Source organism: Akebia trifoliata, chromosome 5 (assembly GCF_017979445.1).
Source record: "Akebia trifoliata isolate Shusen 1 chromosome 5, ASM1797944v1, whole genome shotgun sequence".
NCBI classification, from domain to species: Eukaryota; Viridiplantae; Streptophyta; class Magnoliopsida; order Ranunculales; family Lardizabalaceae; genus Akebia; species Akebia trifoliata.
This window is the reverse complement of record NC_141379.1, coordinates 32,780,835-32,851,118: the sequence shown is the minus strand read 5'-3', so window position 1 is coordinate 32,851,118 and position 70,284 is coordinate 32,780,835. Positions and strand designations below refer to the sequence as shown.

At 35.0% G+C, this 70,284-nt stretch overlaps 7 protein-coding genes and 1 long non-coding RNA gene across 13 annotated transcripts; 6 read left to right on the top strand and 2 right to left on the bottom strand.

Annotated features, from left to right (window-relative positions):
* Positions 1-488: 488 nt before the first annotated feature.
* On the top strand, positions 489-3,601 carry LOC147402321 (nuclear transcription factor Y subunit C-4-like). 2 transcript variants are annotated; one of them, XM_086443931.1, is made up of 2 exons: positions 489-636; positions 2,567-3,485. In XM_086443931.1, exon 2 carries the CDS (start codon positions 2,608-2,610, stop codon positions 3,274-3,276), a length of 669 nt encoding a protein of 222 aa, XP_086300057.1. In that variant the 5' UTR covers positions 489-636; positions 2,567-2,607; the 3' UTR covers positions 3,277-3,485. The 2 variants fall into 2 exon arrangements, with proteins under 2 accessions (XP_086300057.1, XP_086300058.1); XM_086443932.1 differs by lacking the exon at positions 489-636 and adding an exon at positions 3,505-3,601 and having other exon boundaries at positions 1,256-3,315.
* A 6,870-nt stretch (positions 3,602-10,471) lies between these two features.
* Positions 10,472-12,679, top strand: LOC147402320 (uncharacterized). Its single transcript, XR_015178248.1, has 3 exons — positions 10,472-10,724; positions 12,164-12,250; positions 12,350-12,679. It is a non-coding gene; the product is annotated as an uncharacterized LOC147402320 (long non-coding RNA).
* Positions 12,680-16,310: 3,631 nt separating this feature from the next.
* On the top strand, positions 16,311-20,943 carry LOC147402319 (protein trichome birefringence-like 11). Its single transcript, XM_086443930.1, has 4 exons — positions 16,311-17,041; positions 17,928-18,317; positions 19,552-19,710; positions 20,192-20,943. The coding sequence occupies exons 1-4, from the start codon at positions 16,599-16,601 to the stop codon at positions 20,577-20,579; spliced, it is 1,380 nt and encodes a 459-aa protein (XP_086300056.1). The 5' UTR covers positions 16,311-16,598; the 3' UTR covers positions 20,580-20,943.
* Positions 20,944-25,929: 4,986 nt separating this feature from the next.
* LOC147402318 (3-dehydrosphinganine reductase TSC10A-like) lies at positions 25,930-30,387 on the top strand. Of its 2 annotated transcripts, XM_086441628.1 has the most exons (4): positions 25,930-26,648; positions 28,230-28,377; positions 29,735-29,839; positions 29,951-30,387. In XM_086441628.1, exons 1-4 carry the CDS (start codon positions 26,106-26,108, stop codon positions 30,058-30,060), a joined length of 906 nt encoding a protein of 301 aa, XP_086297754.1. In that variant the 5' UTR covers positions 25,930-26,105; the 3' UTR covers positions 30,061-30,387. The 2 variants fall into 2 exon arrangements, with proteins under 2 accessions (XP_086297754.1, XP_086297752.1); XM_086441626.1 differs by having other exon boundaries at positions 25,933-26,648; positions 29,735-30,381.
* A 3,341-nt stretch (positions 30,388-33,728) lies between these two features.
* On the top strand, positions 33,729-37,896 carry LOC147402317 (3-dehydrosphinganine reductase TSC10A-like). Its single transcript, XM_086443929.1, has 3 exons — positions 33,729-34,403; positions 36,408-36,555; positions 37,330-37,896. The coding sequence occupies exons 1-3, from the start codon at positions 33,870-33,872 to the stop codon at positions 37,635-37,637; spliced, it is 990 nt and encodes a 329-aa protein (XP_086300055.1). The 5' UTR covers positions 33,729-33,869; the 3' UTR covers positions 37,638-37,896.
* Positions 37,897-42,258: 4,362 nt separating this feature from the next.
* Positions 42,259-48,280, top strand: LOC147402316 (P-loop containing nucleoside triphosphate hydrolases superfamily protein). 2 transcript variants are annotated; one of them, XM_086443927.1, is made up of 10 exons: positions 42,259-42,609; positions 43,047-43,140; positions 44,744-44,857; positions 44,948-45,070; positions 45,268-45,372; positions 45,567-45,725; positions 45,828-45,896; positions 46,590-46,679; positions 47,273-47,413; positions 47,899-48,280. In XM_086443927.1, exons 1-10 carry the CDS (start codon positions 42,332-42,334, stop codon positions 48,160-48,162), a joined length of 1,437 nt encoding a protein of 478 aa, XP_086300053.1. In that variant the 5' UTR covers positions 42,259-42,331; the 3' UTR covers positions 48,163-48,280. The 2 variants fall into 2 exon arrangements, with proteins under 2 accessions (XP_086300053.1, XP_086300054.1); XM_086443928.1 differs by having other exon boundaries at positions 42,565-42,609; positions 44,748-44,857.
* Positions 48,281-51,299: 3,019 nt separating this feature from the next.
* UVH6 (RAD3-like DNA-binding helicase protein) lies at positions 51,300-61,998 on the bottom strand. 3 transcript variants are annotated; one of them, XR_015178872.1, is made up of 12 exons: positions 61,067-61,998; positions 57,604-57,686; positions 57,086-57,489; positions 56,797-56,990; positions 56,484-56,664; positions 55,748-55,872; positions 55,199-55,288; positions 54,932-55,010; positions 54,748-54,824; positions 53,585-54,641; positions 52,387-52,495; positions 51,732-51,755 (listed from the first exon to the last, which is right to left on the bottom strand). XR_015178872.1 is itself a non-coding variant. In XM_086443926.1 (11 exons), exons 1-11 carry the CDS (start codon positions 61,879-61,881, stop codon positions 51,633-51,635), a joined length of 2,280 nt encoding a protein of 759 aa, XP_086300052.1. In that variant the 5' UTR covers positions 61,882-61,997; the 3' UTR covers positions 51,300-51,632. The 3 variants fall into 3 exon arrangements, 1 of the variants encoding a protein (XP_086300052.1); XR_015178873.1 differs by lacking the exon at positions 51,732-51,755 and adding an exon at positions 53,131-53,197 and having other exon boundaries at positions 52,394-52,495; positions 53,698-54,641; XM_086443926.1 differs by lacking the exon at positions 53,585-54,641 and having other exon boundaries at positions 51,300-51,755; positions 61,067-61,997.
* Positions 61,999-63,214: 1,216 nt separating this feature from the next.
* LOC147402314 (uncharacterized) lies at positions 63,215-67,622 on the bottom strand. Its single transcript, XM_086441625.1, has 5 exons — positions 67,415-67,622; positions 67,206-67,274; positions 65,014-65,176; positions 63,671-63,760; positions 63,215-63,563 (listed from the first exon to the last, which is right to left on the bottom strand). The coding sequence occupies exons 1-5, from the start codon at positions 67,505-67,507 to the stop codon at positions 63,436-63,438; spliced, it is 543 nt and encodes a 180-aa protein (XP_086297751.1). The 5' UTR covers positions 67,508-67,622; the 3' UTR covers positions 63,215-63,435.
* Positions 67,623-70,284: the final 2,662 nt, after the last annotated feature.

Here is a 70,284-nt window from a genome sequence, read left to right as displayed (position 1 = left end):
TTTATATGAGCCAAATAATATTTGTAAACAACTACTTAAATTATTTTATATGATTGTCATAATGTTTTATGCTATTGAGATTATAATTTGAACTCAACAATTGTAATCTTTAAAGAGTATATTTTAATCTTGAGAGGTGTTGGGGTGACACAGGATTTACTTTGATTCTCACAATTCTTACATGGAATGTGCACATAACCGTAGATGTGCACATCAAGTTAGAATTGTGAGAATCGTAATAATTACCTTGTGTCACCTCAGCGTTAGTGTTTAGTCTTTAACTAGGAGTGATAAACAATTTAAGAAATTATGATTAATAAGTAAAAGTTGGGGTGCCAATAGCTCTTTTTTCGTTTTTACTTTTTATTTTTTCATTGTTGGGCCCAATAAAAAATTTAACACGATATTATAGAGAAAAACATCAACAACTTTTTTTCAGGAATACAGCAAAATGTTTCCTCCTCTTTTAAACTCATATTATAAAACAAAGAGTCGCGAAGGAGAAAGTTATTGCAGTTTGTTCAAGATTCTCTAGTTCTGTCGTAGAAACATTGGTCGCAGTTCTCTCGAAGCCAAACCCTAGTTAAAATCCCCTCTCGTCTTTGCAATTAATCCCCAAAAGAGAAGGAAAAAAAGGTGAAAAACCCAAATCTCGTTTTTTGTTCTTAGTTCTCTCAAATTTTGTTATACTTCTTTTACTTTCAGACTTTTTGATCAGTAAAATTCGCAGTTTAAGGGTTTCAATTTGTTTAGAAAAAAGTAATCGAAGCGAACGCGTTTAGAATTGGTTGTCTATCGAAGTGAATTTAGTTTTTTGGTTCTGATAGATAGCTTGCACTTGTTTTTGTCACAGAAATTTGTTCATTGATTTGTTGTTCTCTGTTCTTTTTGATTTATTTGTTCTTAGAGTAGTTCTTGCAGTACTTTTATGATCCATTGTGTTATCGAAAACCCTATAATTCCATCTCTAAAAGTTATTGATCTTGTAAGAAACTGTTAGGTCTTTCTTTGGCATCATCGATTTTTTTTTTTTTTTATGTATTATTTTTCGTTATAATTTTGTTTTTTATTGTTGTCCTTGTAAATGTCTCAAGGTTTCTTTTAATAATACAGCTCACTCACTCCGATTTACCTAAGAAATCCTCAACAAACAAACCCCTTAAATTCTTTGAAGAAATTACCCCGAAAAACAGAAAACCCATAGCTGAGATTATGTCATCCTGCACAGATTTCATTAGATGTTTTTTTTTTTTTTTTTAATTGTTAGAAGTAAATTATAATCTTTATGAAAAATATCTGACTATGTAATTAAGAACTCTAGAATTTAGTGTGTTTATAGATGCTAAACAAGTCAGATCTAAACAAAGATGCTGTTCTCTAAAATATTTAGTATGTAAAATTAGAGAGGGCAATAGATGATGATGTAAAAAAGAATTGTTATCATTATAAATAACATGCCTTTTCCCAATTATTTGGGGTTGGGAACATGAGTCGTGCTCCATCATTCAAGATTCTATCTAGACCCACATTCTACTAAGGTTTGTGTCTGCATCCTTTTATGCTGTCAGTCAAGGACGGTTTAGGCATTCCCAAGATGGTTCTCGCTCTTTTAGAACCCCCCCCCCCCCCCCCCCTGTCTCCCTTCCCGGGCCTAATAAAAGGATGAACCCCCATATAGTTCACGCCAGATATCACCATGTAGTACACTCTTTCGGTCACTGGCCCCATGAACTTTCGGTCCATGTCTCGGTGGACCTTCACATAACCAAAAATAAAATAAAAAATCAAGTTTTTCACCCATATTTCCAGTTCATGGTGAAAATGCTAATAAGTCACGGATTTGCGTTATGTAAAAGCATTCATAAGACATGAAAGTAAGTTTGAGAGTTACTGATATAGACATGGAAATAGAGTTAGAATTGGGAGGATTTATTGTGAGAAGTCTTTTTCTGTGGTTTGTTTACAAGGCTCAACAATTTAGCTTTCAAGAAGTTTTTGCAAGAAAATGCTAGGAGAAAATCAATGGGTCAGCGTTGTAGTGAGATTTTGAAAGGAACACAGGGATCATGAGGAGGACTCATTGACTTATTAAGTGTGTTGGAAGGGCAATCGTTTTGGTTTAGTGGGAGGACTCACACAAGCATATGGACACCGAAAATGCATATTTCCACCTATCTTCCTTGCTGCTCCTGCTTCTATCAAGTGTTTCAAGCTAGCTAGGAAATGTGTAAATGGTTTCCAAAAATCAATGGAGATGTTCGTTTTGTCTCCATTTTGACATCTTGAGTAAGAGGAAAGTATGAGAGTAAGCGATTTTAAATTTTGATTCTTTGGTTTAAGATGAGAATCTTGGTTGGAGTTAGGTATCTAAATTGTATTATGTTGGACTCAGTTCCTGCGATTGGGCTAAAGTTGGGGGTCAGCTAAAACATATTCTTTCCTCAATTCGTTTTTGTATAAATTCATGTCTTCTATTAGTTGAAATCTGTTCATTTAGATCAAGTAACAGTTTTCTACTAAAAAATGATTAATTAGTTATGTTATTGTTTTATTGTCATTAAACCAGAAATAGCATAAATCTCGTCTTGGAAGCCTAGTCTAACAACAATGGATCATCATCAAGGGCATGGGCAGCCCCAAATGCCATATGGTGCAACCCAGTATCAAGCTAACCAAATGATTAGGCCCTCTCCCTCCGGTCCGTTTGACACATCAGGAGGAGGAACTATGCAGATTAGCGGTCAGCCTACAGCCCAGCTTGCTTATCAACAGATCCACCAACAGCAGCAACAACTCCAGAATTTTTGGGCAGATAAGTGCCTAGAAATTGAGGAGACAACTGACTTCAAGAACCACAGCCTACCGTTGGCAAGGATTAAGAAAATCATGAAAGCAGATGAGGATGTAAAGATGATCTCAGCTGAGGCTCCAGTAATATTTGCTAGGGCCTGTGAGATGTTCATCTTAGAGTTGACACTCCGTTCATGGAACCACACGGAGGAGAGCAAACGAAGGACACTTCAAAAGAATGATATTGCAGCAGCAATCGCAAGGACGGATATCTTTGACTTCTTAGTTGACATTGAGCCGAGGGAGGATCTTAAAGATGAGGTCCCAAGTGGAGGGACCATGCCGGTTGGAGATCTAGCTGACCCACTCCCTTACTATTATATGACCCCTCAGCTTTCAGCCCAACAGTCTCATCATCCTTACTTGACTCAGCAGGTGTACCCGCAGTCGCTGCAGCATCATCAGCAACCACCGGCGGATTCTTGAAGCAAGAAAGTGAGTAGTGGTAGCCAAACAAATTGAGAGGTTCATGACTACATAACTTCATCTTTATGGTTTATACTTTGACATGTTAGTGAAGGGAAAAATATAGGCTTCTTTTGATTTCATGTTTCGTGAGAAATACTTGGAAACACTTTCTCTGTTATATTTTTTTCTCACTGATCATATGGGAATTCACTATTATGTGTTGCAAATTTTTTTCCTGAATCTCAGGTCAAGGATGCAGGTTCTGATTGATGAAAACAATTTCTTTCTTCTATCATTTCAGTCTCTTCTGTATGGAATTGTGGTACTGCCATTTGTTTCTCTGCACTATCAAAAATGCATCACAAGGAATTAAGAAAAATTAAGCGCTGGATTAGATTGTGTCATCTTTCTTTCAAAAAAAAAAAAAAATTTGAATTTTTTTGCATTCAATAAGTTGCATCTTTGGTGTTATAGCATACAATCTGCATATATATTTATATACTAGAGTTCGCCCGTCCCTACGGCATGGGCGCATCCTCTTTGGGATTAAGGGGGGTAAAAGTGTAAAAAATTGAGGTTAAAGGGTAAAAGATGAAAATCAACATTGTGGGTTAAAGGAGTAAAGAGGAAATATTGTAAAGTTAGGACCCACAAAAATATCCATTGATGAGTTTTAAGACTGAGCATGCTATGCTGAGAGACACAAGGATCCACACCACCTTGTCGGAGAATGATGCGATCACATTGAACTCCACTATGAATAAACTTCATCAAAAGCCCATCCATGTGTGTGTGGGGGGGACTAATCACCGAGTATGATGGTTTTACATTACATGATCTATCGGAAGTTTTAACAATGGCTAATGGTAAATGCGATCTGTACACCAATGATGTAGTAGCAAGGGCACGGAATCATACATCTTTTTTCCTTTTGAAAGCATTATTATTTTGAAATCTCATCCGATCCACCAACGAGACCAATAATAGACAAGTCGTCTCAAACATGGTGTTTCTTAAAAGTTAGACCATTTTGTCTCATTGTTGACTGAGACGTTTTAAGCCGGGTAGATTTAAAGTTCATATAGCTATCTGTCGGGTTGATTTTAGCCCGTTTAATAATAGGATCGGGTTTCGATTTTGAATTTAGGTCTGGTGGGTGGCCTGACCCACTATATTATTTTAAATACAATATATAATAATTTTATTATAAATTAATAATGATTCCTTTACCGTCACAATATCTTTGAAAATGGATTTGACCCGACTAGTAAATGGCCTGAATGTAGGTGGAAGTGGACTGGACTTCCACTAAGGTTTTGTTTTTGTTTATTAAGCTCAGTCCGATATTTAGATGGGTTGGGTTAGTGCCTAATTTTTTTAACCCGGCCTGAGCCCGACCCTGCCTGATCCATTGATAGCCCTACCTATCTCCATGCTTTCTATTCTCTAAACAATTCAAAAATGACTTAAATGTCCAAATCCAGTCTTTTTTTTTAATGTGACAGTCATCTTTAACCTTTATGGTAAAAATTATATTTAATCTATTCAAATTCATCTACAATCCATCATTCCAAGTTCCAACCTTATCTTAGTCTATAATCTATAAAACCATTGGTCTTTCTACAAATTTTCATTGTCTATTTGTCTAAAAAATATTATTTTGTGTTTTTAAGACTTTAAGTAGATATAATCCTTAAGGTGAAGATGAAGATAAAGAATTTTACATGAGAAAATAAATAAAAGTTCAAGATGGATGGAATGAGATGAATCTTTAAGAAAATATAGAAAATTGGTGGATAAAAATCTGATCAAACAACACTGTAAATTCGTAATTGAACAATTAGATGATTTGTAACAATTTTTTGTAAAAAAATCTTAACTGGAATTAAGGGTTTTTTTTTTTTTCATAAGAAGTAATTTAGTAAAACAAATGATTTTTAATAATAAAAAAAAAATATTTATATTTTTTGTCAACCAAACACCTACAAAAAAAATTTTAGAAGAAAAAAACGCACGTGCCATGCAACATGCTTAGGATTTCTCTAGAGCTAACGTACGTTTGTAGTCTTAAAGGACCCCAGCAAAGGAATTTATTTCTAACAGTCCCTAAGTTTTAGACGGTAGTTTGATTTCTATTTCTTAATGGTCTCTCATTATTGGTGAACTCACCACTTTTTTATTTATTGTTGAGTTTAATAATAAATAAAAAGTTGTGAAATTGACACTATTAAAACTCACCGAATTTTAATTTTCGAGCTTTTTCAACTAAATACATGGTAAGATTTTATCGATTTTCATCAAAAAATTAAGGAAAAAGTGAAAAAAAGATAAAACTTTTAAATATTTGAAAAAATCCTTGAAAATGGCTTCTTCTAAATTTTTAAATCCTTTCTAATGGAATGGAGTCTCTGAAACTCAATTTGAGATGTCAAAAATCTTTAAAAAATAAATTAGATGAAAACAACGAGTTTGAACAATTAGAGCATTCAATCGTGAGAAATATGAGAGATGAGGTTAAGGAATGTTAGGAAAAGAAAAGTTTACTTAGGGTATGTTTGATTGCATGGAAAGTCACTTTCCATGGAATTTGAAATCCATGGAAATTTAGTTGTGGAAAATAGGTAGGGTTGGAAAATCAAATTCCATTGTTTGATTTCACTTGGATAAAATCATGGAAAAATATGAGAAAAAATAAGAAGAGGAGAAGGAGGAAGAAGATGACGAGGAAGAAGGAGGGGGGGGATGTGGCGATGAAGGTGGCGGCGACGATGGCGACTGCGACGGCGACAATGACGGCGACGGTGGTGGCGGTGACGATGGCGGCGACGGAGGTAAGTGAGGAAGATGGGGGAGAACGTCGTGGTGGTGGTGGCGGAGGAGGTGAGGGATGAAAAAGAAGGAGAAAAAGAGAGAGAGAGAAGGTGGTCGGAGACGGCGACGGCGACGGCGATGGTGACGACGACGATGACGACGACGGCGATGTTAGTGTAATGGTGGTGGTGGTGGTGGTGATGGTGGTAGGGAAGAATTGATGATGGAAAATATGATTTAGTGGACTTTTTGAATGGGGTGGAAAATGAATTTCCATTTTCATGTGCAATCAAACACTTGAAAAATGTCATTTTCCATGGAAATTGATTTTCCACCCTATTTTCCATGTGCAATCAAACATACCCTAAATGGACTGTTAAGAGACCACCAAAAACTTATGAACTATTTAGAAAAAAATCCCTCCATCAGGGTCTTTTATGTAATTTTTCCTACTTTTTATTCCGGCAGAAACATTGCTAGGCCAACAAGAGAGCAGCTAACATGGATAGAATCGAATCTCGACTTCTCCATCAGAAAATTCGCTAGCCTGGATTTGTTGGAAAGACAACGGGAAAAAAATCGACTTTTTTTTTTTAGAAAATTATTTCACTTGGGTAAGTGTGGAAAATATTTTCCAGAATCAATCTTGCGCAAACAGTCCTACCACTTAATAAATACTTTGTCATATCAGCTTTTGCATCAAAATATCATAGCCACTGATTTAAAGAATTTTAATAAAAACTCCACCAACTTCATGACTCATTTTGGATGATTGATGTATTAAACATACATATATTTTTGCTATGCCACTGATTAAGGGTATGAGACAACTCCATCAACTTCATGATTCATTTTGGATTCCAACCCAGGAGCGTCCAAGCATCCTAGACTTTATTTTTGAGTTTTCATCATTTTATTTTTTTCCAGATTTTCATGCAAAAATCTTCAATCCTTCAGTTGGTAAAATATTAGTTGTTTAGTTTGTGATATTTCAGATTGGATTTAATGGTAACAGTTGTGGTGGTGGTGGTGGTGGTGTTAAGTAGTATTCAAGCTGTGCTTCGTCCCACGTTTGTACATGTTGGGTTTTTCATTCAGAATGTTTTCTAACACTACCTTACTCCTTTTTGGATACATAAATGATTTACAAGATGTCAACCTCATGTTATATCTCTCAAAGATCGAGTCTGAAATTGCCTAAGAATGATATTTTTTTTTATAAGCAAGCAAAGATTTCTATTATGAAAAGAGAATTTCTATTGTCAAGGGTTTGGGAGCATGGTTTTAAAACTCGTCTGAGACCGAGATGTATCATCCGAGTTAACTTGGTATTGGAACTAAACGAGACCAACTCACAAGTCATTTTTTTTATCGAGATTTAATACCTCACGTTCAATTTTTTAATTTTTTGAATAAGACGTATCAAACGTACTAGAAAACTCATCCGAGATGACTCGATATCAGGCCTGAACGATACGAGATGCAAAACCGAGTTTTAAAACCATGTTTGGGAGACCCAATTAATCACCAACAAATGCCTAAGAATGATATAGATGTCCCAAATATATCATTTAAATCAGTTAGTGTTCATTTCGAAAATTTATTGTGAACTTCAGAATTAGTCCTAAGCGTGACTTATAAATTACAGTTTTGTCATATTTAAATGATTAATCTCCTTAGAAAAGTCTTTCGTTCACTATTTTAATTGTCTTAACTCTTCCAAGTTTCAACTTTCAAAATCCAAACGAAAAAATAAAGCTTTTTTTCTTTTTTCATATCAATCTTTGATTGATGACATGTGGTCATGAAATGTGACAATGTATGGTCCATGCTCCATCAGTATTTAACTTCGATCTTAACTTCCTTTTCCCCACATATCTAATCTAGAAGCAAAAAATATTTGTCGTTGTTTTCTTCTTGCACACCCATTCATCTTGTGAGATATATGAATTTTTAAGGGAGTATCAAACTGACAAAGAAGTGAATTTACCACTACGAAATTCAATCGATGTGTTGTTTTTCTCCCAAATCTCAAACAAAGTTTAACTATGCAACTCCATCCCACATTTTAATACAAGCATCGCCGACCGCTCCCTACTCACCCAATGGGTCCTCTTGCCACACATTACTCTCCCTTCCAAAGAAACCAACAAATTGCTTCGCGATTGTTATCGTAAGTTTGTAACTACTATGGTTTCTTTTAAATTAATAAAATAAGGAGTCCATTTAATTTCCTACAAACGTTTAGAGAGCGTCTATTAACTGACCAACTTTTACTACTAACACACGGGTGGAGTGAGGATTTTCCCCATATGAGGGCAACTAAGAGTAGAAAAAAATTGTGGAGAGTGAAAAAAAAAATTGTGGAACAATTAAGAGTGGAAAAAATATTTGTGGGGACAATTAAGAGTGAAAAAAAATATTTGCGGAATAGTTAGGAGTAAAAAAAAATTTGTGGGGAAAACCAAGAGTGAAAAAAAATTTGTGAGGGCAATAATAGCAGATATTTTAATCTGCTACAGTAAATTTGCCCTACCTAACACATGAATCTATATTTATAAACAATTGTTTAATCTAGAAAGGATTCTTGTGTTGTAAGTAAAAGTTGGTGTGCCAATAGAATCTCTCAAATGTTCTTTTAAATTTTATTTCTTGAAGGCCATCTTTGTATTTATTGTAGCTGTCTGGTACTAAGTATGTATAGGTTTTTCTAGGGATTTAGCTTCTTTAGGAATATCCTTCCATCTCGACCGTTAATCATTGGGTTCTTGTTAGTGAGCAGTGGATCCCACTGTCACGAATCACTATGTAATTTTCTTTTAATCAAACAATAACTCCATCCCTGCTTTGATTTGCTGTACAAGTATTGGTGAGATACATCTTATGTTTTCAGATTGATGACTTACACCTATCTCTATCATTTCTATTCTCTTGTAAACTATTAAAAAATGTTCCGACTGCGAGGAACAATCAACATCTTGTTGAATCTCATGTTCCATCCATGATCAATTGGACATTTTCATTAAATGTTACTCCTTTCTCCTCTCTTTCTTTTATTTCTTTTAAAATCCTTTCTATAATCTTATATGATTTTATCCTCATAATTATATAAATGAAAAATTAAAAATAGTAATAAAAATCTGAATGATATGAGAACTCGACATTGAAATAGATCATAAAAATTTTGTAGTGTCGAGGCTCGACATTGGAGTGTAACAGAACTATTGTTGAGGTTCAACATTACCTATCATTGAATCTTGACAAATGACTCTTCTGTAAATAAAAGTTGTTTGCATTGTCGAACCACAATGATTGTATATTAACTAGAGGTTCAACTATAATAGTATCATAGAGGTTTGATAATAAATTTTAAAAAAATTGTTACTCTAAGTAAATAAAACTTCCGTAATGTTGACCTCAACGATTATATATAAAGTAAAGGTTCGACGATAATTCTATTATGTTCCAATGTCGAACCTCGATACTGTAAATTTTTTATGATCTATGCCCTAAAAAATTTGCAAAATCATTGAGATTTTGGCTTCCATTTTTCATTTTCCATTTATATAATTATGAGGATAAAATTATACAAGATTATACAAAGGATTTTAAAAGAAATGAAAGAAAGAGAGAAGAGAGGGACAATATTTGATGAAAATGTCCAATAGATCATGGATGGAATACGAAATTCACCAAGATCAACAAGATATTGGTCGTTTCTCACAGTTAGATACTTTTGAATGATTCCAATAGTGCTTTCGTGGGTATTGGACTGAGAATGGAAAATTGTTAGGAGGGAGGAAGTTGTAATTTACAAAAGGTTTAATATAAAAAAAATGAAATGAAAGGTATTTTTGTCTAAAAACATGAGTTATTGTATCAAATGGAATATTTTTTAGTATTAAAAAAATATGGCTCTTTTTAGCCATTGTCATAAACTTATAGAATTTGTTTCTTGCGACATTTAAAAAAATGTACCAAAAAAGATTGATTTATGCGAGAACCCTAGGTAGTTGGAAATGAACATAACTATTGGTCCCATGATTTGTAGAAGAAAAAAATGCACGTGCCATGTCACATGCCTAGGATTTCTCTAGGGCTGACTTACATTCGTAGTTTTTATTCTAACATAAATATTGCCAGGTCAACTGGGGAGCGGCTAATATGGATAGAATCGAATCTTGCGTTATCTGTTAAAATATTTGCCAATCTAGATTTGCTAGAATTAAAGAGCTCTATTTGAATTTATGATGGTATTCGGTGCACAATGCTCAATAAAATATAACGCGTGAAAATTAAATGCATGAGCGGTGATGAGGGTAACATAGTCTTTTCACGATGTATCACGCTATTTAACTCAAAAGAGATTATGTAAAGAGGACACTAGAAAATACACCTTTTGGTAGCGCTTACAACTTTCTCCCCACAGATCAATTACTTGGTTTCAACTAAAATTTCTTTCTCACGTTGTTTTTCATTGTTGAAAGCCCCATCTTTATTGAATTTTGAGTTGCTTAATTCCATGGTAATCCTAAGAAAAATCTTTGATGATGATGACGATGATAAAGATGAGGATGGAGTTCAATTTGATGATCTGCTTTGCAAACATGAGGTCATTGGTCCGATCCCAACTTATAGCAACTAAACGCCAATAGGTAATATTTCTTTTGATGATTTATAGTGCTCAATGCCTTTCAAGCACCTTTTTTATTAATGAACTAATAAAACTCCCATTTTTATTTTTTTTGTTAAGTTATAAGTCAAATATGATTTTCAGAAGAATTGTGTTCATATGAGGTTATTAGGATCCAATCTTTTATGGGGTGGGGAGTCATTATGGGAAAACTCTATTGTTAATTTGTTGAAGGTCATTATAATACCATTTTTAGTATAGGAGCAAAAACCTAATCTTGCTTTTTCTCAGGAATTACCCCCGATATCATGCCTTCTATGTGGAGGGGGGAGGGGTTATTATTAACAAAACTTCTCTAGAGATTGAAAAACTAAACGGAATTAGGTTTTTGGGACAAAAATAAAGAGTCATGATTTTCTAACTAGAAAATATTCACTCGGTCTGTACTCAGTTGATGTGGCAAGATCACATAACCATAGATCTTATTCTTCGGGATACACAAAGAAAATATCAACGGTTCTGTGCTCGTCACGTCAATTGAGTAAGAATGGGTGAAAATTTTCAAGTTAAAAAATCATTAGCATAAAATAAAGAGTACTCGGTTAGAGATTGAAGAAAGAGGGTATTTAGATCATTTATATTAGTTTCTCGGTCAAGACAACAGTTGTGGAGTATTTCAGAAGTTTCTAAATACAGGGGTATCTCACATATTTACCAAAACTTTGAGGGATATGTCTACATCACCTTCAAAATGGATATGTGGGAAATATTGAGCCAAGCCGATTAAAAGTTTCCTATTTTAGAAACAAAATCTAGATTGGAGGATTTAATACATCTAGTACCACAACCCACGCCAGCTTGAAATACTCCTCGAGAAGCTAAAAATTTCCTTATGTGATTGTGAAGGATAAAAGCATAATAAATATACAATTAAAGATTGTAAAGAGAAAATGTATTTACATCCGAAAACTTATTTCTCAAAAAAGAATTAAAATAAATTTTCCAAAGAAAATGCCAAAAGAGAGTTATTTCAGTTTTGGGGGGGATAGTCCAGGGGAAAAGAGGGACTTTTCTGATTTATTAGGGATTAGTGCATTTTTTTTTCTAGAGATACAATTCTCTTGAAAATGCATACATCTCAACTTTGATGGAGAGATGCTAGTGTTTTCAAAATAAAATAAAAAAAGGAAAAAAAATTTATTTGTTTTTAAGAATATTATTTCCCTTAGGTTAGTTGGGAAAATGTTTTCCAGAATCAAACTTGTCCTGATACATTGCATGTTTTCCACCTGAGTCCTACTACCACTAAGAAATACTTCATCATATCAACTTTTTGCCTCAAAAAAATCATAGCCGTTGATTTAGATCTTGTTGAAGAAATACAATAACTCAGTAGTCTGTTTGGATGCAAATATATACAGAATAGTTGAATATTGTTGTATTAACGGTATGTGATGGTAGGTACTTTGGAATCCCACACCAACTTTTCCCATTTGGAATTCCAGTTCAGGAGCGTGCATGCTTTCATCTCTGTGGGTCTTGATTGAGGTAATTTTTAATTTTTTTTTTTTTTTTTTCAGATTTTCATGCAAGATCTTCAATCCTTCAGTTGGTAAAATATTAGTTCTTTATTTTGTGATATTTCAGATTGAATTTAATGGAACCAGTGGTGGTGGTGGTGGCATGTAATATGTTTAGACAGTACTGAAGAAGCTCATCAAACATCTTTTCATCCAAATACTTCCATCTTCATCTTCATCGTCGTTCTCAGTATTTGGATTTTCCTTTTCAACATTCTCACTAGAAGTAGTAGTCAAAGAATGAGAAGGTGATGATGAAGAAACAACTGTAGAATTAGGAGAGGATAATTGGCTCCTATTAATAATTAGTTCGTGGGGAAAGTATTATTGTGTTTGGATAGAGCTTCTTGACGACTTCTGCTCCTGCAGAGAGCTAGCAAACGTTTGGATAGATTTTTGATCTGGTGCGGAGAGGTTTTTGTTTTTGTGGGAGAGGTTTTTTGCTCTTTATTGAGAAATTTCAAGAATTTTTTTTGTTGCGAAGAGATTTTTTGCCCTTGTGCTGAGAGGTGTATCCACACAAGGCCGTAGTATTCAAGCTGCGCTTCATCCCACTTTTGTACATGTTGGATTTTTTCCTTTAGAATTTTTTCCATGTTTTAAATATTGTTTTTCTTTATATATATATATATATATATATATATATATATATATATATAATATATATATATATATATATTTTGGAATATTGCTTTGTTGATTAAGAGATCATGTAAGATAGTACAATTTTTCTTCTCTACATTACAACTTTTTTTTATTTTAGTTATAGATATTTTATACGGAAGTCCACCAATTTATTAACAATCTTCCATCGCTTTTTCAATTTTGTAAATTTAATTAGAGAAAAATCATGTGTTCTTAAAAGACCCATAAACTCAAATAGAGTACACTCCTGAGCATGGTTTTAAAACTCGTCCAAGATCGACATGTATAGCCTGAGTTAACTAGGTATTGGAGTTGAACGAGATCAACTCACAAGTCATTTTTTAAACTGAGATTTAATACCTTACAGTCAATATTTTGATTTTTTGAACGAGACGGCTCAAATGTATCAAAAAACTTGTCCAACACAACTTGGTATCGGGCATGAACAAGACGAGATGCAAAACCAAGTTTTAAAACCATGCTCCTAAGTCTAAATTAACACTACCTTACCCTCTTTGGATACATAAATGATTAACAATATGTCAACCTCATGTTAAATCTCTCAAAGATCGAGTCTGAAATTGCCTTAGAATGATATGGATGCCCCAAATATTTCAAAATTTTATTGTGAACTTTAGAATTGGTCTTAAGTGTGACTTATAAGTTACAGCTTTGTCATATTTAAAGGACAAATCTCTTAGATAAGTTGTTCAATATTTATCAGTCTTCACTCTTCCAAGTTTCAAATTTAAAAATCCAAATGGCGATATAATGCTTTTTTTTTTTTCCGTATCAATCTTATAGGACTGAAACCTGGGCAGGTTGCCTCGAATTCAACCCAATTGATGGGCGAGCTTCGGCTTATTTATGTAGAAGAGATGAGTTGAGCCCGGATTAGAATATCTCAACCCGATTTCAACTCAGATTGAGGGTATGAGCAGCTTGACTCAACACAAACCCGATGCTATTTACTAATATATAAATATTTTCATATTAATTATAGATTTTTTTTATTTAACTTTTTTATTCCATCTTATTATTATGACTTGTAGACAGTTGGTTATTATTAATGTCAACTTTGGTTTGGTATGATTTGTCAAAATATTATCCAAACGATGGATTTGGAGGTTGTATATGATTTTATTTACTAGTAATTTTGTTTTTGATGTTGTTTTTCTTTTTTGAAAATATAAAATTTATTTACTAATCAAAATGAAATTAGGGTTATTCAATGAACTCAAACCGTCCAAAATTACTTAACTCGGGCTAACCGGATCTCAACCCGATTATAGAAGATCAAGCTCGGCTTAAGCTTGGGTTAATGATCTTTGGCCCGATGGTCGGGTTGAGTTAAGCTCATGTTTGGGGTTCTTCTACGTGGGTTGAGCCTGGATTTACCCTCCAACCTGCCCAGGTTGCAGCCATACAATCTTATGATTGATGACATGTGTTTATAAAATGTGACGATGTATGGTCCTAGCTTCAATTGAAACATACAATACCATTCCCAGGGGCTGATTTAGAGTTGGAGTTGTAGGGGCACTTGCCCCACAAGAGTTTTCAAATTCTATGGATTAATGTGCTATTGTAACAGATTTTAGCAGCGAATAAGAAAATTTACCACTATTACCCCACAAAAAAAATTTCCACTCTTAGTTGCCCCCACATTTTTTTCTACTCTTGATTGCCCCCCACATTAGCAAAATCCTGACTTCGCCCCTGACCATGCCATGCTTGATTCATAAATATTCAACTTGGATCTTAGCTTCCTTTGCCCCACATCTCTAATTTAGAAGCAAAAGTATATGTTGTGGATCGTTTTCTTCTTGCACAACCATTTATCTTTTTAGATACCTGAATTTTTAATGGAATTCCAAGCTGACAAAGAAGTGAATTTACCACTAGGATTTGATGTCCACACCACACGATCGGAATAATGAATTAGTGGGGCCAAGAGTGATTGCAATTCCTGCAGTTAGAAGAGGATGGGAAGGGTATAGAATATCAACAAAGAGGTTATTCAACTATATAGGTGTTAAGGACAATTTCATGGGAGATGGTTTAGCATATTTGACAATTTTGTAACTCAGGGGGTATTCTCCCTTGTACAGTGTATATTATCCTTTTGTTTTAATTTCATTTGCTTGATTCGTGAAAAAAATATTCTCCCTACATATATTCAATAGTACAGTGGATTCATAATTGAAAATCTGGAAATCTGAGGATGGTTTTATTAGATAGATTTTCACTCATTCAAACATTTATCTTCTTTGTAATTTAGAACTCGTTCATGTGATTTTTAAACGAATCTGGTGTGGGCTTAGTTTTGATATTGTTTGCCTTCTTGATTGAAATGGGTATCTATAGAAAATGGTATTAAAGTGTTCATGTTAATTGATTGGTTTCGGTTTTGTATCTAATTTATGAAATACTTGAACAAGACTCGACGTTCCACATGGGTTTTTATGTATTCACCTTAAATATGTGCATCAAATTGTGGTTAATGTGTGGAATTGACATAAGCTTAAGGTATGATCTTAGACCATCACTTCATCTCCTCCAATTCATCATAGACATAAAATCATGAAGTATGGGATTGTTGGATAATGGCCAATCTACGTCACAATATAATATGTAGCACGAAAGGTACATTTTGGACAAAGTATCCTTTTAAAGACAAGTGTATCTTATCTCTTTTTTTATTCTCTCTATGTTCTAATGTGTATTTGATGAATGTTTGCCAATTACATTATGTTATAGATTTCAGCTTCTACTTCAAGATATTTCTTGGTAAAGAAGTAGTAGAGAGAGGCAAAAGCTTAGAATCTAGAAAATTGCATCCACGAGAATCTTGTTTGTTATAGAAGTAATAGAGAAATTGAATGAATTATATTTGTTTAATCCATGAGTGAAGAAGAATGAGAGGTGAAATCATCATTTCCTCATCACACGTTATTCGGTGTTGACTTCTCATAGTGGTTTCCCACACGAAAGTAGTCCTAACATGACTTATCAAAAATGTAATTTTGGACTTCCCGCAAAAGTTAGTTAAACAGAAGCTGTTACTAATAAGTTGTAACAAACAAACCCTAAATTACAACCAAAATTGATGATAGTGGACGAATGAAGCAAAATTTGAAAGTGCAAAAAGCATTTTACGCCCACGTTCTTTTCCGGAGTGGGGATTTGCTGTATTCCGTTTACCAAAAAAAATAGTATTTTTCTCTGTTAGTGAATAGAAGTCAGCCACGTGTCTTCAAGATATGAAAACTTAAAGTTTAAATCATAAATTTCTTTTTTGGACACGTGTCGTATTTTTGTTCAGTGAATAGATTAATAGCCTCATTTCATAACAGCAAATTCCCACACTCTTTCCCCACTCACCCCACGACCTCTTCCAGTCTTGAAAAAGGCAACAGAGACAATTACGGCATTTTCAGAGTCTGTGTTGGATCCTCGTAAGAGTCACTTGTAATCTCCACCACAACATTCTTCAAAAACCAGAAAAAGATCAACAACAAAGAACAAGAACAAGAATCCGCCATGAAAGCTCCATCTTTTACTTCTTTCACATCCATAACAACAAAAAAGCTCTTCTCTTTCTAATCTCTGTTGAAGCAAAAGAAAACCCATTTTTCAGTTTCCAAGAATACCTATTTATCTTTCTCAAAATGACTAAAAACCCATCTCCTCAAAGTCCAGAACCCATGACTTACTTCGACGTTCTGAAGAAACTCAGAAGTCTGAAACCTACTGAGCCTTCTTTTGGGATTCTTGGGTTCTTCTTTGTTACATTATTTTTCCTTTTATGTTGCTTCTTGTACTTGGATTACAGGATTGTTAATAGAGAATCGTTGTTTCACGAGCAGTCACAGATGTTTATGTGGTTGGGATTTAATGGGTCTGGTGGAGATGGGCATGTGGGATTTCTTGAAGAGGGAGGTGGAGAGTGTGATTTGTTTAGTGGGGATTGGGTTTGGGATCAAACGTTTCCGCTATATCAGTCGATGGATTGTGTGTTCTTGGATGAAGGGTTTAGGTGTTCTGAGAATGGTAGACCTGATGATTTGTACACTAAGTGGAGATGGCAACCCAAGGAATGTAACTTGCCCAGGTTCTCAATCTTTCCTTTCATCACTTTTTAAATCTTTCCTCCATTTTTTTTTTCAATTTTGAATTTTAATGAGTACTTTTTTTTTTTCTCATTTTTAGGTCCAAATTTCTATAAATTTGGTGGTTATGTGCTTGATTTTCAGGTTTTGTTTTGCTTCTCTCATTGGAGTAGTCAATGGTATTCTTAATAGTCTTGTCTAGATTTAGTTTTTAATTGGATTTTCCTATTTTCTTATTTGATGTTTTTGGATTTTCAAATTTGTTAAATCATGGGCTTCTTTTTTTTCTTTTTTTTTTAACTTTAGGAAATTTGAGGGGGGGGGGGGGGGGGGGGAATTGTTCAGATTCAGAACAGTAGTCTAATTTCTACAGCCTTATTCTGGGTGTCTGCCACTGTGAATTATGTTGGCTGGTGAACATTTTGATTTGTTTGGAAGTCTTTGAAAAAATACAAAGATTTATGTACTCTTTGTGCAATTCTTGGTGTATCTCTTTTATTTGGAGGATTGTTTTTTTATTTTGTAAATATTAAAAGCAAAATTTACTTAAGATAGAGTTGAATGGCGAAATAGGATTCATATTATCGACCTTGTTAATTGGGTTAAGATATGTATGATGATGATACTTGCTCAAAATTATTCTGTAAGCATCAATGCCTGATGATGATGATGATAAGCACTGATCACAGAGTGTTACAAGTGAATGGAGGTTTTCCTTACAAGGGGAATAAATTTCATTGCCCCCTTTTCAACGAAATTCTCTTCTGAGTCTGCATTTTGTACTCTTTCCATTCAATTTGCGACTTTACTTCGGGGTCATATTTAAGTTTCAAGTCATAAAAATTGACTTGGGTTTCATTCTTTGTTCGTCATCCCTTTCTCTTTAAGATTTGATGCAAAGACAATGTTAGAGAAGCTACGAAACCGTCGGATAGTTTTTGTTGGTGATTCAATTGGGAGAAACCAATGGGAATCCCTCCTCTGCATGCTTTCATCAGCAACCTCTGGCAATGATTCAGTATATGAAGTGAACGGAAACCCAATCACAAAGCACATGGGGTTCTTGGTATATAAGTTCAGGGACTTCAACTGCACTGTGGAATACTACAGAGTTCCATTTTTAGTTTTGGAGAGCCGACCACCAGCAGGAGCTGCGCAAAATGTGAAGACAACCCTGAAATTGGATCAAATGGATTGGACTTCTGCACAGTGGAGAGAGGCAGATGTGCTTGTCTTCAACTCTGGGCATTGGTGGAACTATGAGAAGACTATAAGAAGGTAATATAGTAGAGTAGTCTACCTGAAGTTATCTCTTTCTTGACTAGTAGTATTTTGTTTCTCTTCACTTCTTGAATACAGACTTGGGTCATTAAGCGGACTATTCTGGAAATATTAGCAATTTTAGAGGTGTTTTGGAATGAATGATCGAGATGGTTTTCAAAACTAACTGCTTATGGGAGACTACTGTATGACACGAAACCAACCAATACATGAAAACATCTAGGTGTTAGAGGTGTGGAAAGTTAGGCCTATAACTCTTTGGGGTCGTAGTACACCAACACACTCATCAGCCGATGTCCACGTTGACCCACTCTGTGGCGTCTTTTACTCTGGTATCTGCTTATAGTAAGGACAATTAAGCCGATATCTCTTTGAGGTTGCAACACTGTATAGGTTGGTGGTGGACCCACACCTAAGAAGAGATCATATGGTCAACAATAGCTCAGATGTCACTTGCATGCTAGGACCACTGATATCCGGTTTGGTGAACATATACTAGATCATTTGCACGTCAGTCATGGTGGAAGGTAAGGGGCATTATAGCACTTTAGCCTTTTTAATTGCTCAAGAAATTTGGGGTGGTTTAGACCGTTCTCTTATCAAAAAGGAAATTCTGGATTTAGTTTGGTTATTTGCTAGGTTTTAGGGGATAACTTTCAAAAAGACCCTCTTTCGCTGGTTGGCCAGCATTTTCTCTTACAAATCTTGGGCTTCATGGATCACTGGATTACTTTTTGGTTTGTTTAATTTAATTTTAGACCCATGTTTGGACTTTGTATTGTGCTGATATATATTCCTAAGCTATTGAGCAGTCTGGGGGAGAAAAATTATATCTGTGGTGTTCAATCAATGGACATCAGGAGAATTTGTACCCTTGTGGAATTATCTCTCATCATACAAGAAAAAGGCGACGTGAGTGTGAAGGTTGATTTTTAACATTAATTATGGAGAATATTGCATGTTTCTAAGCAAGGTTTAAAATCTCATTTCGGTACAATATTTTGGTCAGGAAATGAGACAGTCTTGAGCGAAACATTCCAAGACAATCTGAAACTTTCAATGTTTCGTTCCTATCTCTACCGGAACCGGGATGTTCTGCTGAAATATTCCAAAATGGCACAAAACTTTGAACCATCTTTCTAAGGACCCAACATTTATGTGTGACAATGGATTAAGCTTGTTTATGGATATAAGTTGCTATCTTACTTCTTGGTTCACATTTCTTGGTCAGGGGCTGTTATTTCCAAGAAGGAGAGCTTGTGAAGACAGAAATGAGTGTAGAAAGAGCATACAAGAGATCAATCGAGACTTTGTTTGACTGGATAGGCAGAGAAGTCAATATGAACAACACACAGGTCTACTTTCGCACCTATTCCCCTGTCCATTTCAGGTTTGTCTCATTGCCTATAAAGTTATCTTAGTGATACTTTATTTTCTTATTTACTTGTTTTTTTGCTCAAGTTTTCTTCGTTTCCATTTGATTCTATTCGGTTTCTTCACTTGTGTGATCTTTTATTATTTTAGAAAGCGCCAGCATAACGCAAAGGCCTATTTATGTGTATTATCCATTCACGTTTTTCTTTCAGAATTTCAGAGGGTCTTACCATTTCTTGTTAAAAATGTGAAAATCTAAACTTTGTTACTACAACAACAACAAAAGCCTTGTCCCAAGGATTTTAGAGAACCTAAAATTTGTTACATATTCTTTTTTAGTAAAACTGCACCAGAAGGCCACATAAAACAGTTGAATCAAGTTTATCGAAACACAAGTGGTGGAAAAATAGATTCCATCTACTTCAACGTAGTCTAGTAATGTCCTAGATCACTCTAGTAAACCTCAAGGGGTTATAATAACAACCTGATTTTTACAGAGGCGGGGATTGGAATACTGGAGGGAACTGTCACATGGAGACACTGCCAGGGTTAGGCGCATCACTGGTGCCATCCGAAACATGGGCACAGCTCAACACAGTCAATGAGATTCTTTCAAAGCATTCGAACAAGTCGCATGTGATGGAGATGATTGTACTGAATGTGACCCAGATGTCATCAAGGAGGAAGGATGGACATTCCTCCTTGTATTATCTAGGGCCCAAAACCGGGCCCGCCCCTCTTCACAAGCAGGACTGCAGCCACTGGTGCCTGCCTGGGATTCCTGACGCATGGAATGAGCTCCTCTATGCACTATTCCTCAAGCGAGAGGCCACTCGCATGCAAAATTCAACCATATCTTCTCGACCACAAGCACAATTGATGTAAAAAGTTTACTGATTACGCCCACATGATAAAAAAATGTGCAATATTTGGGAATTTGATCCATGCTTCTAAAGCTAAATCATCATTAATTTTTTGTGACACATTTGACATTTTAAGAGAGTTGCGACATTCTTAAAATTGTCAGATAGTCATCAAAAAGGTCTAGAGTTTCGGCTTCTTTTAAACCTGTGACAAAATTGTCATATTTTGGTTGCTAAGAGTACATGGAGAAGAACAATTGATAGATATAATTGTATCAGTGTATATATTCCTTTACAGTAAACTGGGAGGGATAATCTCTCCATTGTTTGTTGTAATATGTACAGGGAAAGACAGATAATATAGTTTGTTTTTGTTAACAGTTTAACTTTAGGACCCGTTTGGTTGTGTTTTATTTTGTAGCAAATTGCAACTTTTTTGTTTTATTTTTATTTATTTTGGAATCCTTTTGGCTCCATTTTATTTTGTGACATATAACTCTTATTATAATATGGATGTTTTTCGTGGCATCTAGTACTAAACCATGGCCTTGGAACCCCATTAAAAATAAATTACAAGTTTTCGCATAGGAACCTTCATAACTGGAAGTGATTCTGCATTGGAAGCACAACTGTCATAAATACTAGAATTTAAGCCATTTTATGATCTATATGGGGAGTGGGAACTACGGAAAAAACTTTGAAGAATCTACTTCGTTCCAAAATTTCTGTAGAACCCTCTTCTTTGGCATTTTCAATGAGGTATTCCAAATATTGACAAAAATATAAGAGTGTGAAATAAATATAAAATGCCACATGTCTTATACGCTTGGCATTTTCAAGGAGGTATTTCAAATATTGACAAAACGTCACGTGTCTTGTGACAAGGAAGGGTAACCATTCGTTTGGTGGAAGATTCTTGTTATTAGGAAGAATCGTGCTCGGGTGACATAAAGGTGACAAAAACTCGGGGTGGCATGCACATTATCATAGATGCTTTTCTGCAAATACGTGTAAAAAGCATCTATGGTTATATGCGTACCACCACATTATTTTTTTGTCATCTCCATTTGTGTCATTCCAGCATTTTCCTATTAGGAAACTTATTTACGAAGGACTTGGTGCTTGTGTCATGTCCAAATTAATACAAAATGTCAGACAGATATTACATTAATTTGAAATTTCAGATATGTTAAGAGACCTACAAAGCCTGATATTTCAATCGTATAAATTAATTTGGTTCAGGTATTGTTGGTAGATAAAAAAAATTGGTGGAATAGTATTTGATGTCCCTAGATTCGACTCAAATCCAATCAATCAAATCCTCTGAATGATATATTGGTTTGAAAATTATACTTTTAGATTTTTTTTTAAATATTATTTTCTACTTTATTACAACATGAATTCTTAAAAGAAACCCTTATGATGGTAAAATAGAATAGGATAAATAGCAATTAATAACGATGTAAAGCATTATATATTGGTCGGATATGACCTAAATCGAGCAACTCGGATCGGGTTGGGCTGAATCTAATAAGGCTTGGATATGATTTGATCTAATTGGATCCGAGTTGGATCTAAATTCGAATCCAAATGAGAGTGAAATATATGACTAACGAAGGAAGAGAGAGAAAGAAACGAAAAATGAGAGAGAAAGGACTAAGTGTTTTTTTTTTCCCTTAAATACTTACTCTTTGAACATTGAACACCTCATAGAGGAAGAAAATTCGCAAGGATTTACAGGTTTCCTTCGGTTCATTTCTATAGAGCTCTTCCCTACTTGAGAGGATAGTAAAAAAAATTCGTACTTAAGTGGGTTAAAATATTGATCTAAGGTGATCCCTAGGGGTTGACCTAGTGGCAAGCCGAGCCTTGATAAGCTCCTCACAAAGGGTATGTCAAAGTGTTCAAAATCCCGCGAAGCTATGAATTCCTTGGGGCCACCCTCTAGGGTCCGATTGACCCTCGACTCACATAAGACTTTCCGAAGGGGTGGTGCAAGTAGGACTTTCCGAGGAGAACAAGTCAATTCAGTATTATACACAATTATGGATGACCAATCGCAAGAACCCTTATGAGGGTAATTTACGTGGAGTCGTGTGATTGTCTAATTCAGGATTATGTGAAATTCTAGATTGATTTTTTTGTGAGTAATTTTTTCTCTAAAACTCACCAATTTGCAAATTAGCATTTACTTACAAATGCATTACCATTTGTTTGTGGCCATGAATTTTTCATTAAAATAATTATATAAGGGTCTTGTTAACGTGTGCCCTAAGGACACACCTTAAAGTGCATTAAATACACATTGTAAATAAGCATCTGGGGTAATTTTTGGTAAGAGAAAAAAATTTGAGGGCAATTTTGATAAAAATCAAAACCTTAGGGCACACGTTAACAAGGGAAGCAGATCCTCTGTAACACAACAATCCTGTAGCATTCTCTCCTCAGATGAAAGAGAGCCATGTTTATATATATATATATAGGGAAATGTTCAGCAACAAACATTTTTCAAAACATGGGTTAGAGGTTTTGGAATGGGCTGATTTTTGGTGAGGATGATCTCTAAGGTGAGGAGATCATCATCACCAAAAATCAGGCCATTCCAAAACTTTTAACCCCATCAAAAATGGTTTACAAAAAATGGACGATCCACGATTTTTCAACTTGTAAACATGGAGCTAAAAATTTCGAAATGGGCTGATTTTTTGGTGAGGATGATCTTCTAATCATGGAGATCATCCTCACCAAAAATCAGTCCATTCCAAAACTTCTAATCCATGTAGGACAAAACACGTTTGTTAAAGTGTAGGGTAAAGCTTAGGGTGTTGAACATTTCCCATATATATATATATATATATATATATAGGGGGCGGTTCAAGAGCCATATGAGAAGACATATGAAAAAACTTTCGTTTTTCAAAATAAGAGTTAGAGGTTTTGGATTGAGCTGATTTTTTGCAAGGATGGTCACTATGATGAAAAGATCATCCTCACAAAAATCAGCTCAATCAAAAACTTCTAAATCCATCAAAAGTGATTTACAAATTAGTGATAAAAATTGGTAAAAAATCGACGGTCCACATTCTAAATCACTTTTAATGGGGTTAGAAGTTTCAGATTGGGCTGATTTTTTATTTTTTTTGGATGAACTTCCCATCATAGAGATCATCCTCACAAAAAATCAGGTCAATCCCAAATTTCTAACCCATATTTTAAAATTTTATTAAAAACGAAAGTTTTTACATATGTTTTCTCATATGGCCCTTGAATATATATATATATATATAATATATATATATATGGTCCCGTTCAGCAACAAACATTTTGGCAAAACATTTTTCAAAACATGGGTTAGAGGTTTTGGAATGGGCTGATTTTTGGTGAGGATGATCTCTACGGTGAGGAGATCATCCTCACCAAAAATTAGCCCATTCCAAAACTTCTAACCCCAATTTACAAGTTGAAAAATCGTGAACCGTCCTTTTTTATAAACCATTTTGATGGGGTTAGAAGTTTTGGAATGGGCTGATTTTTGGTGATGATGATCTCCTACCGTAGAGATCATCCTCACCAAAAATCAGCCCATTCCAAAACCTCTAACCCATGTTTTGAAAAATGTTTTGCCAAAATGTTTGTCAAAATGTTTGTTGCTGAACATTTCCCATATATATATATATATATATAATATATATAATATATATATATATCTCACCCCCTCTATTATTCATACTTTAGATTTGATTTAGACAAAAAAATGCAAAAATATTTTTTTTCTAGTGATCGAGGTCCTTGAAAATGGTTGGCCATTGAACCCCACAATTTGAATAGTGAAATTTGTTTGTGCTACTGATATGCCGCTCTTTCAATTGTTTTACCACACTGCAAGAAAAGAATCATGATAAAATGACCCCCCCACATGGCATACTCAACTGACTCTCCTGACGTGACATGTGTGAGAATCGTAGATCTGTACTCCTTGAAATACACAATTGTACTTTGTGTGTCCCAAGGAGTACATATCTACAATTCTTGCACATGTCATGTTAGGGGAGTCGATTGAGTATGCCACGTGGGGGAGTCATTTTATCATTACTCATAGGAAAATTGTGCTAAAGGGGATCCGCTTCCGTTAACAAGACCCATTATAAAAAGAGTAGTGATGAATGCACGAGGTAAATCATACACGATCAGTATATATATACATACATACATACATACATATAGGGTAGTGTTCTCTTGACAAAATCCTAGACAAAGCATTTTGTCTAATATGAATTAAAAGTTTTGGAATGAGCTCATTTTGTGAGGATGATCTCTCTGGTGAGAAAATCAACCAATTATGAAATTTCAAACCCTAATTTAAAAGTTGAAGAATCGTGAACTGTCAATTTTTTATCATTAATTTGTAACCACTTTTCATAGGGTTAGAAGATTCAAAATAGACTAGTTTTTTGCGAGAATGATCTATTCACTATAGAGATCATCCTCACAAAAAATCAGTCAAATCTAAAACTTTTTAACCATATAAGACAAAATTTTGTTTAAAATGTTATCTAGAATTTTGTCAAAAGAACGCCACCCTATATATATATATATATATATATAATATATATATATATATATATAAAAGATTATATTTAGATATGTTTATAAATATGAGTTATTATAATATATTAATTATTATAAATTCTAAGACAATAGTTTACCAGACTTGTTAGTAAGAAATTGTAGTTTTAGCTTTACAACATATTTGATTCAAGTCCCTTAAACTTAATTTTTATAATTAGATATTTCAATTTCAAAATTTTAGATTTACTTAGAACTTGAATCCAAAATTTACACAAAACACTCAGCTTGATCTAGGTTTGATCTCAACCATTGTAATAAGAATCTGGACCAAACCTGAACTGAGAAATATTGGGTTGGTCTTGGTTTTAACTAAACCCTAATCGAACTCAAAAATTTGGTTCGAGTTTACTCGAATGTACATACTAATTGTTAGGTTGTAACAATCAATGTGGACCAAACAATCCTTTTTTAAGATTTGAAATCTAAAAATATAAATACGTGGGCGGGGGATAAGAGAGAGAATCTCATCTGCTGATCTCATTCGCGCCACATATGTCAAACAATTGTTGCAGGTGGATCCCACAATTAATATTTTAAGATTTGAAATCTAAAAATAAAGGTTTTTAGATTTCTTTATTACTTACGTCATCAGCACCACAGCGATGCAAGAAAACAATCACTCCTCTTTATTTCTTCCCATGATACTTACGTATTTGATTTTAAATCACTCATCTTTACCACGTGTAGTGGGGAATTAGTACATCAATCATCCAACAAACCACCGAAACCAGGGAGCTTTGATTGTACAACTATTTGACTACTGTTTCTTTATTAATTATCCTTACTATCGAGCTTTGATTTTGATGACATATGCTGCATGCCCATTTATTAATGGCTTTATTTCAAGAGAGAATAAATTTCAAAGACGATCACCATTAAGATTACAAAATTGCTTCTTGTTCCTTACTGAGCTCTATCAATGGCGGTAACAGACCTATATCTCCTTCTCATTCTCCTCCTCCTCCTCTCTCTCACAGTCTTCATCTTTCTAACACTAATACTTCGACCTAGACCCATCAACATACCAATCAAAGGCAGCCACGTGTTCATCACAGGTGGATCAAGTGGCATTGGTCTTTCCCTGGCCCACCAAGCTGCATCAAAAGGTGCAGCTTGTGTTTCAATCCTCGCTCGTGATGTCTCAAAGCTCATAGAGGCTCGAAACTCCATCCTCAATTCCACGGGAATCGAAGTTGCGATTTTCAGTGCTGATGTAAGAGACATGGAAGCAGTCCGTAGAGCTATAGAAGAAGCGGGGCCCATTGATGTTTTGATATGTAATCAAGGAGTGTTTATTTCACAAGAATTCGATTCGCAAGAATTGGAGACTTTGAAAATGATGGTGGACGTGAATTTGATGGGCACTATGAACTTGATTAAGGCCGCTTTGCCTGGAATGAAGAATCGAAAGGACCGTAGTAGGCCTGCTTCCATTGCTCTTATGTCGTCGCAGCTTGGTCTGGTATATATATTTTTATGGGAGCGACTAGTTGCAATCCACAAGTTGTCAGTTGCAGCCCAATTTTTTAAAAGAATAACGTTGAAGTGACCTAATATCACACTTTCCTGGTGCAGAAGTGTGTAAAGCATCTATGGTTTTTACACGCTTCTACATCGGGAAAGTGTTATACAAGGTACAATCTTAACATGACTCTTTTTTAAAGGAGTCGGGATTTTCGAACACCCCCTCTGACATACGCCCCCAACATGGCATGAGTTAGAATCATAGATCTTTTTCCAAGGGATACACAATTCTATATCCTCGTAAATTTATGTAATCGTGTATCCCGAGAAAAAATATACATGGTTCTAGCGCATGCCACGTTAGGAGGCATATGGGAGCATATGTCGAAGGAGGGTATCATTATTCTTTCGAAAATTTACTTACCTTATTTTCCTATCTGTTGCATTTCTCTCTCTCATCCTTTGTTTAAAGGGAAGAGAAGAAGAGGAGAGAGTGCAATTTGCAAATATACTAATGGAGTGTAAGCATGGTTTCAATTCTTATTCGAGACAGAGACGACTTGCCAAAGTCATCGGCATTATACATGGACTAGGCATGTCTCATCTGATAACCAAAATGACTCGGGCAATATTTTGAAGATCTCAGTCAAGTCAGAAAACTTGACAATTCAACTAAAAATGTTATATTTTTATTAAAATAATTATATTTTTATAATTTAAATATTTATTATTTAAACAAAATATAGATTCCAACTAGCCTTCTAACATCTCAAGGTTTGTTTTGACCATAGATGAGCCTTAATAAAATCTTTTTTTCTTACTAAGTTAGGAAAATGTTTTCGTAAAGAATAATCTTAAAGAAAACTTATATAATAAAACACAACTGAGTTGCTAAGGTTTTGTATTTGCTGAGGTGGGGATAAACATCCTCTTGATTATAATTTTATGATTTGACAAATGTCTCATCGGTTCCTTTATTTATGCAAAACATTTTCCAAATAAGATCAGTAAAGAAAGTTTTTTGACCGCTTATCCAAAAACATTATTGCATGCCACACTTATATAAATTACAAAATTTCAAGAATTTTTTTTAAAAAGTAAATTAAAAAATTATTGTTTTATTATTGGATTTTTGTTTTAAATTTGGGGGTTCCGTGGTTGCCGATTTTCGAAGTCTTGGATCAAGTAAAAAAAAAAGGTTAAAATAAGGTTTGTTATTTTTTTTTTAATAAAATTTGATCTTGTATTTTAGAAAGGAGACATAACTGGTGGTTTGATCGGTTCTGATGGCAGTCCACATGAGTCACATGACCCTTTATAAGATTTAATGATATAGTCCACTAATCACATGCGCCCACGTGTATTGAATGGCATTCCTCATTTACAAAAGTACCCTTGTATGCTTGACGTGGCAAGCACTGAGGAGTCTGTGAGCAGTGTGAACCACAAAAATAACGACTCTAGTCACACAAGCCTCACTCTCTATTTAATTTTAATTTGTTCCCTAATGTAAAGCACAAAATTTTAATTTCACCATTGAATTGCAAGAATTTATCTGAAACAGATTTTCTTGTTTCAGCTGGGCATGTATGGATATGCAGCTTATTCAGCTACAAAATTTGGCCTTCGAGGGTTGGGTGAGGCATTACAGGAAGAGCTTATTGCAGATAACATTCATGTTTCAATTATATACCCTCCTTATACTCAAACCCCGGCTTTGGTGGAAGGTTTGAACTTTACTTTCATCCCTAGTTTACATGAGTACGCATGTGCTGTTAACAAATTTTTTTGTTAAGCTGATGAATCAATGGCATGACATCACGTGTATTGCAAAAAGCAAGTGTGATTGGTTGGTGGAGATAAAATTTCTGAACATTTAAGAGTTCTCATTTAAAGTGATTTTTCAATAGACGTGGGGTCATGCTATTTGATGCATCAGCTTGGCACAGAAATTTGTTAACAGCAAATGTGTGCTCAGTTTACATGACATTGTAGGTCCCCAACCTCGGATACAAAGGAGGATTGGGCTGATTTGGCTCAAGAATAAATTTAATGGAGAAACATGATTTTCCTTCAACCCTCCTCGAGGATAAGTCTTATGATGGTACACTACGTTAAACTGGAAAATTCAATGGACATTGGCCCACGGATTTTAGAAACCGAATTTTGACGGTTCTTGTCCTTTAGAATTTTTTATGTTCCCCAAATTCAATGGCTTAGAGCCATTGAATTTCTCCCATCCTCCATTAATTTAACTATTTTGGCTCGTCGAAAAAAAAAATTCAATGATGAAAATTTTGACATTTTGGTTTGTCAAATTTTATGAAATTTGATGGCCTTGGACTGTCGTATATGTGATTTTTTCACATTGTGGTGACATAGTTTCAAATTTCGACTTGACTTTCGATCTCTTTCATGGAGGAGATCGAATTGTAAATTATGTTAGAAGTTTCGGAATGAGTTAATTTTTGGTGAGAATGATCTCTTAACCATAGAGATCATCCTCACCAAAAATTGGCTCATTCCGAAATTTCTAACCCATCAAAAGCGGTTTACAAAAAACCGTTGTCATGGATGTTTTCACAATTATTGTCCCATGAACCATCCTATATATATTTATATATATGAAAAAATTATGATTTTTTGATACAATAAGGTGGGCTAGAAGATATTATTCATAAAATCTTATTCTATTTACATAAAATTCTGAAAAAAATAATTATTATTTTAAGTAAAATGTACAAAATCCAAATTGACCCAGATGAGTTTTACTAACTTGGCCAAGATTTTCAAAATATCATCTAAGTCATCTAGTTTATCTTTTGAGACCATGTGATGATTGAGACACCGTGTAAATTAATCTGTCTCATTTGGTGAATGATACCAATCCCTCTTGGACAACATTTGAAACCATGGATGATAATAAATAAATAAAAATTCTTTTTTTGCCAATTTGGATTTATATGGGGTTTTGTATTTTTATAGCTATAATTTGTAGGAATTATTTCACATTTTGTTTTAGTGAATAAGTGCAAAGAATAGTCAATTAGGATTTTATTTAGATCTGCTCAATTAATATTGCAGACATGAAGAGAAGACCAGAGCCCACCAAGTTCATTAATGCATCTTCTTCTCTTATAATGAAAGCTGATGAAGTTGCTAAAATATCTCTAACTGGCATACAATCTGGTACCTTTACTATCACTTGCCATCTTAATGGACTGGTTCTGTCCATAGCAAATGCTGGTTTTTCCCCCCAGAGATCACCCTTGATGGCATTTATTGAGGTGGTTGCTGCAGGTGTTATGCGCTTTATTGCTCTAATCAACCTATGGATTTGGTATCGCAATATAGCAAGTTGGAATGAACGAAAGAAGTCTGTCGAGAAAAATAAGAACAAGGCTATCTAACAAAAGACTTATTCAGAAGATGTCTTGTCGGGTCATCTCGGTATTGTTCATGGACGAGACGAGATTCAAATCCGATATTGAAATCCATGACTGGTTCTCTTCTTTTATGGATTCCTGTTAGTTGTCACTACTCTTCTCCAAATAATTTGAATGTTACAGATGGTTCAGACTAGTTTAGTTTAATGTGTGCATGAATATATTATATGGGCTAGTAATGTGAAGTTCTTAATTCCTATAGTGTCATAGTTAATAAAGGGATATTTTGAAAATATGTACTAAAATGTCTCTTCTACAAAAATATGGACTCTTTAGCACTCACCTTATCCAATATTGGTCTAAAAAGGATTTTTGAAGCGAAAATACTATAATTACCCTTTCAACTATTTTTTAAGTTTAAAGAAACGTGTTTATTTGATATATTTGCAATACTTGTATGTTTTAAAATTAATGGCATGCCCCTTGACAATGATTATCTTTTATATATCAATGAAAAAAATATTTTTTTAAAAAAATCTTTCTTTTCTTCTCTCAAACCTAATAATTTTTAACTCACATTGATGATGATGACAACAACAATGATGATGGACGGGAGTATGGTCATCATCAAATTGATTTGGTCTACATATATTATATTTATTAAAATACAAAAATACATTTAAATAGTTAAAATGTAATTTTAAAATTTGACTTAAATATTCATTGAATTGATTCAACTCAAAAACCAGCGAGTCGAGTCAAATACGATTATATTGAATTTATGAATAACTTTTAATAAATAAATAAAATTATTTTTATTTTTCACATATATATTAATAACCAAATAAATTGATCAAGTTTTTTATTTAGCTTGGTATTTTTTTAGATAAAAACAACTATGAAAAGTTGTTAAAATAGTATTTTAGATATTTTTAAAAAAAAATCTTCAAAAGATCCTTGATAGATTAATATTTGAATAATGATAATCTTACAACCCCACGTGACATACTCCCCCATACACCCCGAACATGACATGTGACAAAATCATAGATTTTTTTCATTAGGATACACAACTATACATATTTATGAGGATATGCAGTTGTGTATTCCGAAGAAAAAATTTATGGTTATGGCACATGCCATGTTAAGGGTGTATGGGGGGAGTATGCCACATGGGGGTGTCATATTAAGTAGGACTTAAATAGCCCATATTATATACTAGGAGGCTATTTGGTAGATATTCTCAATAAAGAGTATGTCACCGTCATTGTCCTATAATAAAGAGTATGTCCCCTGTCATTGTCCCATATTTATTCTCAAATATAAATGTGTAGATGGATATACTATCTGCTAATTTAGAAACTTGTACCGTCACAAGTTAACAAAATCCTTATTTTAATTTGAGTCGTGATAATTTGACTACCCCACATGACACACTCTATCAACTCTCAAGACGTGTGACAAGTTCAGGGTCGTAAATCTGTATGCCTCAAGATATACATTTTTATGGGGAAGTACACTTTTGTATCCCAAGACATGCAGTTTTACAATTTTTGAACTTATCACATCAAGAGAGTCGTTCGATTGTGCCACGTGAGGTAGTCAGATTATCATGATTCTTTTAATTCAGAGAGCTGCTACTTCAATGAAGGATTTTTTCTTTTTAAGAGTGGTGATAATATGACTGACCCATGTGGCATACTCAATCAACTCCCCTCACGTGGGTGTGCCAGATCATCATAGACTTTATGTCTTAATGCACAACCGCACATCCCCATAAATATGTGCAGTTGTGTATCCCGATGAAAGGAAATCTTAGTACTAATTCATGGCTTTGGTGCCCCATAAAACGTCAATAAGTAACTAAGTCTTCGACGCTTAGGAACCCTTGTTATTGGGATTGATCATGTTTTTGATGTGGGATTATCATCAAAAACTAGAACTTTAAGCCAATTAATGATCGAAATGAGGAGTGGGAACTACTTGTTGGGTAGAAGATTCTTGTTTCTAGGATTGGAACGCAGAGGAAACCTATTTAACATAGATTCAGATGCATGTGTCGTGTCTAAATTAAATACAATATGTTAGATATTGACTCACAGTGTCAGATATTAATATGAAATTACAGAAATGTTAATTAGGAGACCTACAAACCTGATATTTCAGTCCTACAAATTAATTAGGTTCGCGTATGGTAGGTAGGCAATATAAAATGAATGTATATTCAGAAAAGGCTACGATGTTAAATTCATTTAAATAAATCTAAGAATACTTTCTGAAAATGCAAACGAAGATATGAACCACTCAGTTTGTTTAATTCCTTTGGACGTTATCTTGTGATATTATTAAGAAAATAATAACTCTTTGAACATTGAACATCGCATACAGGAAGAAAATTCCTTGCTTCATTTCTAGAGCCTCTTTCCATCTTAATGGACAGTAAAAATTTGAGTCGTGCTGGCAAGATTTACCTGATTTTGCACTTTCTTGAGGTAGAGGTGCACATACAACTAATGATGCTTTTCACTCAGATCTCGGAAAAAAAACATCTATGATTCATACACATATGCTTCCACATTAGGAGAGTGCAAAATGAGAAAAATCTTTGAGATCACTTCAACATTGTTCTAAAAAAAAATTCATAATTAAGTGGTTTAAAGTAGTTGTAAGGTAAAACTAAAAGAGATTTTTTATTCACAGAAAAGTCAATCTAAGATTTGATAGAATCTTAGATGACCAATTGCAAGAAATCTAATGAGGGTAATTTTGTAAATAGTAATGTAGGTGGCATTGGGATTTATTACGACTCTCACATTTCTGACATGGAGATGCGCACATAACCGTAGATGTTTTTACATGTATCTCGAGGAAATTCATCTATAGTATCACATCAACGTAGTGCAAAATAAAGTACCCTAGGATTTTCCTTTTATAAATCGGGGATACCCCCAATACATGTGGGTTCATGTGATTGGTGATTTGGGATTATGTGAAATCTCGGATTGAATTTCTGTGATCGAAATTTTTTTCTAAAACTCATACCCATTCGCAAATGAGTCATGATCCAGAACGGTGTTCCATTCCTATATCAGAAAATGGTGTCTACGTGGCATTTTTTTGTTGGAGATAAAACAAATTGGGTTGGATGCTATGCAGAAAGAGTTGCGATCCTATTCCTATAACAACGTTAGGTGTCTACGGGGCAGTTTTATTGGAGTTCAAACACATTGAGTTACCAGCTTGATTAGGAGCCCAAGGTGTTTTAAACACCAACTAATGTGTGTCATTTTGATAACCATCCATAAGCCTTACATGAAAAGTCCATATCCGCTTTTGGAGGGGATGGACTATAATTCAAATCAAAACGTTCCACCACCAAATACGACTGATCAAGTTCCTAGTTAAATGATTTATCTCGTGCGAGACGACTTGAATCAACGGAGACAACTTGGTCTTATACTTAATAGAACAAGACCCCTTTTCCCCGTGTCACTTCTTTTTTGAAGGGGGCAATGGGAGCACCACCGGAAAGTTTATGGATTAATGAGTTATTGCAATAGATATCAACGATAGATAAAAAATCATGTGCCCGCATTTTTTTTTATTTTTTTATTTTTTTATTTTTTATTTTGTCACGTTCAATTACCCTTACAAAATATTTATTTCACTCTTTGCACACAAATTTTTTCTACTCTTAGTTGCCCCAACATGGCTCCGCCCGTCACCATCGATGGCTCCATTTGAAGAGAGAGAGAGAGAGAGAGTTATAAAATTCAACGAAGATCACCATTAAGATTACAAAATTTCTTCTTATTCTGTATTGAGCTCCATCAATGGCGATAACAGACCTATATCTCCTCCTCCTCCTCTTCCCTCTCACATTCTTCATCTTTCTAACACTAATCCTTCGCCCTAGACCCATCAAAATCCCAATCAAAGGCAGCCACGTGTTCATCACAGGTGGATCAAGTGGCATCGGTCTTGCCCTGGCCCACCAAGCCGCATCACAAGGTGCAGGTCGTGTCTCCATCCTCTCTCCCGACCTGGCACAGCTCATAGAGGCTCGAAACACCATCCGCAACTCTACAGGAATCGAAGTTGCCATCTTCAACGCTGATGTTAGAGACATGGAAGAGGTCCGTAGAGCGATAGAGGAAGCTGGGCCCATAGATATTTTGATATGTAATCAAGGGGTGTTTTTTTCAGGAGAATTCGATTCGCAAGAATTGGAGTCTATGAAACTGATGATGGATGTGAACTTGATGGGTACTATTAACGTGATTAAGGTCGCTCTGCCTGGAATGAAGAATCGAAAGGATCGTAGTAGGTCCGCTTCTATTGCTCTCATGTCGTCGCAGCTTGGTCAGGTATATTTTATGGCACGGGAGCGACTAGTTGCAGTTCAAAAGTTATCTGTTGCACCTCAACTCTCTCTCTCTCTCTCTCGAAACTTGAAACTTGAAAGAAAGAGAAGAAGATGACAAGTGCAACTTTTTTCCTCTTTGGGATTGCAACTATACCTATGGAGTGCAAGCATAGTTTAAGATGTAGTCCGAGAATGAGTTGACACGCCCGAGTCATCTCATTTTCGTTCATGGACGAGTTGGATTCACAATGTGAATCTTGTCGCGGTGTCTCATTTGGCAACCGAGATTATTGTGACAAGAATAGTGATAAACTGACTCAAAACAAAGCCAATCAAAATTCGCTTAACTGCACAAAATCATAAATATTTTATGGGTATCCCAAGGAAAATCTATGATTTTGTGCACATACCACTTCATTTTAGTGAGTTTCCAATGTTTTTGTATTCGTATTTTAAAAATATCGGTCAAGTTAATTTGTTAAAGTCAGTAGGGCTTAGACCTATGGTTCAGTTGGTTTTACACATTCCAAAGCAACTTTGAGGTGGTGGATTTAAGTCCAGCTTACCCATGAAAAAGAAAAAAAAAAAAAACAACAAGTTTTGTTAAACTCGGATGAGTAATGAGTTAATTGGAATTTTGTTTTTCTTAATTTAAATATTTATTATCTAAATAAATTATGATCTTATAACTAAGCACCTATATATAATCTACTTTACTTTATATATAATTCTATTTTTATTTCATAATAAATATATACTAATAAATAATTATAAATCGAGTTAAATGATTTATCTCGTCCAAGACGAGATGACTTGTTCAAGACAACTCAGTCTAAATAAAATAAGATTGTAGAACTAAGCTCCTATAATCTACCTTATTTTATATAAAAATTATTTATTTGATTGCAAATATAAACTAGTAAATAATTATAAATCAAGTTCAATGATTTATCTCATCTAAAACGAGATGATTCAGTCTCATTGATGACATGACCGAGACAAGACATCAAATTGAGATTTGAAGCCATGGGTGCAAGGGGATATTCTAAATGAAAGGATGCAATCAGTTCTTGATGGTGTGCAACCAGTTGCTCCCTATTTTATTTACGAAGAAAGAATTGGTGGTTTGCTCGGATTTGATAAAATTCTTAAGAACATGGGCTCAATTAGTGAACCTTTGGTTTTTGTGGGAATTAATTCCCTCCCACCGTCTTCTTCCTCTTCTTCTTTTCTTTTTTTTTTCTTTTTTTTTTTTTTCAGTAATAAGAAATGGGAATTATGATAAATGGGTTCTGTACAAATTTAGGGTACACATTACGGTGCATTAAATACATTTTGAAAAAAAGTATTTGTTGGTATTTTAATAAGGTAAATTTCCAAATAATTACAACAAAAAAATTTGGTATTTCTGAAATATTGATAAAGTCATCTTCTAATGTTGACAATTTAATAACTTTTTGTCAACATTAGCAACATTTCGAAAATATCGAAAAACTTTGGTAATTATTTGAGAATTTACCTATTTTAATAATAAAATTCATAACATTTTTTTATAGGAAAGTGCATTTTCAAAGTGTATTTAATGCACCTTTAACCTGTGCCCTTTGGACACATGTAAACAAAACCCATGGCAATTTAGGAGAAAGAATTTATATTTTGTACAATTTTAATAAATCTAAGTCGGTCCAACCAAATTGAACCATTGTCCAACTCTATCCGATCAATTGGACAATTTTTTTATTTAATCATCAATTCAAATTTTAAAACATTGATCTAATCTATGCCATGAACTCTAGAGGAATGAGGTGTTATTTGGCCAACATGGCAGTCCATGCGCTCCACATGACCTTTAATATAATATATTAACGTGGTCACACTACCCTAACCCTTTATTTAATTTGATTTTTTTTTTCCTAATGTAGAGCACAAAATTATACATACAAGGGGGTAAAGTTTTCACTGTGGAGTTGCAAGAATTTATCTGAAACAGTTTCTCTTGTTTCAGTTGGGCATTTATGGATATGCAGCTTATTCGGCTACAAAATTTGGCCTTCGAGGGTTGGGCGAAGCATTACAGGAAGAACTTATTGCAGATAACATTCACATTTCAATTATATTCCCTCCATCTACCGATACCCCGGGTTTGGTTGAAGGTTTGAACCATACTTTCGACTCTAATTTGCATTAGAGTCGTGATAATCTGACTCCCCCACGTGGCATACTCAATCCACTCCCCTGATGTGGGGTGTGCCTGAATCATAGACTTCCTTTCATTGGGATACACAATTTCACATCCCCACGTTGTGTATCCCGATGAAAGGAAGTCTATGGTTCTAGAACACACCACGTCACAGGCGTCGATTGAGTATGCCATGGGGGGAGTCAGATTACCACCACTCTTTATACATCATATTGTTGGTCCCAAGCTTAGATACAAAGTAGGAAAATTGTGTTGTGTTGAAAAAATCCTCCATCTAGTAACATAAATCCTGGTATCATAGATTTCATTCAAGGAGAAATGCTGAAATGACATTAAAATCAATATCGATTCACACATTGCTGATGTGGACATGTGTACAGGGTCATAGATGCTTTTCATCGAGATATGACTGAAAAGCATCTATGGTTCTGTGAGCATGTCCACATCAGCAATATGTGACTTAAGCATGACTCTTCATTCAACTCATAATATAGCATTCCCCCCATGTCAACCCACCATTGGAAGGCTAGTGGCTCTAGATAAAATTAAGAAAAATGATTTTTTTTTTATTTTTTTGCCAGTTTGGATTTATATGGTTTTTTTTTTTTATATAGTTGTAGCTATATAACTTGTATAACTTGAAGGAATTTCACACTTGGTTTTAGTGAATAAGAGCAAAGAATAGTCAATTAGGATTTTATTTAGATCTGCTCAATTAATATTGCAGATATGAAAAGAAGACCAGGGCCCACCAAGTTCATTTCATCTATTTCTGGTATAATGAAAGCTGATGAAATTGCTAAAATATCTCTGAATGGCATACAAGCTGGTACCTTTACCATCACTTGCCATCTTAAGGGACTGGTTCTGTCCATAGCAAATGCTGGTTTTTCCCCCCAGAGATCACCCTTGATGGCATTTATGGAGGTGGTTACTGCAGGTTTTATGCGCTTTATTGCTCTAATCAACCTATGGATTTGGTATCGTACTATAGCGAGTTGGAATGAGCAAAAAGAAGTCTGTCGAGAAAAATAATAAGAACAAGGCCATCTAACATAAGACTTGTTCATAAGATGTCTTGTCGAGTCATCTCGGTATTGCTCATGGATGAGACGAGATGGAAATCCGATATTGAAATCCATACTTGGTTCTCTTCTTCTGCAATACTTTTCTCCAAATAATTTGAATGTTATAAGATGGTCGAGGCCAGTTTAATGTGTAGTTCATGCTTTTATGGAACCATTTCTCTTGTAATATTTACTATAAGATTTATGATTAGACTATGTTTAGGGAAGTGCTTTTTTGGGCATTGAAGTGCTTCCAAGAGCTGTGGGGAGTTTGGAGAAAATTAGCTCTCTATGGACAAAATTTCCATTAACATGCAAGAAATCAAATGTTTGGGTTCATTTGAAGAGTTACAACCAACTCCCATAACTCCAACTCCGACTCTAAACCCACCCTTAATGGCGTTAAGATTGATCAAGCAACGTGGATTTATCAAATTCATTTGAATTGATTTAAGGGTTTGTCGTTCGATCCAAGATGATTCATTCGAGTCAACTTTTGCTGGTGAGTGAAACAATATGAAATTTTGAGTTTTAAGGGAGACACATCTATTGCATTTTTAATTTTTTTTAAACTCGTTTACTTTGTCAAGTTTACTCAACAAACATCGGAGGACTGGGACTCGCATCTTTTAAAACGATAAAACACTTGAAATAACCTCAATTCTTTAAATTAAGACTTGTTATATCGAGGTTCTCCTCTCAACATCTATTTTCTCTCTAAAACTTGGAGAGTTTATAACATGTATTTGTTGGAAAGAACTTAGGGTATTATACATATATTTAATCATTTACAATAAAGGTTTGATAAGTAAGAAAATTACTTTTCTTACAAGTAAAGGTAATTTCCTGACGACATCGATTTGTGGCATCCAAAAACATGTTTTGATGCCACATGGTTGTAGACGACAAAATTCTAAGAATTTTCAACAACACAAAAAGGGTTAATTTTCACCGTTTAATTTTAAATTTGAGAGTTCAATATTTGTCCTTTTTCAACACCTTGGATCAAACTCAAAAAAATATTGTTTGAATTTTTTTCTTTTCCCTTTAATATGAGTTTTTTCATGAAATCTAGAAGATTGTGGTGTGGGATTGACAACCTGATAATCCATATGTGCCCAACAACTTGTAGTAAGATTTCAAGATTTGAATTCTTTCTTACTTAAGCAGGTTAGTTTGGTTTTCACTCCCAAGGCTTGTTGAGTAACCAACTTAAAGTGAGAGTTTTTATAATAAAAATGGAATAGATAGGTCTGTCGGTAAATCTCCCTTCAAAATATTAGAATGTGTCATCGAATCTGATATTAAACATTTACTTAAAAAAATTGAGGGAGCAGATCCTTTGTAATACTTTATTCTTGAAGTTCTCTTTAGTACTCTTCCAATAGTGGAGAGGCCATGTTAAAAATTAAAATCTAATGATTATGATTTAGATCAGATTTGAAAAAAGATAAATTAAAAAAATAAATCTCTTTTTAAAACCTCATTTATGGCTTTGAAAATGAAGGGTCCTAAAATTCGATATTTCAATTGAGGGATTTTGTTGTGTTTGCCAAGTGGCACTCTCTCAACTGTTAAATGGAACTACAAAAAATTAGAGGAATAAAGAACTACTGAGGATCCGCTCTAAAATACTGAATGTTTGGGGAATATATTAGATTATATTGAAATATTTCGAAATATATCCTTAATCCAATTCTTCCAATCCGATACTTTAAAATGTTGTAACAATTGATTAAAAATACATACTCAACTGATGTGGTATGTCACAAAATCATAGATTTTTTAGTGTTAGGTGTTCTAATTCAATTTGATAGAATAACTCAAAAACTCATTGACGTGACATGTGTAAGAATCATAGATTTTTTTCCTCCATACACAACTGCACATGCTTATGGGGATGTGCAGTTGTGTATCAGAGAGAAAAAATCAAGGATGCCACGTCAATGAATTTTTGAGTTATTTTGTCAAACTTGAGTTAGAAAATCAAATCACTAGAACTTGAGAGTTGATATTGCCACACCACTTTTTATTAAGAGTAGTGTTGGATTAACATGTGATTGACATCGATTCAAACATCGGTGTGCACATAACCATACATGCTTATATCCACGTCAGCAATGTGTGAAACGATGTCGACTTCCCATTACTAAAGCTTAGACTGTGTTTGGTAACAGTTCTGAAGTCTGAATGGAGGTGGACCACCATTCAAATTCAGACTTCAGCTTTGTTGAAGACGTTTGTTAAATTTCAGATTTCAGAAAAAGAGACTGATTTCAGCGGAAAAAAATCAGCGATAGAAAATCGCTGGAGGATACTTCTTAATTCTTAAAATATTTTTTTTACCTAAAATACCCTTATAAAAAAATATATTTCTATTTTTTTTTATCCTTTTCTTATAAAAAAAACGTTAAACCCTTACCTCCTCTCTCTTCTTCATCTCCTTCCTCTCCAACTCGGCCGTCAAGACCTACGCAGGTATGTGTATCTACCACCATTCTATTGTTCTTTCTTGATTAATCACACCATGTGAATCTAATATTGAAAAAACCAAATAAAAAAAGAATTGGTTCAGATTTTTTACCATGTAGTTTCAGATTTTTTTAACCATATTTCCAGATTTTTTAATGAGTGTTTATTAGAAAACAATCCAAAAAGAAGTGATTCAAATTTTTTAACCATAACCATAGTTTCAGATTTTTCAATCATATAGTTTCAAATTTTTTAACCATTGTTTATTGGAAAACAATCTAAAAAGTATTGTTTCAAATTTTTTAACCATAGTTTCAGATTTTTTAACCATAACCATAGTTTTAGATTTTTTTAACCATAACCATAGTTTCAGATTTTTTAACCATAACCATAGTTTTAGATTTTTAATCATAGTTTCAGATTTTTTAACCATAGTTTTAGATTTTTTTAACCAGTATTTATTGGAAAACAATCCAAAAAGAATTGGTTAAGATTTTTTAACCATAGTTTCAGATTTTTTAACCATAACCATAGTTTTAGATTTTTTTAATCATAGTTTCAGATTTTTTAACCATAGTTTTAGATTTTTTTAACCAGTATTTATTGAAAAACAATCCAAAAAGAATTGGTTCAGATTTTTTAACCATAACCATAATTTCAGATTTTTTAATCATAGTTTCAGATTTTTTAACCATAACCATAATTTCAGATTTTTTAATCATAGTTTCAGATTTTTTAACCATAACCATAGTTTTAGATTTTTTTAACCAGTGTTTATTGGAAAACAATCCAAAAAGAATTGATTCAAATTTTTTAACCATAACTTCAGATTTTTTAACCATAACTATAGTTTTAGATTTTTTAACTAGTGTTTATTGGAAAATAATCCAAAAAGAATTGGTTCAGATTTTTTAACCATAATTTCAAATATTTTAACCATAACCATAGTTTCAGATTTTTTTAACCATAACCAGTGTTTACTGGAAAAACAAACATATTGGGCTGCGTGCCATACATATAAAACGACTTGACATATGTATGGGCTGCGTGCCATACATAGAAAACATATGTGTTTTCTTAATATATGGGTGAAAATCATCTATGATAATGTGCATGTCTATTATTGTGATTCTTCCTATATTCCAATATCATTATTTGTTGAGACCACCATGTTAAAGTTTACACTCCTCACATATATAAATTAATCCTGAAATTTGAATATTATTGGGATTCTTCCTATATTCCAATATCTATTATTTGTTGAGATCATCATGTTAAAATTGAACTCCCCACATATATAAATTTACGATGAAAAATTAAAACAAAGATCCATTAAAAATAAAAATCTTCTAAGATTTGTAATTGTGAAATAATGAAACAATAACAAAAATCAAAATTTCAACAAAATCCCAAAATTTCAAACAACCAATCGAACCTATTATGGAGAAATCGAATAAAAAGTAGAAATCGAACCCTTTTTAACATCTTTCATTCTTTCTTTTTTATTTTTCTTCTTGCATAAAGCTCGGTCATTAAATATATTGTTGTGGTATTGGCTCCAATTGATTTATACTTCCATTTCATTGTTATTCATAGATATGGCTCACAAAAATAAAGATAAAGAAAAGAGTGTTGATAGAGCAGACTTTTCTACAGACCAATCGAAAAGAAAACACTTTCTTGAGTTGTGCTTAAGTGAGGTGAACAAGGAAGGGTACAGACATATTCTCATCGCAAGCACAAGCTTATATGATCACTTTACGTGATCAAATTGCAATTCAACTAGAAAATGAATGATTGTTTATTATTTGAGTATTACTTTGTTAGAATGTAATTTCTCAAGTATGAATTCAATTTAAAAACAATACTTTTGGATTATTTAATTTGAAATATGTTGATGGTTTCATTATGCGTAACATGTTATGGTTTTTGGTAAAAACAATTTATTAGAATTATAAAAGGGTAATGTTGTCAAAATGACCATTATGTTTTAAAATTCTATTTGTAACCAGAAGCTCTTAAAAGTTATAAACAAACAACTTTTCCAGAATAAGATTCCAGATTTCAGATTTCAGACTTCAGACTTCAGACTTCAGACTTCAGAAGTGTTACCAAACATACCCTTAGTCTGTATAATTTACTCTGAATAGTATTCCTATCTCCAGCTCACTTGCTTACTCTTGTTCTTCTATGGCTTCGTTTTGTATCACTCATCTCCCTTTTCTTACAACGATTACATCCACGATGAACACCAATCTCCCTCGTTTCTTCTTTCCAATACAAAACCCTAACCCTAGAAATTCAACTTCCATTAACTGTAGAAACCGATTTCTCAATTCTACTATTCCCAGGCCTTCACAAGCTCCTCTCGATGTTTCTTGCATAACGAGCACATCCGAGATTGTGGAGAGAGCTCTTACCCTCCGAGAAATCTGCGAAGGTCGTGTTCCCGAACATATACTTCGAAGGCGAGTTCCTTTACTACGTTTTTTTATATATATTATGGATTTTCATCTTTTGGGTCGTGGGTTTGGGAAATTTTTGTCATTTTGGAAAATGTTTTTTTCTTTTTGAAATGTGTTTGATGTTTGTAGACGTGGTTTTTGGTAGCTTTGGTTGTGTTGAAGTTATTTCGGTAGACAGATTTAAGCATTGTAAATTGTTTAAGATAGAGAAATGGGTTTATACCGATCAACTTATAGTGAAAACGATGAGGAAATGCTCTTGTTTATCTAAAATTCTGTTGCTAAGTAATGATATTGTTATAATTTTGCTTCATTAATGAGTTTGGGCTTTTACGGGTAACGGGTAACCCCATGGAAGTCGACAATTGATGATAATTGTGTTACTCTTTTCATGGGATTGAAAAGATAAATATTGATGAAATTTCTCTAATGTGATGCAGGGCTGAGGATGTTGGATTTACTGTACCGACAAACGTGCAACAACAATCTTTACCAATTTTGCTATCCGGACGTGATTGCATACTTCATGCTCAGGTTACTTTATGCGTTAGGACTGAGTCGATAATCTTTATTCATGACGGCTATAGAAATTCCTTTGTTGCAAATTATTGATAAAATTGTTCAATCATGACATTTATTAGGAGATTCGAGGCTTCTTTGTATGCAAGTTAAGATAAATTAATTGATTCTGGGCTCTATCATGAGCATATTTTTTCCCTAGAACATGAACAAATCTTCAAGATTTCTTTGGGTGTTCAATCAATCAGTTTGTTTCTTAGCTTCTCCTTTAGTTACATTTCACACCAATCTTAAGCTGTTGAAACTCATTTGTGAAAGCTTTTAGTGAAGCTGGGGGTGCAACATGACAAAGAAAACGAACTAATAATTAAAACAAACCTATCTATCAAATATATATATATAGGGAACAGTTCAGCAGCCCTAAAGTTTGCCAAACATTTTTCAAAACATGGGTTAGAAGTTTTGGAATGAGCTGATTTTTTGTGAGGATGATCTCTATGATGAGAGATCATCCTCACCAAAAATCAGCCTATTCCAAAACTTCTAACCCCATCAAAAGTGATTTACAAAAATCGGACGGTCCACGATTCTTCAATTTGTAAACTAGGGTTAGAAATTTCAAAATGAGCTGATTTTTGGAGAGGATGGTCTCTTCACCGAAGAGATCATCATCACAAAAAATCAGCTCATTCCAAAGCTTCTAACCCATGTTTTGAAAAATGTTTGGCAAACTTTAGGGCTGTTGAACCGCTCCCTTATATATAGGTTAGAAGTTTCAGAATGGGCTGATCTTTTGTGAGGATGATCTCTATGCTAATGAGATCATCCTCACAAAAAATCAGCCCATTTTGAAACTCCTAACCCTAGTTTACAAGGTGAAGAATCATGGACTGTCAATTATTTGAAAATTGCTTTTGATGGAGTTAGAAGTTTCAGAATGGATTGATGTTTTGTGAGGATGATCTCTATCTCCTCACCATAGAGATCATCCTCACAAAAAATCAGCCCATTTGGTTCTAAAAGGAATGCAATTTGGAATATAATTAGACTTTGAAGAGACCTTTGTGAGTTTCTAACAAAATTAAAAGATGAAGTCTTAGTGGATAATAGAAATCATTGAAACTTATGCAAGTGGTGACAAGAATATATGTGGAAAGCATGGAAGCTTATGCAAGATATAGATTCCACTATGAGTTACAGTACCTTCTTTTAAGTTTATCCGCGTTTGACCTACACAGATCTGTGTCCAAGGCATAGACAGTAACCAGATCATTTTCATGTTAGAAATAAATCTTGCTTTATCAAGAAGAAACATTTGAAGAGGCAGAACACAATGAATATATTGTGATTTGTGACCATTAGATTATCGAGAAATCAATGCCATCTGTTCAGTACCTAGCTTTTGGCGAATGATTATATGGGACCTAGCTCTTAACTAGAGTAGAAATCTATGAATAGAGTTATTTGTGTAAGTAAATTTCATCTTTTTCTTTGTAGTATTTTCTGTAACAAAGGGGGAGAGTTTACTTTGCTTACATGTTTTATTTTTACAAGTTTCTGCATGTCTTTCGTGCAGTCTTAATAAGACTAATGTATCAGTTTTTGTTTGATCCTTTAGACAGGTTCTGGGAAGACCCTGGCATACCTACTGCTAATATTTTCTGTCATAAATGTTCGGAGATCAGCTGTGCAAGCACTGATTGTGGTGCCCACTAGGGAACTTGGCATGCAAGTAAGAAGACCATTATGAGATTTTGTTTAGTATTACTAAGACTACAATATGTATTTTTCTAATCTTGTCGTTGCTTGAAACTTCAACTAGGTTACAAAAGTTGCGCGGATGCTGGCTGCAAAACCTATGGAAGTTGAGTTGGAGGGAAAGAACTGTACTGTCATGGCTCTTTTGGATGGGGGGATGTTGAGGAGACATAAGAGTTGGCTAAAGGTTCTTCTCTCACCTCTTTGGAACTCAATTTGTCCAATTTTCTCCGTAAAATAATGCTATCCAGCTTGTTATTGCTCTGTATTTGGCTTTTTAATTGGTGGCATTTAATTTTAATTTGCAAGTTTTGGGGCATTGTCTTTATCAATGGTTGGGTTCAATATGGTGCAACTTCTTACAAGCTTTAATCATTCTTTCAGGCTGAACCTCCTACTATAGTGGTTGCAACTATGGGCAGTTTGTGCCAAATGCTTGAGAAGCGTATTTTCAAGCTTGAAGCAATGCAAGTACTTGTAATCGATGAGGTAAAATAAATATTGAATCAAGGTATTGGTTTCTTGTTGTTCTATTTATCTTTTGTAGTGGGCACTATCTAAATGTGTTAGACTTGAGAATAGTTCTTCACTCATGCTTATTATAGGAACTGAGTAGTTAATTCTGTAAGCCTCCAGAACATGTTCGTTCAAGGGTTAACACATCAAATATACTGTTTGTATAGGTGGATTTCATGTTCAATTCATCAAAACAAGTTTCTTCTCTTCGGAAGCTCTTGACATCATACTCATCAATCAATAGCCGTCAGACTGTTTTCGCCAGTGCATCCATCCCTCAGCATAATCGCTTTCTATATGATTGTATACAGCAGAAATGGACCAAGGTTTGCTAATATAGTTGTGATTTTTACATTGTTTTCAATGGGATTCGATATGAAGTAACAATTGGTCTTATGATTTGTATTCCATTTCTTGGTTATTGACAGGGTGATGTGGTTCATGTCCATGTGAATCCAGTTGAGCCCATGCCTTCCTGCCTGCATCACAGATTTGTGGTGAGACAAATTTGAAATTATGATACTTTTGCTTTCCCATTTTATCTTCTATGAAATCTAAGACACTAGCATGCTAGGTCTTATGGACATTTCTTTTACTAATACGTTGGAGCCAAATGTGTGTTGGAAGGGGAGATCCAACATTATATAGGACCCACCTTGGGGCATCCACCAGGATCAAGTAGGACCAAATCAGATTATTGCAGCAATCCAATCTATCTTAACACCGATGATTTGTAAATATTTTTTGGGGTACTCACCTTGAATCTACCGTTTCCCCATAATATGCGTCTTGCTTAGCTTTAAAGAACTCATACCTAGACTTTCTTGTTCTTGATCTTTCTCCTTATTTTTCTGATTAGACACTAAACAATTGGGTCAATTTTTATGATTATGTGATTGGGTGCAATTTTTTGGCATAGCAGGGGTGCCTAAGTTGGTGGATCCCAAATAGTGCTTATCTTAATGCAATTGGTAGACTGTTAATTATCCTTGCAGTCTACACTATGTAGGCCTCTATTTTTCACTTATGTATTTTGGTTCCACCTTTTAATTGTTAATCTCCCCATTTTAAGGTTCCATTATTATAGTTTATCCCTTTTACCGATGTCCTATTATATGGTCTATGAATGTCTTTGATGGTCCAATTATTTACTGTGATTCTTGATGTCCTTGTTCTTTTTTACTTAACAGATCTGTAGTAAAAGCGCAAGGCTGCAAATTTTGTTATCCTTAATACAGACTGATGAACCTAAATCTGGCATAATTTTTGTCGGTGAGCAGGTTTGTGTTGTTATTTTTAAAAACTTCTAGTCATTGTGAAGCTGTTATCTTGCTAAGTTTGTAAGATTTGTGAGTGTTGATACTTCAAACTTGAGTTTAAAACCTGCCATCATTGCTAACCAATAACCCCTGCTAACCCACCAAAAACAAATATTTTAATCATTTTACACCAAAATGAGAATGTCATTCAATCACAACTCCTGAGTAAGGTTTGGATCAAAAGATGAAAGAACATCCACCTAAGTCAGTTAACGAAGCAGGAAGTAAGACATTGAAAAGTTAGCAATCTATAATGTATCTTTTGTATCAATGAATATCAGAAACACTTTTTCTACCACAGTTTTTACTTCTTCCACCACCCCTAAAAGTTATAAAACTATCAAATGTGCCTTGAAGATGATTTTGGAATTGTTCTAAGTGCCTAAATGTCAGAGCAGTGATTGTTTGCTGCATTTCACTTGGAGGTAGTAAAAAACCACATTGGATAAAAAAGGGGAAAAAATAGGGGGCAACGCTGTTTGTGTTTGATGACTTGTGAATTGACGATCTGCAATCCCGTGTATAAACACTAATTTCACTTGTCATTTATGCAGTCCGAGAAGTCAAAGAAGGCTGGGAATGATCCATCAACAACTAGTGTCATTGACTTCCTGAGAACTTCGTATATCAAATACTCGGAGATCCTTCTTTTAGAGGAAGACATGAATTTCAATTTACGAGCGACTTCACTGTCAGTAAGTACTCCAGTTCTTCTGTTGGTAAACTAACCAGTGATGCTAAATCCATTTTCTTGACATATGACTTCAAATAGCTATCTCAAGGAGTATATTTCATCATCATCAAGCCCTGACAAAGTAAACCTATTTGTATTTTTTTTCTTTTTGTAACAAATTTGTTGGATCCTTTACATTGCTGGTCCCAAGCCCAGATAAAGGATGGTTACATCAGAAGTTATAAGTAGCTTAACAAGTTCAAATCATATTATCAGGAAGAACTTTTCAGAAACTTGAAGATTCTTGGTTGTAGACATAGTGGAATGTTATCCAACATATTTATGTCTTTTTTCTTTTTAATTATCTGACTGTCAGTTAGTTGAACACTACAATAGTTATAAAAAAAAAAATTGAGATATTTTAGTAGTTTTGATGTTTTTCTGGGACTCTACATCAATTCTTTATATTCTAATACGAGTTTCTTGACAAACATCGTTGTAATGTAGGAAGTTAGACAAGGTGGAGGCTGTCTTCTAGTGGCGACAGATATAGCGGCTAGAGGGGTTGACCTGCCAGAAACAACCCATATATATAACTATGATCTTCCGAGTAGTGCAGTAGATTATCTTCACCGTGCTGGGAGGGCCGGTAGGAAACCATTCTCAGATGAGAAGTGCACTGTAACCAACATGATTACGTCCCAAGAGCGGTTCGTGTTACAGAGATTCGAGAATGAGCTGATGTTTCATTGTGAAGAGCTGTCCTTATAGCGCAAAAAAATTTCAATTAATTTAATTTCTTTGTTGTAATGGGAATGTTGTATTAAATGTAGAGCCTTTTTTAAAGTTTACAGAGACTCCAATGCAAGTTCTATTTCTGTCTGGAAAATCTGTTTTCTTGCAAACTGTTATTTTTCCTATTTTTCTTCCTGAAAATATTTGGATCCAAATCTGATCCGATTGCAATTGGATTGGATCAGATCCAAAATCCAATCCATTTGATCCATTAACTTTGAATTGGATCGAAACCATTTGGGCTCTGATAAGATCTGATGGGTGGGTTTAGGCCGGTTTGGTTTAGCCCTAACCCATCCCCAAAATGTGCTGATTCATGAACAGCAATAGTGTTACGTGGCATTTAAGATCGTGTGTCTTTAGTCCAGTTGGCAGTTATTATATTAAGCGCTGCATGCATACCACGTGGACGGCCACAATCTACGGTCTTGTGGTGGTTGTCTTGTCTTGATTTGAACTATGGTTTCGCACCAACTTTGTATAGTTCCTTCAACTACAATGGTTTCTGTTCGCTTTCATCTCCTCTTTTTGCTTCTTCAAGTGTTTCTCCTCCTCTCTCGTCCTGTTAAATCTAATGATAGTAAACATTATCTCTCTCTTTCTCTAGTTTGATTTTTCACGTCTTTGTTCTTTTTCTTTAATGGTTTTTTCTCATTTATTTTTATTTATTTTTTTAATTTTTGGGTATTGTATATAGTTTTGTAACTTGGTTCATTAACTTGATGAATTGAAATGGGAGAATACTTTTAAAGATTTCTAAGAAAAATATGCCCCTTAAATATCAAATACTGATCCCTAGAAAAAGAAAAAGAAAAAAAAAAAAAAAACTTCATCTCTAGAAAATCTCTGTTTTGTTTTTTTCCCTCCTATTTCAACCGTCTGTTTGATGGAGAAAAATCTTTTAAGTGAAAAAAAAAATCGTAGTTGTCCATTTGGAGCCTCTTGAATTATATGAGATACTTTCTAATTCTTGTTGAAGTAAACAAGAAATTAAAAATAAAAATAAAAAAACCAATTTTAGGAAATATACCAAAATAGTTGGTATGACATATTTATTCTTATTTCATGCAGATGTAGTAATTTGCCCCTCTTTCAAGAACATATACAATCAACAAAGCATTATATCTAGCCCGACAAAACCATTAATGGGAGGCTTAATCAGTTGTGGTTCCTTATTCTTAATTAAACTCTTACGGAATGAGGGGCAAAAAGACATATATAAAAAGTTGGGGGACATGTTTGAGACTCTTTTTTTTTATCCAAGGACTCCTGTGTGGGGGAATGCCCACAAAAATGGCTATGGTTTGAATGAGAGAATGACTTTTACAAATCGATAGGGAAGCCTTTTAATGAAATACGCTCGTACATATTTAAAAGATGAAAAATAGTATAATGTAGGTAAATCCATTGCTGGTCAAAATCAATCGGTAGACACGTGGAATTCTATCGTGGAAAGGAAACTTGTTAAAAAAAAGTATCCCTAAAATATAATATGAATTTCATAGATAAATCCCAACAATTAAATTTAGTATTTACACGGTTGGAATTGTGTGTGTGTGTGAACTCATAAACATATGAGTTCACTTTCATGAGTCTACGGATCCAAAACCATTACTTAATGTTTTGTTCATTTAAGTAGGTGCTCGTGCTTTATATAATTAAGACACCTAGATTATGACTTTATTATTCTAATTCCCATGTAAAATCGTGTTTTTGGCTATCAAATTCTAATGCGATATGGATATGGTTAAACATGACTAATGTTCATTTCCATTTTCCATATATTATTAATATAACATGTTGACTTGTGAATGTGATTTATGTCTGTTTAATTCATCATTTCCTGTAGTTTCCATTTCCAAGTAAATCCAAACTGAAATTTAATACCTTAATAACTCACAAATACCATTATTGGTTTTTTGTTTGGCATTTGTTCCCCCATTTTTAACCATATTGGCCGAAATACTTAGTTTAAGACATGGTTGACTAGTGAAATAATATTCATGTTGGGATTAGGTCTAGATAACAACGATCGAGAGACCATAGCATTTAGCATTCTTGCCAACTATCATCTCTTTTAGAGATTGATAATGCTTGATTAGTTTCAGTTTTCTACATGAATCCTTAATTTCTAACCTCTAATGTTCCCCTGCAGATGAGAATGACAAACTTCTTTTACATATTAATGAATATCGTGCGTCCTTGAATCTCTCGGCCTTATCAAAAAACAAACAATGCTGAGTGCTTTGCAGAAGAAATTGCCGACCAGTTAGAAGACCAACCCTGTACAAAAGTCATTGGACCCACCACTATCCCAGGAACCGAGACTCGGATCTCCAACTACCCCAAAGCCATGGTTCACTGTCATCTCAACCAAAACAATACTAGAGATGGTGTCGTTTTGCCCGCTTGCATCCCTGACAACCCCCCAGCCCTCATTGCCTCAAACTTCACAAGATCACAGTGCTCTCATTATCTCAACGACACCAAGTTTACCAAAGTTGGGATCGGTTCTGATGGTAATTGGGTGGTTGTAGTTCTTGCCACAAACACACCTGCGGGAAGCCTAGCGGCTTCTGATTCCGCCAGTTTGGCTTCCAAGCTTGGCCTTACCTGCCTCTTCTTGTCTTCGTTTCTTGGTTTCTTTCTTGCTCTGTTGAGTTGAAGTGCATGTTCAAGCACGTAAGACTGACTGCTTCATGTTTTGGTTTGCACGATGAGCATTTATATGTTTCTTTTTGCTGTTGTTTCATTCGAATTTTTTTTTTTTCATGAGGTGGTATTATTCATGTTGGTGTGTACCAACGTGGAAACCCACACGTGTGAACATGCGAGTTTGTGGCCACGTGTGAACCATTAGGTGATCTCTTAACCCTAAAACCTGCACAGATGGAAGATCTCACATCTCATATGAAACTAAGGTGACCCAACCAATTGGTTAATGAAATTGAACAATTGAATGATCTAATTTCATGTATGAGATTTAAAAAAGGAAACACAGCTATAACGAATACATCTTCATTACTACAGAATTCTTGCTACCCTTCTTACATTGATGAGCATTGGTACACATCCATGAGCAAAAAAATTCATACTAGACTTGAGAAATCATAAAAATTTAAAATCTTTGGCACTTCATATTAATAATTTATCAAAAATTCAAGGGACAAGTCTCCAATGATGATCATGAAAAAATTAATTTCAACAAAATTCCACTTTATATGTGCATTAAATATCCCCTCCAACACCAACCTCTACACAATTTTTTTGGGAAAAAACAGCAAAAGTTTTTACACTAACAAAATTTAATTTACCACACCCATTCTCTTTTGTTTGATTATGAAGTTGTAATGAAGCAGATTAGAACTACATCGTCGGTCAAGGCACATGTCTTCCTTAGATTTATCCCTAACAAAATAGGAAGGGGGGAGAGTTAATGCGAGTCTTCAAAATAGCATTTCAGCGGCGTCACCATCACCCATTTTTTCCAAGTCTTCTTGTGATAGTAAGGTCTTTTTACCACCAGTAACCCCAGCCTTATCATATGGTTGAGCCATCTTCCTAAGGAACTGCACCCATTAAAAAACAGTTACCTTACACAAATATTAACGGCGTTCTCAACCAAATGAACAATCTACCATTTCATCGAGATGAAATAAGAAAAACTTGTAAATCAGAAAGATTGATATCTACTTCAGTCATATAATTATAATCATGTTTACTTTGAGACATATTTCTCATCAACCAATACAAGAATTCTTTACAATTTTCGTTATGCTATTAAAACTTGTACTTGCTCTATTTGTGGGATTAGGAAATTTGATTGGCAAGGTCATAGTAGCAATGAACTTTATATCATGGATTGACTCAGATGGGTTGCCTCGAATATCACGGGCAAAGAAACCATTTTGGTCTTCCTAACCATCTAATATTTTTTTGGGCCACTAAGCACAACTATTACTCATATATGGAAGTTGTGACAGGTTTGATAGCTACACCATCCAACCAAATAAATTTTTGTCCTAGTAGACATCCTAGTGGGATCTGATGGAGGTGATGTCCAAACCCACCTGAATGCATGCTGTGTTGCTATACCCTTCTTACGTTAAGATGGTACGGACATGTTAGATTTGTTGAAAATTGAAATATGAAGAATGGGATACAAGCAAAAAATCCATCCAAAGAAATCAGTTAGCATACCTCTCGTGCTATATGCAGAGCCATGTCAGTGCTCAAGTTTAGGTGCGCATCTCGTAAGTGAGAGAGTATCCACCCAGGTAATTTAGAGCGTTTGTCATGACGACTGTACCTGCACCATAAAAACAGTTGCTGTCAGATGATGATGTGTGGAGGAATCCAAAAATAAATGGCATCTTACGATGATATATTCTATAACATGGCAATTGCTCAGCAAATTATATGTACTGATTCCTTATTATCGTGGAAAGGATGCAATAGCATAATACCATTCCCGTGTCGTCTGTCTGATGTTTTTCCAGTTGGGAGTAATGATCTTTAAGAGGATTACAAAGACTTGATTTTTACATTATATTTGTTAGCCTAGTGTTAATGAATGGCCCTGCTTGGTATACCATAAATAATGCAAATTTACATTCAAGGCAGCAGGTCCCACATTTGTGTCTGCTTGGTGCCCCTTTTAGAAAAGATATTGTTTGCACATAATTGCCTCCACAAAGAATAATTGAAATCCCATGCAAAAGAATGTAGGCCAAAAAGTCTAATTTACAACAGTCCCCACATTTGGTCAACTTGGTGCCCCCTCAATATAAGATATCGCAGCCAGTGAATGTGTCACCATGGCAACACATCTTTTTTTATCAGTCACCACAAGGCTAGGTTGCTTCATTTTGATGTGCTTTCAAGAGGCCTTGACCTTGACTTGTCGTAAAGGTGACAATTCAAGCACATTTTGTGGAGGCTTACATGGCTCGTAGAAAGTGTGAACAAAATCCCTGGAGAAGCAATCCCATCTAATGGCCATTTTGGAGAGCTTGTTTAAAGTCAAGTTTAATGAAATAAATGGTTAGTGAATCGGAATTGTGGGAAGAGAAAAAAAAAAACAATATGTCTAGCTTCAACTGTCTTCAAAGAAGGGTGCTTCTCAACAAATCCCCATGGCCATCGTCTTGACATTCCATGGGTAATCCCTAACACAACTCGGGGCCAACTTGTGATGCACTGGATGGGATCATCGCGGGTTCCTAGAAGTATGAGGCATGCGACTAGACAGTGCCTAGGTGAAAATTTGGCATTGCAGATTTTTTTTTTTTTTTTGATAGGAAATGCAACTTATATTAATTCTGGTCGAGAAGACCAACGAAAAGAGTACAAAAAAGAAAAGGCAGACCAACCCAAACGACTAGGACAATCTACTTACCCAATCCCATCTCCCCAAGAAATCTTCAAAGAAGACTCCTTTAAACTCTGCAAAAATTTTACACCAAGAAAAGAGAAAACCTTAATAGAAACAAAATTGTCTTCCAAGGATACTTCTAACCCGTCAAAAAGTCAGCAATATCTTTCTTTCCACACAACCCAACAAACAGTGAGCAGGATGATTGACCACAAAATTCGTTTTGTCCCAGTGAAAGAAGCTCCCAAGCTTGGCCAAGATTCAAAAAGGGGCTTCACCGAACCAGGGAGGCAACCCACAACACCAAATAAACCCCAGAAGTAGTTCCAAATCTCCGAAGCCCATCACAATGTAATAAAAGATGACTAGCTGGTTCCCCATCTCTTCTACACAAAACGCAAATATTCAGAATGCAAAAGCGCCAAAAGCGCCTTCGAATCAATCTGTCCATGGTGAGGATGCTATTTCAAGCCGCAGACCAAATAGAAAAAGCTTGGAAGGAACTTAATAGCTGCTGCAGGGAAATTCACACCCTCCGTAGAAATAAGGGATCTGTAGAAAGTTCTTACTGAAAATACGGCGTCCTTTGCTTCCTTCCATTGTAGATTTGACAGCTAAGGACGTTCAGGACATAAGTATGCAATCGCTATGTCATACTTAAGTCACTTGCGAGCAAATTCCTCTGCCCCTGCCTACGTTGGGTTCTAATTGACAGATTGATTATCCCAGGACAACAAAGATCGAGTATGCATTAGTTCAAAAAGCTCAGCACACCTAGGCTGAGTTGTCCATCCTCGTGTGGCATGTTAGCACAGTTATGAGGTAACAGGTTGCCTGTATACTTAAAGGACGTTTGGCATGATGACTTGGTTAAGTGTCTGACATGCTCTATATTTCACTTTGATTAACATTGGATGCACTTAAGTTTCTTCGTTCATGATAATAATGGTTCACTACATGATGGAATAATTTGCACCTTTTCATTCCATAAGTTATACTCCCATTATATTCTTAAATGGATTTTCAGTAGCACGGTCTCACAATCCAGTAAAATTCAACGGCGGAGGGTCTGTGCAGCACACTAGCCGTGGAACGGTCATCAAGCAAAGGAAAGCTAAGTCCATGGACCATGATAGTAGTCTGCCAAATGTGGAAATTTAACTACAGTAAGTACAAAGATAACATACCTCTTGTCAGCAAAAATCATCATCCCATAATCTGCCTTTGAACGAATGACTCGACCAACACATTGAGCCGCTTGCCTCTGCCCCAATACATAGCCATTAATGAATGTCATTACAAAGTATTGATGATGTGTGCTTGAAACCAAATGGAGCAACATTATCTAATACATGCGCATGGAAATAATACCAAGGCATCAAAAGTCAAAAAATCCCCCTCTTTTATCTGAAATGTCTCGCGTAAATACTCCAACCGAGCAAGCAATATTCTGTAATAGAAGTCAAATCTTGCTGAGTAAAAACAACTAAATCAAGGATGACCACTTAGCAAACAAAGTCATATTCCACGCAACATTTTCCAATAGCACAAATGCAAATAACCAGAGTCATGTAATGTTTTATTATTCACCAACACCAAAATGAAAACCAGGAAAAAAATATATACGGTGTAATTCACCTGCTCAATGTGTACTGGAAGGGAACCCCAAACATGATCACTAGTCTTCCATAATGTCGATCAAAATCTATGCCTTCTGCCACTTTTCCCCTGCAATAACACAGAAATACCTTTTTAGTGTCACCTACCCAAACTGACCATTTCTTCTTCTTTTTTCTTGATAAGTAGCCCAACCCTATCAACATTTTTTGATATAGATGTTTTCCTGCCATGTAACTTCTATACAGGACTAATTTACAGGATTTTACGCATTTGACACTTTTGAATAAGGTTATTGGCTTAAAAGCCTTAAATTGCATTTATGTCCATATGAAGTTCATGCAGAATTCTATTGTCACTGAAGTGCCTCTTGTTACTTTATGAAAGCAAACATGAACCTACAATAAAATCAAGGAGACCTAGAGGTTTGCATTGCACCTTTCCTTTACCAAAATAACTAATAAATGATCCATGACTTGGAAAGACAACTGAATAATCAGAAAAATATGCTAACTACCATCATGAAGGTCAGGAAACAAAAAAAAGTCTAGTTATTGAAGGGAAGAATACCTGGCAACCGAGAAAAATACTGCACCTCTCCCACAATCACAAGCCCTACGATAGTTATCCAGAGCTAATGTAGTTTCTACGACGTCTTGAGTCTCAATGAAGACTAATTTATGTTGCATTATATCCTGAAATAAAGATGGAAATAATTATACATCACATCCATAAAGAAAATTTTGCTAGAAAATAAAATTGTGTAGAACTATTCCCAAGAAATGAAGTATGAACTATGAGGAAGCAGAATCCAAGTCAGAAAAGAACAAAAATTGAAGGAAAGTCCAAGTGAATAAGTGTGTGCTATGAAAAAAACCATCTCAATAAGCTTCGGTGATAAATCCAAGGAGATGGGCTGAGAATGGCCCAAGACCAACAAGAACTTAATTTTGGCCCCAAGTACTCTGAAAGGCAAGTGAGTATCCATGATACCTAAGGGTTTGCTTGAATTGCATTCTCCACATCTCCTTTCAAGTTCCAGTTCAACAGTTAACTTGTCACCATAGTAACATAAAGAAATAGTAGACTTAGACCCATAGCTCAGTTGGTTTGACACGTTGCAAAGCATCTTTGAGGTCATGGGTTCAAGTCAAGCTTACCCATAAAAAATAAAAAAAAGCATAAAGAAATAGGAAATACCTCAGTGAATCCCCGGGTAGTCAAAATAAGCAGTCTTACAGAGAAAAATAAATAAAAGAAACATAAAAACAAGTTTAAAAAATGTCCAAATAAAGCATGTTGTTACCTGTAAGATCCCCATTTCATTCCAACTGTTGACAATTCCATCCATGTACGAGTAACTGACAAAGAAACAGACAACCCCATCAGGAACAGTGGACACCATCTCCAGCAACAACCGCCCATAATTCCTTACGACTCCAGGATCACTCCTCATATCAAATTTTGTACTCACGGGAAGCTGGTCGCTGAAATAACATAGTGAAGGGCATTAAAAAATTAAACTAAATCAAAGTAATAATTTAATTCCCTGGAAAATATAGATCATCTGCAACATTTCCACAACCAAGAATTAGCTTTTTGTTAGTTAGAGTTCGTACCTGCCACGAGTAAGAACCATTGGACATATGCAATCCCTTGTCAAAGACATTGTAAAGCTTCGACTGATCACCGGATTGAAATTTAAAAGACGAGGGTAAAGATCGATTGGACTTAAAGTTCCAGACGTTATTACAACTGATTGAAACCGATCAAATACAGGTTTTATGGAAAGTGAAGCATCATGACAGCTAAGCTGGATCACCAATACAAGGGGACAACAAGATAATTAGAAACACTGAAAGTAGAATAAAAGAGAAGCTTACACACCCATTTGCGGGACCAATATACCTGCAATACAGGGTCTGGTATGTGTGGCATTCTCTCATCAAAAGGTTCAATAATAATTGAAAACCCTCGCGTGTAAGTCCCCACAAGTGTTGCAAAATCACATATTGTTTGGATATGTAAAAATTCATCTGTGTCAGTAATTTCTAATGTCAACATGAGGGAGTGTAGACGATCGTAACAAAACTTGAGCATTTTCTGGTCAATTCCAGTCTGGGCGTTAATTGAGGCAACGAAGGCAACCGGCCCCTCTTTCTCAACATTCTCAGTGTCCAAACGCCCTTTGAGATATTGTAGTAATCTTCGCAAAACAGATAGAAAATGCTCTGCGCGACGGATATTTCCTGGCACTGCCTCCTTCAAAATATCATCGGGCAAGACAGGATTTGAGAGCCAGGCATCCGTGACTGCAAGGACGGAACAGGTAAAGTTTATGAAAATTAAAGATAGGAGAGAATCAGAGAACCACAAGAAATATATTGTTTAATTAAGATCAAAATGGGTATATCTATTTCACATACGAGGTAGATTCCCTCTTTGTGCCAAACCGTCTACAAGCCTGTTGTATTCTGCACGCAATCTCCCAGCATCAGTGGCCTTAAACCTTCCTACCATGTCAAACATTTTGAAGAATAATCAATCATCAAATTTTGATTGAGGAGAATAAACCAAAATCTATAAACCCAAAACTCTAACCTTTAATCTCAGTTTCAATTGAAAGACTTGCATTTCAAGCATTGACGTTAAAAAAAAAAAAAACTTAAGATAAAAATATAACGAACAAGTAAGAACATATACATATATTTGGGGATTTTTTTATCGATGGGTAATTTATAAGTAGGGTAAAGAAAAAAAGGTGAAAATTCAAATAAAAAGTAGTTATAATTCGTTGCTTCTCTTATTAACTATTAAAATTGAGAGAACTAAGAAGCATTAGGGTGAAAAAGAAAGGGATTGCAATCAAAATGGTTAATTATGCACCTTTAAAAAGGTTTAACAACAATAACAAGTCTTACTATATCGTTAAATAAGATAGATAAAATAACATTAGCAAAAGTTAACAGTAATTTGTAGGAATCCTAAAACTCAAAAGTGTTTTTATAAGCTTAACTAGGATCATACAAGTGCACCTTAAAATGATTTAATGAGGATTATACAAGCCCAAATCCTACACCAAGATTGCATTTTTAGGAGCTTTCAACTTGATCAATCAATCTTTGTCCATGAAGGAAAAAAACTTTGATGTACCCATCCCGCTTCAAAATTTTGGTAGAACCCTCCCCTTTAGATGACACGTGGTGTCTCCAAGGAGGTATCCCAAATATTGATGAAAAAATAGGGGCATGAAATAAAAACAAAAAGCTACGTATCATGTTACTAGAAGGGTTCCACCAAGATTTTGAAGCGGTCTGGCTGCTTCAAAGTCAGAATCCTCCAAGAACAACTATAACGCCCCATGACGATATTGTTCTCAGTTAGACGCCACGTGGGCCTGGGATTTTGTTCCTGGGCTTTCACCCAAAAGGCCTCGTCATGGTATATCCAGCAGCCCCCACTTAAGAGGCTAACTGATCCATTCTACCTGGGCGATGTGGGACTAAACCTCTCACCCCGAGACTGTGCTCCCAGGCTTGGGTCACACCCCCTTTGGCTACACACGTCCTCGTGTGAGTCAGGCGTTCCCCCCACCACGCAGGGGTCAGGCTCTGATACCACTATAACGCCACATGACGATATTGTTCCCAGTTAGATGCCACGTGGGCCTGGGATTTTGTTTCTGGGCTTTCACCCAAAAGGCCTCGTCATGGTATATCCAGCAGCCCCCACTTAAGAGGCTAACTAATCCATTCTACCTGGGCGATGTGGGACTAAACCTTTCACCCCGAGACTGTGCTCTCATATTCCGTCAACCCAACACATTCATTAATTAATCACTCTAATTCAAACTCATACTCCAACTAATACATTATTTGTATAACCCTAAAATAAAAATGAATTCACCTTGTATCATTTCCCCACCAATGTCTATCAACAACAATCCTTTCACATCTTCTCTATTCTTTATCTTTATTTCTCTTATCAATTATACCGTCTGTTATGTTTTACTCATACTTGCTATGAATATTACTCCTCAATGCATGGTCTTACCGTAAACACACCACTATCTTTATATTCAATTCAATATTACATTTTCTACTTATTGCGATATTTCCTCAAAACCTCTGTCATAACCTTTATAATTTAAAATCTTACTCGAGGGGATAAATCCTACATCTATTTTCTCACAGTTCCATTAAGTCACCATTAATTCAACATTGTCACAAGATTATTCTTTCTCACATTTTACATCGACCTACCTCATAACTTATACTCTACTAAATCTCTTTAGGATGGATGTGGACACAAGCAGGTGGTAGTCACTGCTTTTACGGAATCATTATCTTTACTTATAGCGCTTTCGTTTCGAGGAGTGAAAAGGAGTCACGATCGAAGTCTCGAAGTGAGTGCTTGTCTGTATAAGGCATTGATCACATAACGAGAATGAGAATAATAAATTCCTCTACTGGAAGGCGATCGTAAAAGGAGAAGGCAAAAGAAGAGTTAGAACCGACACCAATGATAGAAAGATAAAAGGGAAAAGATGATCTATCTTTTCAAATGAGGAAAATCGATTCAAGAAGTCATAAAGCAAGAGCTGCTTTATCTAATAGTTCAGTCGTTAGGCCTCCCAAAGTTAAGTCATCTTCAATCGAAAGGAAAGATACGCAACTCCCTGTGTTGATATTCGAGGAAGTAGCTCTCAACATGAAGGATATACAAGAAACACCTGCTTATCTACTAGCGTAATATACGAGTAATTGACTAAACTATTGATATAAAGACTAGCGTACCAATTGAACAGCACCTGACGGAACTATAACTACAAATCAGTCGGAGTTAACTAGTTGAGACGAAACTGACAAAATAGAATGATACTACATTTCTTTAAACACATCCAATAAATTGTCTTGCAAATTAACCACATGTGAAGGATCTAGCAAATACTTCTTCAACATGGACACGTGGAACACCTTGAAGGTTTGCTCAAGTTGCGGTGGTAGAATTATACTACAAGACAATATTTTCTTACTCTACCCCCAAAATTACAACTTCTACTAGATACTACTTAAATATCATTGTAATGTCGATTAAACCTTATTCATTTAACTTTATCTTGTCCACATCACACATATTTTTACTTGCTACATAATCACATCACTAGCCCACCCCCTAGTGGGTCGATTTGTCAAAAAGTATAATAGATTTTGTTCTGAGCGTTAAGACTTTTGTTAGAGTGAGAAATATTTGTAAAATTCTATATTCTGGTTATTCTTCCGCACTCTGATCTTTCGTACGTTATTAGATGTATATAGGCTTCCGCTAGTATTATATTTTGAGTGTATGTATGCAGGAATGTATGTCGTTTATCAGGTGCAGGTTGAACGCCTTGGAATGCTAACATAAACAGAGGAAACCATGCCGAAATTTTAAAGTGCCACTTAGTACCTCGAGTTTTGACATGGGATTTTGTGTTAGTGTTTGACGGGGCGCCACAACAACAGACAAAGAAAATTGTCGTGGTTGGTGATAGTTAAAATCACCACTGTTTTACAACTTTCTCACTTACATAATAGGTACTTCTCTTCTAACTTTTGGTGAACCGCGCAATCTTCCGTGTGAATGTTTTATTTATCTTATCACACAAGATCATTGGGTTACTCTGTTGGTACCATAATCAAAGATTTTGGAGTTTGGGTATTCGAATTTTGGTGACCAAACTTATTGAGGCAATCCTACCTACTACTACAAAGCGCAATATTACAATTTACAAAGTCAAACTCCATATAATTTAAGAACTACAACCTCTACGCCACAATGACATCCAAAAAGAACCCAATACTCATAACCACATATACAACAAAAACTCAAGCACAGAAACAATACCTATCAATCTCCTGAGCCATCTTGTTAAGATTCCTTGTAGCACCTTCAAGTGTCTGCCTTCTCACACTCACACTAAGCGCCTCGATACACACATTATCAATATTATGCGCCTCATCAAACACAACAACACACTCTCTCTGCATTTCCTTCGATATAATCCCCGCAACCTTCGGATCAAGCAAATACTGATAACTATAAACAACAACATTCGCAAATTGAACCATATGTCTCGCCAAGAAATACGGGCACCACCCTTTCTCCTTCCCAAACCCCCTTAAATCCTGCAAAGTATAAACCCCAGGAGGCAAAATCGCATCCGAACTAGCTTTCTCGTAATTCTCGAAAAACGAACAAGTCGGAACATTAGGGTTTTCGATGGCTAATGCACGAACCCAGCTGGCAGTGAGTTTACGACAAGCTGCATCAACCGAATCACGAGAATTGGAGGAAACAACAGAAGAGTTTATACATAGATTCTTGCGAGAAGAGAGGCCGAGAGCAAGGATTCGAGCGGAGGGACCGAGGTGTTTGAGTTGGTAATCGTGCAGGAGACGAAGCTCGGCTAGGGTTTTCTCCATTTCGTGGACGGTTCGAGTGCAGTAGAGGAGTTTAGGAGGGTTTGAGGGTTTGGAGAGAGCGTAACTGGTGATGAGCGAAAGAAGGGCAATGGTCTTGCCCGTGCCAGTTGGCATCTCTAGGAGACAATGACCTTTGGCATCTAGGGCACGTTTGAGTTCTACCATGTAAGAGTATTGTTCTGGGTAGATGTGATCGTAAGGGAAGAAGACCGTTACTTCTTCTATTTGAAATTTCATGGTGGATTTCAACTAACTTAACTAACTTTTTAACTGTCGTTCTTTCTCTCTGTGTCTGTAACAGAGTCAGAAAATGAGGGAATGGGGAAGAAAGGAAGAGTAGACTGGACAGTGGAGGGTGATTTGTCAATTGTCATTATAAAGGGTGATTTAGACATACCACATTCGGTTTTGATGAATATTCGAGATACCTCCCTGTGTTTTCAAAATGATGACAGGCTCTTTGACCTAGTCTTCTAGAGAGAATAACTGAAAATGACTTAAATGACCTTGTCTTCAACTTCTGGTCAAAACCCTAGATTTTCCATCATCTGTAGAGGTAAGGCATAACTCAAATTTAAGTAAACATTTGAGTAAAAAACTTTATTTGATATGGAGCACCCCGGTGGCATATCAAACATCTCTAATAGAAAAACTCAAAAAAAAAAAAAAAATTAATAATTTCCATCTTCTCCCAATTTTTATTTAAATATGACTCTTGAGAATTTGAGTCTCTCTTAATTTGGGTAAGAGTCGTGATTTTCTTATGCTTCCTAGCATGGCATGGGCTAGAACCATAAATTTTTCCATCAGGATACACAATTGTACATACCCATAAATATGTGCAATTGTGTATCTTGAGGAAAGAATCTATGATTCTAGCACATGCCACATCAAGGGCGTCAAAAAATCATTATTCTTTGGATAAACATTTCACTCTCTCTTGATTTAGAGTCATGATGAATGCATGCGATTTTGAAACGCAGCTAACATGGCAAAAGCACATAATTATAGATCTTTTACATCGGGATACACAAGAAAAAGATGTGTGGTTTTATGCCCTTGCCATGTCAGCTGCATACGGAATTCGCACGCATTCATCATTATTCCTTGATTTAATATCACTTTGAGCAATGGAGTGGAGTTCCTTTATACCCTTTTTACTCAAATTGGAATTTGAGTTAGGGTTGGAAATGCTTAGGTGCTTAGAGTATAACAATTAGGTCATAAATAGTTCAGAGCCAACGCCACATCTCAAGATTGAAATCTCAAAAGAAATGACATGGGCACAGAGCAACTATAGGGCCGAGAAGGGTACAAGTAAAAGATTGTAAAAAACAATCGAAGCAACGAAGAAAATAGAATCACACACAAAATGTAAGGCCGAGGCCCAAAGTCTTTGGAAAAGGTCCCCTTTGATTTTGCCTCGTGAAACTCAAACCCAAACAAGAATACGAGACATATTACCCAACAAAGATGTCACAGGGCACCACCAATGACTTCAACTCAAGGCATAAGCTAGGGAATGGAATACACAATGGCCCAAGAAAAAGAGTTCTATGGGAGTGAACAACTACTAGAGTGGGTCGTCACATATGTCAACTATAGAGCATGTATTGGTTGGGTTTATAAAATGTACCATTAAACTAATTCTTTTATATGTTACAAGACGTCAATGGAAAGAAATGAAAGCTTTTGCTATTATTATTCAATATTTACATTAGTAATTAAGATCAATGCAAGAGCATTTGTTTCATAGATTTGATGCATTTATACTTTCACGTCGCATTTGAACTAATAGCTCCATTCCTTTGGAAGAAATATCTCTGGGGAAGAATATTTAGGAGCCTGTGAACCGACGTTGCTACCACTTGTATCGTTAATTGAATTTCGATGCCCATCTCTTTTATTGTTGTTTGGATCTGCAAATACAATCATTGTCACCGATCAAGAATTTTTGTTTCAGGTTCAATCAATTTGATTGCTCCCTTTGTTATTATAGATAATTAAGAGAATTTTAAAAACTAACCTCGTCGAGGAGTGAGTTGGGTGCCCAATGCATGCACATCGAGGTTCAATGCTTGAACGACACGCAAAGGGAGGAGCACTGGCGAACAAGCTGCAACATTGCAATCAGCCTCTACAATTAGAGTTTCCAGTAGTTTTTTATAATAAAAAAAGGTAAATGAGCTTCCCTTGATGAATAAATCTGTATAAAAAAAAGGAATTTTTTTTTATATATTATATTGTCACACCAAATTCTTAGTATAACAAACCATTAATCAAGTTACATATGAAACCAAAAGATACATGAAAACACCAATAAATGAGATGGGAAAATAATCCTTGAGACTCCTATTTAATTCTACTATTTGGATGGTTATAATGAAACTAGTGTGGCAATATAAGTTCTCAAATTTTCAAGTACCCTTCAATGTTTGTGTTTGAAAAAGTGTTTTTCCCGCTTTTAGCGTTGAAACGCATTTTTAAAATTCAAATTACTGTTTGGCAAACAATGCTTCTCACTTTTATAGAAAATAAAAAGATCGTTAAAAGGGAGAAGCGGCCCAAACCGACTTCCAACTTTCAGCGAATTTGATGAAAAATGTAAAGCTACATGATTTTCAAATATCAATACCCTTAACTTTTTTTTTTTTAAAGTAAAGACCAAATTTTACAATGCCCCCCAACACATAATGCTGCTAAGATATTTCATTAATGACCGAAAAGACCAAATTTTTAAATATGATTATTACTAGGACTGGCAACAGATCAGTTTGGTACCGGATCAGTATCACTCCAATACTGATCCGAATTTTTTTAAATATGTACCCAATCAGAACTGATTAATGAATATGTGAATTGAATCCAATCCGTTTCATTTCATCCTTAATCTGAAACCGATCCAATCCAAACACATGTCTTATTTTCAAATGATCAATGTTCAAAAAATTTAAAATATATAAATCATATAATTATTTTTAAAAATATACTTTCCAACTACAAATATAAAGGAAAATCAAAAAGACTAAAATGTTTTATCTATATGTATTTATATGAAATTAAGAATAATAACAAAATTATTAAAATATATTTGGATCGGATTTTTTTTTTTTCGAAGCGGGTTGGGGTAGATCTGAATCCGATCCTAAATTATTTCAAATCTAAGATTCCAATCCGATATTCCATATTTTTCGGATCAAATCAACTCAGACATCGGGTATATTTCGGATCATTGCCAGCCCTAAATTTGTTGCCAATATGTCCAAAGAAGCTATTTCTCAAAAAACACCCTTCACAAAACTATAATTTCACAATCAACAAACAAGGCCTAAGTCACTTCAAGAATTTCAAAAGACAAAAGATACTTACCAGGCTTGTTGCTTGTTTGAAAGTTGCTACCACCAATTTTTGGGAGGAAAAATCCTGTCCCAGATGATCTTTGGCTAGAGTCAAGAAACACTGCTTGCATTCCTGGTCCAAGTACGGAGGCTTGCCTAGTCAAAATTTTCGCTCTCTGACTTGAGAAGGAACGCTGTTACAATAAAAATGGTTATTATTACTTATAAGCAACAATTAATTGAAATTAAAATAGGACCAATAAAAAGAAGTTTGAAAGTAGACTGCATTATAATCTATTGAGTATTCTTCCTTAATTTTTTGGCATAAAAGATTATCTAATTAGTTCCATATTTTATATTTCATACAATGGAAGTCAAATTTTTTTTATGGATGGTCACGGATTCTTGACCATTCGATCTGTAGAAACCTTTAAATGATCGTGCAACGTAACTAGACCATGCTTAGTGATTTTTTGTTTTTTAGAGTTGTGATTTTCTGACGCCCCCTTTGACACATGCCCCCATACATCTCCTTATGTGGCATGGGCTAGAACCATAGATTTTTCCCTCAGGATGCACAACTGTACATCCCCATAAATATGTGCAGTTGTGTATCCCGAGAAAAGGAATCTATGATTCTAACACATGACACATTAAGGCGTGTGTGTCGATGGGGGGACGTCAGAAAATCATTATTATTATTTTTAAGCCGTAGCCATCTAAGACATGGCTCACTAATTCATATGGATTGCCAGTTTTTTTTTTTTTTTTAATAACAAACAATGTGTATTTAACTAGTTGAGATGGGAGTAGGTGTGGAAAATAAAACAAGGGTAAGATGGACAAAAACTTTCTAGGGTTCCATGGTCATTTGTAATCTATGAATGGATCAAAACCATGAGGATATAAAATTTAAAAGAAGATAATTTTTTATTATTGGCTTTAAATTTTAAATTTCGGAGTTCAGTGATCATTCAATTTCTAAGTCTTGGATAAGAAGAAAATTGATTCTTTGTTCATAAATCTAATCTACATCATAAACTCTAAGTCATGTAATCCCAAAAAGTCTTAGTCAGGTGGGAACATGACTAAGTTAATAAGTTAAGTCACACTCCCCCAACTCTTTAGCTATTACATTAGTAGAAAATGCAACTCATCGTAAGGATACATTCATCTTTAGGTCACACTATTGACTTGAGGAAAAGAATATTTGAAACAACCCCCTTCTTTTCTTTCTTCCTCACTCCCTCTCTTCTTCCTCACACCATTTACATTTTGATTGATTTTACTAAAGTTTGAAGTCATGACTCAAGATTATTAACTCAATTTTTTTTTATGGAAAATGAAATTTCAAATCTCCCTCGGACGATACTCTTTTTGAATTTTTACCTTAAAATTTAGTCTCATATTTTGTTCAAGACTAAACGAGTTGGATAGTGTGAAATCGTGGATGGCGAAGGCATATATGGTGATAGAGGCCACAGTGCCGAAGGGCTAACACTGGGTTGATCTTATAAAGGAAAGAGTAATTCTGGAGTGACCTCAAGATTGTATCTCATATCACACTTCCACGTCACGAAAGTGTGATGTGAGGTACAATCTTGAGGTTACTTCAGCATTATTCTAAATGAAAAGGATGCAACTGTTTATATTATTGATAGTTGATGTTCACTTCTAAACATTAAGATCCGAAGACGTGTGGAAAGTGTTTCCGCGTCTTAGGTTCGACTCCCTTAGAACCCAACTTCACGATTACCTTCCAAAAAATATATATATCTATTAGATATTGATATTTGTTGATTGGGTCAATCAAGGTGATTATAAAATCCAAGGATTAATTTTTTTTTCATGAAAGGGTGCACTAAAATCTGTAAATATTAGCCTTTATGACCGATCAAGTTACACCTGAATAAATAAATAAATAAATAAATAAAAAGGGCACACGTTAAAGTGCAATAAACACACTTTGAAAATTGGTTTTTGTATCAAAAATTCCCTTAAAAATTTTTTTTTGTCAAACCCTCAGATTCCAATTTCCAAAAGTGTACTAGTTTGAATTTACTAGTAACCCATAGGAAAAAGGAGGGTAAATATGGTATAAAAAATAATTAATGATGTTTATCGTGTCTGAAGGCTAGCTGAAGCCATTTGTTCACAAGTTAATTAAGTATAAATTACTGTTATATCTTTCCAAATTAAATATAGAAATAAACGGAATGGTACCTGGGGACTTGGTTCTGCAGCCATGGAAGGTTTGTGATGGTGATGATGTTGTTGTGACTGCAAATATCCCTGAAAAGAATTTAAAAAAAAAAACAAAAAACAAAAGAAACCAACTTCTTTAAAACTGAGTGAAACAAAAACAAATAGTACTTGATCATCAAATAAACCAACACAGAGAATAGATATGAACTTGGATATGGAGATGAAACCTTTGATTCACTTGTTTCGTCAAGAATATGTGAAGGAAGCCATACTCTTCCCTCCTCCAACCCCACATCACAGTCTTCTTCCATTGACCTCATCTCTGAGAGAGAGAGAGAGAGAGGTCTCTTCTTTCTATTGTTTTATATATATATATAAGAGGACGTTGAGCTCCAACTTATAACCTGCAACATAACCAACCCATTTCTATGGACGTAGAGGGTCGGAGATTTTATATTTGAAGTGGAGAAAATATTTGCTCTAACACCTAAGAGCAAATTCTGATACACCAACCCCACCACGTAGCACAATCTCCCACCACTCTTTCTTACCCCTTGGTGGCCTACTAAAGTCACAAGACATGCTTGTAAATGGGTTTTAAAATAGAGAAAGAGTCATGATAATCGACCAGATATCCCATGTGGATACTCAAAATACTCTCTTACGTGATATGTGCTACAATCATAAAATTTTTGTCTAGGGATACACATCTTCATTAATATCCTCAGACAAAAAGATCTATGATTCTAACACATGCCACATCAGGAGAATATATCTTGTCAGGGAATTAGAAAATCATTACTTAAAAAAATGATTAATGATAATTTGACAATTTTTTTTTTTTTTCAGACACTCCCAACCTGACAGTTATAGAATCATAAATCTTTTTCTTGTATATCTTGAAATAAAGGATCTATGATTTTGTGATGAGGGCGTTTGAAAAAAGAACGTCAAATTATCACGACTTTAGAAAATATACCCTACAAACAACCTGTGAGCTTGCAAGGCACGTAAGATTGTGACAAGTGGCTTCGAAGTGAGGATGGTGTATCAAAATATTCTCTCCTAGTATAGCAATTTTTTTATTCTTAAAAAACGAGGATAGACCGCGTCCCGATATAAGGAAGATTTAGGCAAACTGTATGTACCTAATCAAGGGTGTAATGGTCATTTCATTTGAACCTACGCATAGAAAATAGTGGTGGTGCATAAGTTCCATGAACCAGGTGGGGGTAATCCCGTTGTTTAAAGGAAAATAAATGGGTATTTTGGTAAAATCATGACGTTAATGGATGTGGATCGGGTTTAGTTGGGTTCGGTAAACCCCTTCGCCACTTCGTTTCTCTACCTCCACTGCTCACGCACCACACCACACCACACGACACGCGCACCATCTGTTTTATTTATTTTTCTATTAGAAAGATACTCAGGTTATTAATTAATTTGTGAAAGAAAGGATTAGCTCAGGCGTCTATCATACGCCATATGCAGCGACTTCCCTCTTTTTTTCCTTAACCACCACAACAACTCTCCAATATTTTCCCATCCATTATTGTCATTTGGTTGAATTTCAGTTTAACTTTTAAGTGTGTGACCTATGAAAATTAATTGAAAAGATTAACCTCATCGATCACAAATAAATATGTCACAACTCACAAAGTTAATTGAACCGTCACCAATTCAAAGGTGGAGTGCTAGTGAAGTGACACGAGAGTATTCCAAGAGACTAGAGCGTGGTCATAAAGATATTCTTCTAAAATGAAAATGAAACAAAAGATAATGACAGAATTAGAAGAATTATTATAGTAATCTAGTACAAAGCCGCCTTGAAAGTAAGAAGTCTCCTCCACAAAACCCGTGTTTATTACGTGGTGTAGAAGGTAAAAGTTGTAAAGAATCTAAATCCTACACGCGACTTGATCTGAACATGAGTCAGAATAGATTATAGGAGAGCTTGCTCAGAGCAAGTGGTGCCTAATCAAAATCTGCAACTTATTTCCGACCGAGTAAGTCCAAATGAGCCTGGATGGCGAAGCGAGACTAAGTGCATGCATATCCAAATCTATCTCTCATTCTGTTGAGATAAGGGGTAGATCCCAATAATCTAATAACAGTTTGATAGTATCAATTACATACCTTTTAAAATTGATTTGATTATCTTAGTGAAGAGGAATTTTCATAAGTTGTTATGAAGATTTGGGGAAATGATTCCTAAAATCTAAGGATCATAGGGAGCCTTATAAGGATGAAGTAGGCCAATTGAGGGGAGGAGTATCAATTTTTTATTTTTTTCCTGAGAATTAGAGAAAAGATTATTTTGCTTTTCTGATCTAACTCGAGCGTTGGGGGATTCTTGACAGGTACCATACCAATGCTACCATGTAGCTGTCAAGTACCGCACCAATACTATCAGGTAGTTGTCAAGAATCCGCCACCAATTCAAAGGTGGAGTGCTAGTGAAGTGACACGAGAGTATTCCAAGAGACTAGAGCGTGGTCACAAAGATATTCTTCTAGAAATAAAAATGAAACAAAAGATAATGACAGAATTAGAAGAATTATTATAGTAATCTAGTACAAAGCTACCTTGAGAGTTAGAAGTCTCCTCCACAAAACCCGTGTTTATTAAGTGGTGTAGAGGTTAAAAGTTGTAAATAATCTGAACCCTACACGTGACTTGATCTGAACATGAGTCAGAACAGATTATAGGAGAGTTTGCTCAGAGCAAGTGGTGCCTAATCAAAATCTACAACTCAGTTTCGACCGAGTAAGTCCAAATTACCGAGCCTGGATGGCGGAGCGGGACTGAGTGCATGCATATCCAAATCTCTCTCTCATTTTGTTGAGATAAGGGGTAGATCCCAATAATCTAATAATAGTTTGATAGTATCAATTACATACCTTCTAAATTGATTTGATTATCTTAGTGAAGAGGAATTTTCATAAGTTGATTTGAAGATTTGGGGAAAGGATTCCTAAAATCTAGGGATCATAGGGAGCCTTATAAGGATGAAGGAGGTCAATTGAGGGGAGGAGTATCAATTTTTTTCCTGTGAATTAGAGGAAAGATTATTTTGTTTTTTTTTTATCTAACTTGA

Coding starts and splice junctions, on each gene's coding strand:
- LOC147402316 (XM_086443927.1), top strand. CDS start 42,332: ATGGCTTCGTTTTGTATCACTCATCTCCCTTTTCTTACAACGATTACA. Junction 46,680..47,272: donor TAATTTTTGTCGGTGAGCAG/GTTTGTGTTGTT, acceptor TCATTTATGCAG/TCCGAGAAGTCAAAGAAGGC. Junction 47,414..47,898: donor TACGAGCGACTTCACTGTCA/GTAAGTACTCCA, acceptor GTTGTAATGTAG/GAAGTTAGACAAGGTGGAGG.
- LOC147402318 (XM_086441626.1), top strand. CDS start 26,106: ATGGCGGTAACAGACCTATATCTCCTTCTCATTCTCCTCCTCCTCCTC. Junction 26,649..28,229: donor TGTCGTCGCAGCTTGGTCTG/GTATATATATTT, acceptor TTCTTGTTTCAG/CTGGGCATGTATGGATATGC. Junction 28,378..29,734: donor AACCCCGGCTTTGGTGGAAG/GTTTGAACTTTA, acceptor TTAATATTGCAG/ACATGAAGAGAAGACCAGAG.
- LOC147402319 (XM_086443930.1), top strand. CDS start 16,599: ATGACTAAAAACCCATCTCCTCAAAGTCCAGAACCCATGACTTACTTC. Junction 17,042..17,927: donor AAGGAATGTAACTTGCCCAG/GTTCTCAATCTT, acceptor TTTCTCTTTAAG/ATTTGATGCAAAGACAATGT. Junction 18,318..19,551: donor TATGAGAAGACTATAAGAAG/GTAATATAGTAG, acceptor TTTCTTGGTCAG/GGGCTGTTATTTCCAAGAAG.
- UVH6 (XM_086443926.1), bottom strand. CDS start 61,881: ATGAAATTTCAAATAGAAGAAGTAACGGTCTTCTTCCCTTACGATCAC. Junction 55,873..56,483: donor ATGAAATGGGGATCTTACAG/GTAACAACATGC, acceptor TCTTTATTTCAG/GATATAATGCAACATAAATT. Junction 51,756..52,386: donor CTCTGCATATAGCACGAGAG/GTATGCTAACTG, acceptor TAATGGGTGCAG/TTCCTTAGGAAGATGGCTCA.
- LOC147402317 (XM_086443929.1), top strand. CDS start 33,870: ATGGCGATAACAGACCTATATCTCCTCCTCCTCCTCTTCCCTCTCACA. Junction 34,404..36,407: donor TGTCGTCGCAGCTTGGTCAG/GTATATTTTATG, acceptor CTCTTGTTTCAG/TTGGGCATTTATGGATATGC. Junction 36,556..37,329: donor TACCCCGGGTTTGGTTGAAG/GTTTGAACCATA, acceptor TTAATATTGCAG/ATATGAAAAGAAGACCAGGG.
- LOC147402321 (XM_086443932.1), top strand. CDS start 2,608: ATGGATCATCATCAAGGGCATGGGCAGCCCCAAATGCCATATGGTGCA.
- LOC147402314 (XM_086441625.1), bottom strand. CDS start 67,507: ATGAGGTCAATGGAAGAAGACTGTGATGTGGGGTTGGAGGAGGGAAGA. Junction 65,177..67,205: donor CTGCAGAACCAAGTCCCCAG/GTACCATTCCGT, acceptor TTATTGTAACAG/CGTTCCTTCTCAAGTCAGAG. Junction 63,564..63,670: donor CCAACTCACTCCTCGACGAG/GTTAGTTTTTAA, acceptor TTGTATTTGCAG/ATCCAAACAACAATAAAAGA.